At 40.9% G+C, this 70,617-nt stretch overlaps 5 protein-coding genes and 1 long non-coding RNA gene across 6 annotated transcripts; 2 read left to right on the top strand and 4 right to left on the bottom strand.

The window, feature by feature from the left end:
* Positions 1 to 3,119: 3,119 nt before the first annotated feature.
* On the top strand, positions 3,120 to 7,765 carry LOC115674769 (serine/threonine-protein kinase Nek6-like). The gene is made up of 13 exons (XM_030597274.2): positions 3,120 to 3,545; positions 3,809 to 3,875; positions 4,338 to 4,403; positions 4,520 to 4,566; positions 4,918 to 4,963; positions 5,049 to 5,129; positions 5,211 to 5,253; positions 5,344 to 5,393; positions 5,565 to 5,646; positions 5,754 to 5,803; positions 5,904 to 5,977; positions 6,071 to 6,122; positions 6,198 to 7,765. Exons 1-13 carry the CDS (start codon positions 3,427 to 3,429, stop codon positions 7,419 to 7,421), a joined length of 2,001 nt encoding a protein of 666 aa, XP_030453134.1. The 5' UTR covers positions 3,120 to 3,426; the 3' UTR covers positions 7,422 to 7,765.
* Positions 7,766 to 16,957: 9,192 nt separating this feature from the next.
* On the bottom strand, positions 16,958 to 23,083 carry LOC115674770 (carboxyl-terminal-processing peptidase 3, chloroplastic). Its single transcript, XM_030597275.2, has 12 exons — positions 22,622 to 23,083; positions 22,242 to 22,323; positions 21,976 to 22,106; positions 21,709 to 21,795; positions 20,825 to 20,903; positions 20,080 to 20,168; positions 19,425 to 19,460; positions 19,093 to 19,212; positions 18,884 to 18,970; positions 18,623 to 18,772; positions 17,813 to 17,920; positions 16,958 to 17,545 (listed from the first exon to the last, which is right to left on the bottom strand). The coding sequence occupies exons 1-12, from the start codon at positions 23,000 to 23,002 to the stop codon at positions 17,297 to 17,299; spliced, it is 1,599 nt and encodes a 532-aa protein (XP_030453135.2). The 5' UTR covers positions 23,003 to 23,083; the 3' UTR covers positions 16,958 to 17,296.
* Positions 23,084 to 40,566: 17,483 nt separating this feature from the next.
* Positions 40,567 to 43,399, bottom strand: LOC115674864 (zinc finger protein WIP2). Its single transcript, XM_030597379.2, has 2 exons — positions 42,618 to 43,399; positions 40,567 to 41,233 (listed from the first exon to the last, which is right to left on the bottom strand). Exons 1-2 carry the CDS (start codon positions 43,287 to 43,289, stop codon positions 40,796 to 40,798), a joined length of 1,110 nt encoding a protein of 369 aa, XP_030453239.1. The 5' UTR covers positions 43,290 to 43,399; the 3' UTR covers positions 40,567 to 40,795.
* Positions 43,400 to 49,224: 5,825 nt separating this feature from the next.
* On the bottom strand, positions 49,225 to 53,063 carry LOC115674863 (uncharacterized). Its single transcript, XR_008814408.1, has 2 exons — positions 49,902 to 53,063; positions 49,225 to 49,793 (listed from the first exon to the last, which is right to left on the bottom strand). It is a non-coding gene; the product is annotated as an uncharacterized LOC115674863 (long non-coding RNA).
* A 1,112-nt stretch (positions 53,064 to 54,175) lies between these two features.
* LOC115674665 (target of rapamycin complex subunit LST8) lies at positions 54,176 to 58,800 on the top strand. The gene is made up of 10 exons (XM_030597129.2): positions 54,176 to 54,448; positions 54,920 to 55,021; positions 55,124 to 55,236; positions 55,346 to 55,415; positions 56,661 to 56,738; positions 56,862 to 56,978; positions 57,069 to 57,163; positions 57,254 to 57,333; positions 57,453 to 57,512; positions 58,277 to 58,800. The coding sequence occupies exons 1-10, from the start codon at positions 54,338 to 54,340 to the stop codon at positions 58,402 to 58,404; spliced, it is 954 nt and encodes a 317-aa protein (XP_030452989.1). The 5' UTR covers positions 54,176 to 54,337; the 3' UTR covers positions 58,405 to 58,800.
* Positions 58,801 to 58,866: 66 nt separating this feature from the next.
* Positions 58,867 to 65,943, bottom strand: LOC115674664 (1-acyl-sn-glycerol-3-phosphate acyltransferase 2). The gene is made up of 11 exons (XM_030597127.2): positions 65,545 to 65,943; positions 64,923 to 65,045; positions 63,754 to 63,793; positions 63,563 to 63,636; positions 63,222 to 63,281; positions 62,296 to 62,373; positions 61,992 to 62,150; positions 60,424 to 60,549; positions 59,616 to 59,708; positions 59,395 to 59,481; positions 58,867 to 59,286 (listed from the first exon to the last, which is right to left on the bottom strand). Exons 1-11 carry the CDS (start codon positions 65,623 to 65,625, stop codon positions 59,044 to 59,046), a joined length of 1,164 nt encoding a protein of 387 aa, XP_030452987.1. The 5' UTR covers positions 65,626 to 65,943; the 3' UTR covers positions 58,867 to 59,043.
* Positions 65,944 to 70,617: the final 4,674 nt, after the last annotated feature.

Below are 70,617 nucleotides of genomic sequence, written 5' to 3'. Positions count from 1 at the left end.
GTATGTGAACGAACTATGGCCATCAAGTACATAGACGTATCAACGAACCAAAGAATATTTGCACCTTTGAACCATAGCCATTCAACACACAAGTCAACACACGCGCCTCGTGTCTAAGGATTATTTATACAAGACTGAGCATGAACGATTAGGCATTGACCACGCTAAAAGCTTCCATGTTGCTAATCGTTATATGCGTGTCACGTTCAAACTTGTTCGATACAAACACTCGTGTTCTAGCTCGGGCATCACAATACCCAATGACTCGTGACTCGTCATTCCCTTAAATATCCAATACTTAATGGTGAAGCTAAGAACACACCGGTCTCAACAGGATTATTGATATCCACTCAATGATCCATCGACCGAACAATTTAAAGATTCGGTCTAACTGTGAACCCGTCACACATATTCTTAACGTCTCAAGAATAGGTCCATAAGCAATCGATCTTATGGAATCATTCATATATTTAAATAATTGGACAAATGAATAAATACGTCATTGCCATTAAATAAATAATGAAATTGAAAATACAACTTAAATCCCTAACATGTAACTATTATATGATGACTTTAGGGCATACATCTAACAACATGTTCAATGTTATTCCTAAACTTAAATTAATGGAACGATAACATTTAACATTTTCATACAGTCCAGGGACTAGTTTGAACATGTATTAAAAGTTCAAGGACCATATTGAACGAATTAAAAGTTCATGAGCCACATTGAACATTTTCATATTGTCCATTGACTAGTTTGAATATGTACTTAAAGTTTAAGAACCCTATTGAACAAATTAAAAATTTAGAAATTACATTGCACATTTGATCAAATTTTGTGAACTAGGTATGTCGTTTTCCCTTTATTCAACTCACTAGTGACATCTTGCTGCTTTAATTCCGCCCGCAATCTATGAGCAACCGGCGTTACGGGTTCCAGGTCCAGCTTTAGGATATAAAACCAGGAACCAATCCGGTCAAGGCCGATTTTCGGGTTGAGCCAGCCCCACTAGCTCACTTCGAGTGCAAATCTGTCTAAATTGCATTCTACACAACAATAACATGTTCCTTGCACGTACGCCGACACTAGTATCCTGATCATGCTATTGACATCTCATATGCTTTGCCAAATAAAAAAAAAAGAAAAAGAGAGGCATCCCCTTTGCTTTCGCTTTATGTGGCAATCAAGCGTCCCTGGCCCATCATTTGTACAGCATTTTTTCCCCCGACTTTCATGAATTCATAAATCATCCTCCCTCTTCCTCTTTGTTTCGTTACATGATTGCCAAAATCTTGCCTCTCGATTTATTTTCATGAACGGATGCTCATCATGCTCAATTAGCGTTTTTTCTTTTTGTGGGGGGGTACGAAAAGACAGATGGTTCGAAATCATTGCAACAAGAGAGAGACGCAATGGAAGGTGCGATGGGGGCTATGATGAGCAATGATCTGTAAAATGGGCCAAACCCAATTCAAAAGGGATCGTGCACGGATTGAAAACAAGTCGCGGCAAAACATCGTTTTTTGAAATAATTTAGCGATTTCATCAGATTCATCACGGGGGAATTAGTCGGGTCGATAAGGCGATCGGGATTTTACGTCTCGAAACATAAAGTTTTCCGCCTTGTCCGTACGCGAAAGGCCTTTCGTTTGGTGGGCAAACGACTCGCTCAAGCTACTCGTATACTTGAGTATTGTGCATGGGCCACACTTTCGAGCTGTCCTCCAGGTCTTATCCAACACAGGTCCGTCTTACGTTTCTTTTTCGCACCCCTTACCTAATTGGTTGGGCCAAATTGTCACTGACAAAAAGACAGTGGAAAAAACTTAGTTTTGGGACACTCACCTGCCAAATTATCAGGCCTACCAACTCCCAAAAAACTCGTTATGGCAGCCACCAACCAACAATCAACAAAAGAAGAAGAAGAGAAGAAACGAAGAAAGAAATTAAACATCATTACCGCCGGAAGATGCCCAAAAGACACCAAATTTGATTATTCTTCTTCACCAAATTTGCGATCCCCAAAAAACAAAACTAATCATCATTACCCCACCCCGAAGATGCCCCTTTGAATACAATAGTTTTCGTTCGCCCTTTTATTAGGTGGGTCAGTGACCGAGCGACTCCAAAGGACATCCATTTGTTATGACTTTTAAAACTAATTGTAGTGTTGACTACAAATCACTCACGTAAATGAATGTCTATAAAAATCCGTAAAAATGAGCAAGGGAATTCCCCCACTTAGAGATTAGAAATTACCTACTTAAATCCTGGAGTAGAAACTCCATGTGGAAATTGGCCCGCGTCAGGGCCGCCTACATCAAAAGGTGTGAACAATTGCATGCTTATATTCCCGAATTGTCGAAAAGAGAAAAGAAAGAGAAAAATTCACTTGATAAATCTATTCCATAAGTCTGACCAAAAAAAAAAATCTAGGAAAAAATTCTAAATAAGAGCATGAAATGCCTTCATTTTTTCAAATAAAATTTTAAAGTGTACCTTGTTTCAAATAAGATTATGAAGCGTCCTCATTTTCTCAAATAATGGTCTGAAGTGGATATTATTTTAAATAAGGGCTTGAAATGGTTATGATAGTTTCGAAGAAGGTCTTTTCGCATGGTTAACGACATTTTCATCTTTTACCTTTTTTTAAATAAAATTTTCCCTTTTTTTCCTTTTCTCCTTATGGTTTTTTTTTTTATTTTATCTCACGGCTGGCCACTAAGGATGTCTGAAGAGGGTTGGGTGAGAGTTGCCTTGCCGGAATATCTAGCCGGCCGACGACCGGCAGGTTTTATTTGAAACTACCATGGCACAACCCTGTCATACCGATGTTCCAATGGAGTAGAAAACTTTCCTCAGCCGGCTATTCCATCATGTCCCGCTGATATCACCTCAGGGTGGTGATTGTGGTGGTGAAGGAGGCTCAACCTATTCTGGCCAATGCCCAAATTTACATTGATGACATCCTCCTCTATGATACTGTTCATGCACTGTTTGGCACTGTAGCAACACTGTAATAAGAAGAAAAACGTGCAGAGACGAAGGAAAATCGTCATCTAAAATTTAAGAAAACGAGGGCATTTCATATTCTTATTTGGAATTTTCCGAATTCAGACAAAGCGTGTGTGCAGAAGAGGCAAGGCGCTAATGATGGCGACTTCGCAACTTCGTGCTCCCAAAACATTCCTCCTGCGTGCTTGAAGTGAGAGGAGAAGAAGAGAGAGAAAGTCCGTCCATGTCCGTGAAATCTGTAAATGCAAGCAAAGCTCCTCCTCTCTCTCTCTCTCTCTCTCTCTCTCTCTTCGCTATAAGAGAGCTCCCGGCTCTCCACACTCCCAGTTGCTTTCAGTAGCAGATCTGCCGCCGGAGCGGCCGAAACCCTTCGAGGTCGAGGGCCGGAATCGCGGGCGGCCCCCCCCATGGAGCCGGAGAGCAGCGACGCCGGCGCGAGGATGGAGGCGTACGAGGTGATCGAGCAGATTGGGAGGGGAGCCTTCGGATCGGCCTTCCTCGTCCTCCATAGGTTGGAGAAGAAGAAGTGAGTTCCGCCTCCTCTTTTTTGTTCGGTTTCCGCCACTGTCGTCGTGCTTTATTTGCACGGTGATTTGAAGCGGTCGAGTTTGCTGATTTATGTGCAATTCTCAGTTGGTACCGTTTGTCGGTGGCGATGATATTTGATGATTTGAGGAAATCCTCAGTCCCCCTGTTTAGTTTTGTGGTGGCTTGGCTTCGAATCCGAGCATAAGGTCCTGACTTTGGGTTTCGTCCGTCGGTTTTTTCGGCATTTTTGTGTCTCCACAGGTACGTGCTGAAGAAAATTCGCTTGGCCAAGCAAACGGAGAAGTTCAAACGCACTGCACACCAGGAGGTTGCTTTCTTTCCTGATATATTTATGGGTTTTTCCAGTGTAGAAATGGAGTCAGCTGCACTTGTTTCTGAATTCCATTGTTTCGGTCTGGTTGGCTCATTGATTAGTGTGGAGTGTTCTGATATGAAATTCATTCCTTCTTCTATGTTCGGATGCTGTGCTGTCTTTCTAAGTTCGTACATGCCTGGAACTCATTTCCCTATATTGACCCTGTGTCTCGGTTCTAAGGACATTCAAAGATTTAAACTGAACATGACACGGAACGGATCTTCCTTATCGCAATTTCCCTTTTACAAGATGTTTCGAGTATCCGAAGCTTTTTGTCCGCATTCTTTATTTGGCATCGAAGTCTTGATGTGCATTCGAGCGAATTGGGCTTTCTGATCTCCTCTACCGAGATTTCTCGCTGTTTATGTTTCCAACGCTAATTGGTGAGAGTTTCGCTTCTATGTCAACGTGCAGATGGAGTTGATTGCCAAACTGCACAATCCATATATTGTGGAGTACAAAGATGCATGGGTGGATAAGGTGAACATCACATCTATACATGTCACGCTGCGAGAATGCTTTTACGAGACGTTTCTTTTTTAGGGTCAAATCATGGCATTATTGTCGAATCTCACTATGTTTTGCTTGGTAATCAGGGAAACTGTATATGCATCATCACTGGTTACTGTGAAGGAGGGGACATGTAAGTACATGTAAAACTCACATCATCGACAAGTCAGAATGCTGGATGAGTAGAGTTCTGGTAGTATGACATTATCACATTATAGATGGAGTGGAACATACTGTAAGCAATTGTAATGATGCACGTCGCTGCAAAATATACCTATTAAGATGTGATGGAAGACGTTATTGAGTAGGAAATGATTTAAGAGCTTCTCCTCAATTTATTGAAAGAATCAAACAAAATTGATTTCTCCTGCTATAGCTAATATTCTTTTTTCAATATGTAAGCATTAAAATTTCCAATATCTGCTTCTAAATGCTCGGCACAAGTAACTGATCTAGGGGAGATCTATTTTTTCCCCACAATCAGGGCTGGGATTATAAAGAAGGCCAGGGGGATATTTTTTTCCGAGGAGGTAATTAGTTGTATCTTAAGTGGTTTCTTCTCGTGATAACCCATAGTCTGTACTAACTCCTTGCGTTTGATCTTTTTATGTGCAGAAACTCTGCAAATGGTTAACCCAGTTGTTGCTAGCTGTGGACTACCTGCACTCAAACCGTGTACTACACAGAGATCTTAAAGTAAGGTTACGTACTCCTGATAATTTGAAATCAGAAACAGCTGTTGTTTGTGTGAACATGACCTAAGCCCTCTGATTTCAGTGTTCTAACATATTCCTCACAAAGGACAATGACATCCGGCTAGGTATGAAGATCTAAACTCCATCTCATGATTGATTGATCATCCCTGCTTCAAATATCATTATTACTTAAAGTAGCGTAAGTCACTGTACAGGTGATTTTGGGCTTGCAAAGCTACTTGGCACAGAAGACCTTGCTTCATCGGTATGATACTGTTTACATCTACCAGATCTTTAATCTCAATTGATTATTCCTGTGGGCAGTTCTTCTACAGATTATGCGTCTGTATATGTCTGGTTAAGGTTATCATTTGTTTAAAGTACATTTCTGAGTTGACTTCATGTCAACCTATCTTCTGTCCTTGGCATTATACAGGTTGTTGGCACTCCCAACTACATGTGTCCTGAGCTCCTGGCAGATATTCCTTATGGTTACAAGTCTGACATATGGTCTCTTGGTAAGCCAGGATCTCAAATACAGCACTGCTTATTAAACGGATTATTTGAACTCCTTTCATTACATATTCATGGTTTGACAAGGGAGAGAAATTTGGTGCTTTTACAGGTTGCTGCATGTTTGAAATAGCTGCTCACCATCCTGCATTTAGAGCCTCTGTGAGTTTAACTCAACTTCATGCATGCCTTGTTGCTACCATTATATCTGGACTAGTATCTCTGTGGCACTACCCCTTAAAATGTGAACTTTTCTTAATAGGATATGGCTGGACTCATCAACAAAATAAACAGATCTACCATTTCACCCCTTCCTATTGTGTATTCATCCTCACTGTAAGAAGCTTCTCTAAGACCACCACATTCAGAGCAGTTATATGACAGTTTTTTTTTTTTTTTCATCTGTAGCACTTACTGTCCATTTTGTAGGAAGCAAATAATCAAGAGCATGCTGAGAAAGAATCCAGAGCATAGACCAACGGTAATCCAACTTACCTATGCTTTTGTAAGATTAATGGAATTTCCTTGACCTACTCTAATGCCCCTGAATTTTCAGGCTGCTGAGCTGCTAAGGCATCCACATTTGCAGCCATACCTTCTTCGGTGCAATAATGCTGCCCCTGTCTTTCTTCCCATAAAGCCCATAAACAATTCAAAGGATAAAAGTGGGAGAAGATTATCATCTGGGAAGCCAAAGGCGGGGAAAGACCACACAGAGAAGGAGATAGGAGTAGAAGCCTTAAGCCACTCTGAGCATGTTGAAGCTAATGGAAACATGAGACAGATTGCTGCGGTAACTGCTGGCAAAGCGACATCCACAGCTAGCACAGAAGATTATCTTGAAACCAAGATGGTTGATCCGACCAGCTATACAGTTGAAGTATCGACCTCTTTGGATGGTTCAAAAGATAGTTCTGCTGATTCTGAAATGACTCTTTCGAATGGAGATGGAGGAACTGATTCTAAGCTTGTAACGGATCACAGTTCAATGGAAGTCACCTCCGAGATCACCTCTGAGGGCACGTTGCCTTCTCTGGATGGAGGAGAAGAAGCTATGAAGTACGTTCAACAATTCAAGAAGGTTGATGTCAATGATAGTGTCATGCAGGCTCAGGAAATAGCACAGGCTCAGGAAATAGCACAGGCTCAAGAGAGAGTTCGCAACCAGAAAGATGAGGAAGACTGTGAATTAAATATTAAGGCAGAAAAGAGCAGCGAGGTGCAAATGCCAAATGAAGTCCACGAAAAAAATGATGCAGTTCATGAGAATGGTACTCCGTCATTGAGGATCCACAATACTTGTTACGGAAATGATAGCGATCCCACATGCAGTTCTGACAAATTAGAAAACTCCGCCGTGGAAGGTGCTACCGTGGACTATTTATCATCTGGTAATAAGACGACCCTATGTAATGGAGTTAAGGCAAAAAAAGATGATGTCACCTGTTCCACGCAAACTGAGGCTGATGATGCTCTGGTTGTGAACCACACACCACTTGACACCTCTTCCTTTAGCACACTCACTGCTACTGGTGGAGAAGAAACCAAGATCAACTGGGAAATTCCAAGTCAACAAAGAGCTGATGCTCTAGAATCTCTGCTTGAGCTATGTGCACAGCTACTTAAACAGGATAAGGTTGATGAGCTTGCCGGTATTCTGAGACCATTCGGAGGAGAAGCCGTGTCATCGAAAGAGACGGCTATTTTGTTGACAAAGAGCCTCATGTCTTCACTTAAATTTCCTGGAGGAAACTTACCTCACGAAGATGATTGTCAATAATCTATGTGCTGAACTTTCTTGTACATGCATGTACTTTTCGAGGGTGCTCTTTCGCTAAAATCCATGAGGACTCTTGGCATTAATTTATCCATCCCGTGTACATTCATTTGAGTGTAAGTATGAGAAGCGTCTTTCTTGAAGTAGTGTTTTTCTGAATAACGGTGGAGCTGAAGGAGACGCATTCTTTGTTGATTTTATGGATTCAGTTGCCGTCTGTTTGCAAGAGGAAGCTGTCATTTAAATGATAGTTGAAGTCATTAGTTATGTGTAAGAAATACGATTGTCTGACTGATGAGTCCTTTTCAGAGTTTGTACAATTTCTTCATATACTGCAATTTTGCGCACGAGTCTTCTACACCGCTATCAATTGATTGTACCATCTTCTTCTTGATGTTGTTGTATGGATTATGAGGGTGAGATCGCTCTCTAGGTCGACAATGGCCAGGTGATATCTTAAATTCCCATGCCTCTTCCTAGTGAATCTCCGTATAATGTCTGCATGCACAGTATTTCGGAGTGCCATGGCCAATGCATCCTAAGTATCTCTTTCCTGCTGCATACATTGCTCATGCATCATTTGACCTTAAGCTCAGTTTTTAAGAGCCTATCCTTAAAGATAAGTTCCTCTCCCTCATTCGTTTGTGATACATGTGAGGTGCATAAATACTTGAATATATATGTGATGCTGTTAGATTGCGCTAAATTCATGCGCAATGACTGGCGGCGAAAGGTCGACACCAGAATTGGTGTCATGCAACAACCAGCCACTCCACTTGAAAAAGCTTGACAAAATCCTTTATTGAAGTGCAACACCCATGTATGTAAATAACAAATAAAGACACAGGACATGAATCAAAGAAGGGAGATATTCTGAAATGTCAGTCCATTTCAAGAACTCGAATAAGAATGCTCAGACGAACCCTTGTTCACTCTCTTCCAGAACTACTCCTTCCCTACTTTCCACTCTGTTATTTCTCTCATATTTTGCCATTGTGGCGCTCTCAAGTTCTCACTGCAAATAATAGGCAAAGAAAGACACGACAGAGGCGCCAACCAGGGTGCCGAAGACGGGCAAGGCTGCGGAGGCTCCACTCGATGGGCCTGGGGCCGGAGCTGCGGAGGCATCGGAGGCCAGGACGGCGCTCATTGAGGCGGCAGCAACGAGGACGGCACAGGAGATCTTCTTCATGTCCATTTTCTCGAGAAACGCAAGTCCTTTTTTTTTTTTCCTGGAGACGAAGAACAGATATCTTATCTTCTTCCTCTCCTTATTGTTTTTCTTTTGCTGTCCTGGGGATGGCGTGTGGAGGTCAAGAGGAATTTATAGGGGAGTGTTGGGGCCATTTTTAGGCTGAAAGCAGTTGAAAATTTGCAATGGAAAATCGTGGTACGTGGTTGGTTTTGCATGGCACGAGGGGAAAGTTTGGCGGAATTTGGTAAACGCTAATGGTTGTGAAGGAGCCGGTGATGCACAAATGTCTCTCCAACGTTAGAATGGCTCTCTCTTGCAGAGAAACAGGAGGCGAACTGTCGCGCGTGTATCTATATATAACATTTAATGATACTCGTCATGATTGATTTTCATATTTCGCACATCGTATTTCTCTGTAAATTTGCTTTTGGGGGAGACGAAAAAGAAAGAATGAGAAACAATGGGTTAGTCAAGTTGATCCGATTGACCATTAAAATGAAATGACATTTTGATCTTATGAGAAGGCGCAAAGAACATACGAGAATAACTTCGTTCCAAAAGGTGTAATCTTTCAGACAGCTCTGTTCTAAGAGATGTGGTATGGCGAAGGGGTTCTAATTGTGAACCATTGGGATGATACGACATTTTGCTATAAATTTGAAGAATTATAGTTCTCCAAAATCAACAGACTCGTTCTTCTTTGTTAGGTTTATAAATACATCAATGAAAGGCTGATCAAACAAAACAATGACGAAATATGTATCGGCGACTCTTTCTTCTTCCTTTTCTCCACCATACCATGTTTCTCTTGAATTTATGAGTTATGAGTTCATGGTCGAAGAACACGATAATTGATCTCGCCTATTGGATTAGTCGGCTGCCGAGCGAGTGCCCGTGAAACATGCCTTTTCGGGTGCTTGATGCTCAAACTTTACACAATGCCCTGGCCATCAAAGCAAAAATTAACAGCTGAGCCAAAAGCGAGTGTCCTGGCCATCAAAGCAAAAATTAACAGCTGAGCCAAAAGCGAGGGTCCATCTGCAGCAGCTGCGAAGGACAACCGAGGCACACCAGTGACGGTGTACCCTCTTCGTCTCTCGGATGGTTGGGCCCTCGCTTTTCACAACCTCTCGATCTTCAGGGGTTGCTTTAGGAAGTAGCAAACCATCAAAGCTTTGATTATCCTGAAGCCACCTAGGTTGGAGCGGGTGGTCCCTGCGGTTTCTATTCTTGGCTCAAAAGGCATGTACAAGAAGCAGAAGAGTCACATTGATTCCGATACGCTAACTGCTCTCATGCACATCCAGTTCCAATGTCCCCAGAACTGATCGCCGTTTCAGTGCCTGCCTATATAAATGCAGCAAGAATCGGACCTTCTTGTACCTGTCCACAGAGAGACACACGAGCTGCGGTTACAGGCATACTGAGAAGATTCGATGGCAGGCTCCGGGAACCGCCGCATGAGAGGTGGAATCGCGACGCTCGTGGTGGCGATGACGGCGGCGTGGCTGTGCGGAGCGACTCGGGCGCAGGAGCTAGCGATGGCTCCGTTGCCTCCGCCGGTTACAGGGGCAGCTGGGCCTCTTTCGCCGCTGCAGGATGCTCTTGTCTGCCTCTTGCTCTCTGCTGCTCTTCTCATCGTTTTGCAGCTCTAAACTACATCCTCCACCCTCTGTTTTCATAATACACGTGATATGATATGATATTTTTGTTATACGTTGAGATAAATAGTTCCGGTGGTGGTTTGATATGGTGATAGAAACCAGATTGATTAGTATGATCTCGATATATGTATGATTTTTTTCATACATCGTACTCGGAATGTCTTACTTTGATATTATTCTGACTCGTTAGATTTCCCTCAATTCTATTAAACTAGAGTTTCCGGAACTATCAAACGCTATTTTTGGCAACTTAGGAATTTATTGGCTCAATTGCAGCTACTACTAACATGACAACCCAAAACTGGTCGATCAATTGGTTAAAATAAATAAAAAAATAAAAATAAAAAAAATCGGTTAAAAGAATAAATAAAAAAGAAAAATCAAGAGCAAAGCAGGGCCATCTCGGGCCCACTGGGCTCAACTTCGGAATGGCCTCCCCCCGGAGGCCCAATGGGCCCGCCGGCCGGTCCCCACCCCAAAAAACGGACGAACTCCCTCCGCACACGTGTCGCAATCGCAGCGGCATCCGTCTGCCGACAGAGATCGGGGCGCGGCCGCACGCAATCATCGCCCCCCACCCCACCCCCCAACGGCCATGTCAATGCCTTTTTTACGCGCAAATCGAGCTGTTATGTGAACGTTGGCGAATCATTTGGAGGTCCCCCACCTTCGCCCGCTGCGGTGATGCCCACGCGCCCCTTCTCCCGCCTATAAATAGCGATCTCCTTCCCCTTCTTCTTCATCATTCTCGAACCTCTCCAACTCCGCCAACTCTTCTAGCGCTAGCCTCCTCTGCAACTCCGATCTCCGGCCGGTTCGAAGGCTCCCTCGCTCCGACATAATAATCCGCTCATCGCCCGGTTCTTTGCTCGTTCGGCAATGGCGGCAGCAGCAGTAGCAGGAGTGAGGAGCTTCGGTTCGTTCGCGGTCGCCTTCGTGGCGGCGGTCCTCCTCATGGCCGCCGCCGCGGCCTCGGCTCAGGAACCCGAGATGGCGCCGGCCCCTGCCCCGGCGTCGATGGAGTCCGGAGCGGCGTTCGCGCCGGCCTCGTTCGCGGTCATCGGATCTTCGGTCGCGCTGTCTCTGCTCGCTCTGCTCAAGTACTGAGAGGCTCGTCTTTGGTATGTTTTCGAGTGTGAAGAATGACAGCGTGGATACATGTAATGCAGGGGAAGAGCGATTGAGGAGTGATTTGTTTTTTGTTTGGGGGAGGGTTTTCATTGGATTGATTCTTTGTGGACCATCGGTGATTTTACATGATATTCGATATATATCTATATATATATATATTCATTCATATATACGTCCGATCTGCAATTCGTTTACAATTCCAACGCGAACTCTCTGAGCTGCAAATTATTCACAGTTTTCATTCGTTGCTTAGATCGTAAGTTGATCGAAGAAGCGATTTGTGCGCGCTCTCTGACACGTTGATGAATCGCTGGCGTCAAATTCTTGAAACGGACGACGAATCTCAACTTGCTCCCCCGTGTTCAATCTTTGTTTCGATTGACAACCTTAGACGAATGTTTGCTAAATTTATCATTGAGAATCGTTTTTGCATAAAGTTGCTTTCACAATAGAGCACATTTGCGGAGAAAAAAATTTAAGATGTGAACTCATCATCTGTGTGGTGTACATACGTGCATGGGAAAATTATTTAAAAAGTCAGTCTTGCACTCTTATCAATTCAGTCTTAAATTTTTTTTTTGTCAAGAATTTGAGTTGCCTTTTCACGTTTCGTCAATTAAGTCCATCCGGCCAAATTTTAACTGGAGATCGCTGACGAGGACGGCGGTACTAGCAAGGTCTGATAATTTCTTATTAATTTTTTTGTTATTTTTTATACCAATTCCGACGACAGGCGAGGGCTTGTTAATCCCCAAAAGCAAGGTCGGAGACCCTTATTGGTCGCTGGACAAGGGCTCTTTCGGCCCTTGCACTTACTTGAACCTTGGAAAAAAAACGAAAAAGAAAGAAAGAAAAATTATAAAATTATAAAACTTGTACGCTCTTGCGCCGACCGTACACTGCACGTAGAAACGACGCGTTCATGCGCGATTTCCGCTATAATTGGCCGGATGTACTTGATTGATAAAACATGAAAATATTTAGAGCTTAAGTGGCAAAATTGAAAAGTTTAGGACCGAATTGGCAAAAGAGCAAATAAGCGTAGGATTTTTTAGACAATTTTTCCTAGGTGTACCAACAGAAGCCAAATTTCTTCATGAGACCCATGCGATCAAATCCGCGTGTTTTCACTGGAACTTCCCATCGAAGCTGAGAGATGGTGTAGGTCCTCAAAGATTAGAATACAGCTAGAATTCTTCTGTCGTCCGCCATATATTTTTCGGCGGTCAGTGGCGGCTCGTCATGTCGAGTCCATGTGCGGGACTTGCTCTTTTTAAACATAGCAGCAGAGATCGAGGCGATCCATGACATTTATGTTCGGCAAAGACAGAGGCCTGTCAAAAAGAAGATGGGTCACCAATCCTCAATCCCGCGTCCCACGTTGTGATAAGTCGGTGCCTAACACGGCGCCGACCGACCGCTGCCCTTCGTGCATCCGCACCGCTGTCTCTCCAAGTTCAGCGTCAGCTGTTTCCACTCACTGGGAGAAAATATTCAGTGGTTACATACCACCACGTCATCGTCCCACGTGGCGTGCTTGTTCCATCCAAAAGACGACATGTGTCGCGTGACGTGGCAATGGTAGGAATCCCTTTTGTCTCTCTCCTCTGGCCGGTTGGTGGGGAAAGTACTGACCAACAGTAAATATTTATTGACTCTTTGCTCTCGCTCTCACTCTCTCTCCTCTCTGTAACGTGAAGGAGGTCTTTTGCCTTCTCTCTCTTCTGCAACCCATTCTCTCTTCCTCTCCCGAGCTCACCCGAAGCCCTCCCCTCCTTCTTCTTCGCCTTCGGCCTCGCCTTTCCGACTCCGGCTCCAGAAACCGCCTGGAGAAACCGCCTGCCTCGGCTTCCGATTTCGGGCTCGGACGATTCTGATGGGGAAGTGATTTCCTTTTGGCGGCTAAAAATTGAATCTTGACTTTCCAAACACACTGAAATTCCAGTGCAAACGCTCATCTCATCAGCTTTCGTAGCTTCATCTGCTAAACCCATCTTCTCTCTCGCTTGTAGCTTTGGGATTCCGGCGACGCCGTCGACGGCCGTGGGGATGTTGTAATGGAGGAGAGAGAGAGGAGTATGGGTACTCTGTTTAAACCCATTTTCTCTCTCGCTCGTAGCTTTGGGATTCCGGCGACGGCGGCTATGGAGGATCGGTATTCTGCTTCCATGGGTATCCATGGAATAGCACGCAGGTAAATTTTTCTTTTTTTCAGGCAGAGCTTCTTCTTAATCATGATGACGGGATGGTTTGTGAATAGCTTAACAATTTATGCGACTATTCTAGAACGATTCAGATGAGATGTCATTTGTATTTGTGATCACCAGAAAGAATTTGGTTGGAAGCTTAGGATACTGACTTTACTCGTCAAAGCTAGAATCGAATAAACGGTAATGAACTTGTTTAAGTTTTGTTCTGAAAGGAATTATAGTCCGTTCAGTTCCTTATAGCCATCTTCAACGTGCAAGGACGCTAACCTGATTCTGCTACTTTCAATATGCTGGCGTTGATTGGTATATTTGCTGGGCATAGAGGTGTAATCGCTACTGAGTTTGCCGACTTGAGTAAGTATATCATAGATGAAGTGGTGAGAGGAGACCGCGATGAAATAGAGACGGTTACCTGAAGACCAATTTGGATTTTTTGAATGAGGAATCACGAGGCAGCTCATGCTGTGTAACTGCGTTGATTAGAAGGGGCAACCACTTCGTGTTTAAGGCTAGAGATTGTCAAGCTGTTCTTTGTTGAGCCGGCACTGAAGAGGCTCGTACATCTGATCATAGGCTTTGCAGGGAAGATGGAAAGGAACGGATTAAGGCTCTCACAACATTCTATTCATTCTTTACTTGTAAAAAGATACTGCACAATTAAGTTCTTTTACCTTAGCCACTTACATTCTGAAATCGCCTGAGTTACCAAACTCTGCTTGTGTAGAAGCTTGTGAGATTTCTATCCATTTTCATGAAAGCTAAGATTAATGATCAAGCTATTGTATCATGTATATTATGTTTTATTTCTATGTATACGGAGCGGGTCTATCTATTAATTTCACTTGAAAAAATATTCTTTTCCATTGTCGTGGCTGTGAAAGTCGTTCAATGTACATGATTTATGTCCTAATGCAATGGCTTCCCTTCTTGTCCTGGAGTTTCTGGAAGCACCCATCATGAAGGGAGCTTCAATAGAAAATCGAGTCCCCTCATAGTTGTTCAATAGCATAGCTTAGGATTGTTGTTGATAGTGTAGCTAGAGTCCCTCATAGTTGTGACTTGCGACAGATGAGTTTTCAAAGCGAGATCTAGATACAAAAAAAATGGATCGTTTTTATGATTCATGTCGCAATTCATCGTCATGCTAGTTTGAGGTGCCATTGGCAACCCCCCTCCCCTCTCTCTCAAATGTTTCTCATGTTTTTCTAGAGGTGGAATCAAGGCATAATGTAGCACGTCTCCAACCAGTAAGCACGAAATAACGTAAAACGAAAGACCAATCCCAACACACCAGCGTAGAACATAGATCCGTGAGGGTGAGGATATACACCACACGAAAAAGAGGACTTCATAGCAGAGCATCATCTCCTTTTCTAAATCAACTAATTCGAACTACTTCAATAAAATAACATCTCAAGCAAGCTGCAAAAGATCAACAACACTGCAATCAATTCTCTAATAGACAAATCCAATAACCGAACAGCAATAAGTAAAGGGTTCACACTCCAATTTTTTTTAAATATGTCAACGAGTTTATCCAGCATCGATTCAAACTCAAATGTGACAACCTCGCTAACCAAATAGGAACGAATCCCAAAAAAATAAAGAAATCAATCTGTCTCGAGTCGATTAATCCTATGAATTTCAAATCAAATGAACATAACATCTGGCAAAAAGCAGAAAGAACTATCAGAAGCTGAAGCGCTATTGAGAAAAACGGAGAGGAGTTCTCTTCTTTTTCTTCCCGGTATGGCAGATTCATCATATAGAACACTTGAGTTTGCCTATAATTTCCAGCTGACTCGAGATCGGGTCAGCCATGCCCAACTCAGAAAGTGCGAGCAAGCGAGCGAGAGAGAAGATGGGTTTAGCAGATGAAGCTACGAAAGCCGATGAGAATGAGCGTTTGCACTGGAATTTCATTGTCTTTGGGAAGTCAAGATTCAATTTTTAGCCGCCAAAAGGAAATCACTTCCCCATCAAAATTGTCCGAGCCCGAAATCGGAACCCGAGGCAAGCGGTTTCTCCAGGCGATTTCTGGAGCCGGAGTCGGAAAGGCGAGGCCGAAGGCAAAGAAGAAGAAGGAGGGGAGGGCTTCGGGTGAGCTCGGGAGAGGAAGAGAGAATGGTTTGCAGAAGAGAGAGAAGGCAAAAGACCTCCTTCACGTTACAGAGAGGAGAGAGAGTGAGAGCGCAGAAGCAATAAATATTTACTGTGGTCAGTACTTTCCCCACCAACCAGCCAGAGGAGAGAGGCGAAAGGGATTCCTTCCATTGCCACGTCACGTGACACATGTCGTCTTTTGGGTGGAACACGCACGCCACGTAGGACGATGACGTGGTGGTTGACAACCACCGAATATTTTCTCATTAGAAGAAAATGAAAGCTTTATTTCGAAAACTGTAAATTTTGAGGGGAAGAGCTTGGTGTAACTACCACTATAACATGTACATATCCACCTATAGGACTAAGAATTCGATATAAATTTAGGTTTTCCGAACAATGGACTCGCGTGAATTTGGAAGAGTGAAACGCATACGCTGTACCGTTGAAAATACGGTATTTGTGAAGAGCGGAAGTCATCATCTTTATGCACAGGAACTTGTAACTCGGACCCAAAAGTGGGGTTGTAAAGAATCCGACTTCACATTTCTGATCCGCATCGTCTTGGTTTTGTTCAGAATGCACTCTTGAAATTTAATGCACATTTGTTTGGTCCCAAATATTGCAAAACTGAGATGGCGGTCAATGATCGCTGATGACCCGTAGTTTCCGGTCCCGAATGGCCATCGGTAGCACCCCACAAAAGTACACATCGATTGTGTTGGGTGTGATTTATAATCCCCATCAAGTGGAAGGCACGGGATCCCGTGGGCCGCTAGAAGACTTTTATAGTTTGGACACGTATTTTATTCGTAGTTTAAACATGGCCAATGAATAGCTATTGATTATATATAATAGAGAGGTGTGAGGTCCTAATTATATTGAAATCTTCTGCTGAAAGTAATCTTAATTTAAAGGTGACCAAGATAAAATATTGTGTCTCAATTTCTCTTTCTCGTCTTTACTCTCTATTTTGTTATGTTTGTATGTTTAATCCTAACAGATTGCTAACCAGTCTATACTTGATAAATGTTTCATCGAAAATAGCGGCACATATCCATTTTGAACCGCAAAAGCCAAGTAACTGCAGAACCCAGGCCCGTCTCTTTACATTCTCGTGATTGTATAATTTTTACATTCTTCTTTTAACGCTTCCTTAACTTACTGGATGCAGCAAATGTATATATATATATATATATATATATATATATATATGGTTTGATTGGAGCTTCCATCTCAATGTCAAAGGTGATTGTGCTAATAAATTATACGCTCTGCACTACTTAAATGAGCTCAACAAGGACAAACGTCAGTGCAACTAGATGTCTGGGATCTACTTTTTCTACTGTACAAAGTCCTCAGCAAACCCCTTTATACTATCATTTCGTTTATCTAGAGTCGGAACTCGAAGACGAATTCATTCGCTTTTCTGGAAGAATTTAATTCCGTATATGCTGTGGCTGGGCTACACTAGGTCCGGCCCTTCGAGATCTATACACACTTGTTTATCATAAGCAATCTGTACAGACTAATGAGTGTACACTATGAGATCGAATGGATCTGACATTTCATCCTTCAGGAAGCTGTGCCTTTCGACTCCTGAATGTCCAACTCATGTTCGGCAACCATGATACAGGAATCGGCTTCCAAGGTCGAGATGGAGCTCTTGTCTTTAAACAATGACTCCTTGGGCACATTAATCATGTCAGCCGTGCACTGGACATCGGGAGTTATACCGACTTGGTCTATGTCCCGGAGAGAAGGAGATAGATACTTTGCTACCGTGACGAATAGAGCCGATCCATCATGGAGTTCCGTTACACTCTGCTTAGATTAAGCAAATGGCAATGACAAACAAAAGCATCAGTGATTAGTCATCCCAGCATTCTAAAAGATAGGAAGGAAGCATATAACAGCATTAAATGAAATAAACAAAATGAGCTGGTTCAATGTGTCTTAGACTACAAGCAAATGGATATTCAAGTTTTGCCTCAGAAACTCTACCGCGGAATGGATCTCTCTCTCTCCCTCTCTCTCTCTAAATTTAGCACTAGGCTATTTAGTTTGGTCACAACCGTTTAAGAGAAGTACCTGAATTTTGCCTTTGCCAAAAGTTTTGTTCCCCACGAGAATAGCACGACCATTATCATGTAAAGCTCCTGCCAGTATCTCACTTGCGCTTGCACTTCCCTCATTGACCTATTTCAGGCAAAAGGTAAGAGTAGGTGAACATGATCTTAATCACTGGGTTAAAATTGGAGATTTCTGAGATTTTAAAGAACTCATAGAAGAGTGGCAAACTACTTCTTCAAATCCAGATAACATTTTGCCAGGAAGCTTGTCAGAAAACTGGACAAGCATCACCAAAGGAATGCATCTTAGTACGAGTTAACAACGCTGTTGACTAAATATTTCATCATCATGCCCAACACATGCAGACAGATTTCAGTGAATCCATGTTTGTGAAGTATACTTGATTCAACATAATGCATAAACAAGCTCCATCTAGAGAGAATACAGCTTGATGTAATAACACTGCAGCTACTCAAAGGGTAAACAAATTGAATTTAATGTGAGAAAAGATTTAATCCAGAGCACAAAACAATTTGCTCGACACCACATTACTTAAGATATTATGATAAACTGTTCAGGCATCTATCTCCAGTCACTTTTTAATTCATGGACTTGTCTTGCACCAACTGGGTAATTTTACCACTTCTATCAGCAATGAGGCAAAGCAGGACCAACTGCTCTTGGTCTACATTTTTAGTCCATATTGATCTTTCTATATCAGTTATTTAACTAAGAAATTTATTGCACATCAGCAAGATGAGGGATGTTTGTTTAAAGAACTTCCAGATTGGCTACTCTGAAATAATTCATTAAGGATCTGATCCTCACAAGCACGACAAGTGGATCATGTGTTATCGCATGCCCATCGATCATGTTGATAGGTTGCAAATTCCCATCACGATCAACAGTGTTCACAAGGGTCTCATCCCCATCAAGCCACATCTGTGCAACATCGAGCCCAGCCTTTACCAGGCCTCCCTGAAAGGATAGTGCAAGGACATCATGTCAGTAGTATAGATTGGAAACTAAAGGGAAATAGCGTCTTGCAAATTTCTCCCAATATCACTCTAATATTAACCTAGGTACTACCGGATTGTTCCGCAGATCCAATATGTATGAGTGAACATCCTGGCGTTCCATTTCCTCAATAGCGTTTTCCACATCAGCAGCAGCATTCTGGGGATTTGGCCAAAGAGCCGTTAGAATAAATGCCAAAAATGGTGGCACATAATCCACGACTTAAGGAGTCAACAAATTTCCACCAAAGCCCACCTAAGAGAAAAAGCAAGCATCTTTACCTGAGAGAAGGCTGACAATTTAACATAACCAGTCTTTGTCATATTACCGTCAGGCATTCTATGAGGAATAATGGCACTGGATACGGGAGAAAGTTTGATGTACTCACGGGGTAGTTTGACCTTCAAGCAGTAGAGGTTCCAAGATCACATCATCAGTCATTAGCTAGAAGACTAGAAGCTTCTAAAGAGGCATGCCTTTTCCCGGAGAACATAGATAATGAGGTTTAAAACTCTATATGCAAGGCATCATACGTATGGGAGAGTTCAAAATTCTTTAAATGAAGCAATTCCGCCAATCAATTAGCACCGTGCAATGCAAGAACAAGAAGTACCTCTCTGATAGTAGAAGCACTTCCCCCATCATTACCCTGGAAAAACGAACACATTCAGCATTTTTTGACACATTAGATAGAGACAACTATTAAAAATCTCAAGTTTACACAGAAGAATTTTCTGCTCAATACACAAAAAATTCAGGTTATATTAGATGCACGGATCATTGATGACTAGACAATCGATAGTAAGAATATTCATATCTTACAAACATGGAAAAAGTTAGCTGAAGTGTGTGCAGTCTACTTTCATTTCAACTTTAATAAACATGGCTACATGGACTTCGGGTTCACTTTTAAGTTGCTCAGATGATGAACAAACTCTGTATGCCTATGAATACTGGTTCAAATCTATGATGCCTACTCTCATTATAAGCTTGAAAAGGAGTTGAATTGCTGGCACGCATGATTTGGTAGCACCCAAGTGAAAATAATCACAGAGTATCCTACAGTACTCAGTTAGCGCAGGCATCTGTTGTTTTGCTGACATTAATGCATGGATGTCATGTTAACATTAACAAGACCAGAAACTTAAAAAAGAAAAAATGTAAAATCACTTCATGGAGATCAAATACCAAAGTACATGTCCATTTTCCAGAATAAAACCTAAATATTCGAAAATTCATATTGAAAGAAGCGAAAGGACTGTAATTACACTGTGCAATTTTACTGTAACAGTGGTGCCAGCACGACCTCTGAGTTTCTGTGCTGCAACTTCACTACCCACACCTTCGAGTATCTCCCCTGAATACATATGAGAGAGATTTCAGAAAACTTGAAATATAGTTTTGACGTAAGCTCGACATTGGCAAAAAAAACCTCAAAAGGGATAATTACCATCTAGAAGATTATTTTACGAGCAGAAACCAATTATTATCACACAATACAAGCACTCGTAGTAAGTTTAGAATGAAGACTATCTGTACATAGCAAACAGATACCAACTAGGAAGCGCACTGTGAAATGACAGCCAGCAGCCGGACTATGTCTGGAAAAATTACCAAACAAACAACATTGGAAAATCATGATGGCCCAACTAAATTTTCCAGGAACTAAGTTGAATTGAGAGCTCATATATCACTAGAACAAGGAGCAGATGCTGGGGCCCTTACTGGGCTGGTTTTTGATATTGAGTGTTCTCCAAGAGTGGAATTGTTAGCAACTTTTATGCCAAGTCAATAAAACATGCCAAATTCGATACTATACTAAGCTTGAGTAAGCTGGCTTCGTCTCACCATTTTTTCCCAGAAAGGATCACTTTGCTAGAGTCTATTCCATTATATAAATTATATCCAAGTTTGGAAGCGTATGCAACTGCCCTTTAAGATATGCAAAGCTCACAGTTGAGTTTGAGTAGAAATTTGACATGTAAAGTTTGGATTCTAGATTTATTTACATACCATCAATCTCAATCAACTCATCCCCTTCATGTATACCGGCACGAGCAGCAGGGCTACCGTCCACACAATACAACACAACCTGAAGTGGCAAAATGTATATTTGTAACAGTAACGAGACGAGTACTTGTGGTCAAGATCCAAGAGATATTACATCTTAGTTATCTTCTCATTCTCACTTTTTCCCGATAAGGTATTTAATTACATGTAAAAAGTTGACAGATATCAAGATGTAAGTTATCTACGTTGAATAAAAAATTATCAAAGACGCGAATAGATTAGGAGAGAAAATTCGCACTCTGTTATACTATCAGAACCCTTACATCATTTAATGACAAATTTTCATCAAGATTTATTAATGAAAAGGAAAAAATGCAATTTGATTTATACATCTGCTTCTGCAAAGCTCCATCAATAAATTTTGTATGCCCCCCCAGCCAGCAATTTCAGGTGGCAAAATCTCGGTTCACTAGATGCAAGTGGAACTGACGGGACTCCTAATAAATATAATTCATTCGTATGGAACTTCTAAGGTGGTCTGGAGCATGACATAGCAGACACATTTGAAGAGGAAATATTGGACTTTGGCCAGAAAAGAAAGAAGGCAATGTTGGACACAGTTTGGCAAACCATACAAAATATATCAAATTAGGAAGGTAAGATCCTGCACAAGCAGGAGGTCACATTCTATCTTAAGATTTCTATATATCATGTTAGGAAATCCAACCAACAAGCTTTGCTAGGGATGATAGCTTTGCAAAGTTCTGTTGCACTCTGAAATGGTAGAGTCCGCTTGCATATAAATTGCTAATAGAACTTAATATTTGAAGTAAGATAAACAAGGAAAGTGCGATAGTCAAGCAAAAAACAACGTCAGTGCTACTGACCAAATGCCCTGTTTTTGGTTCAGCATTTATGAAGATGCCAACTCCTTGCAAATTTCCATCACTTCCAATTCTGAAACTTTGATATTCCTGTTAGTATGCACTTGTTAGCAGGACAACCAATGAAATAGACAATTCTTTTGCGAATAAAAAAAAGTGGCAATTGGAGGCAGATATCTGATTTATCCATCACTGTGAACCCACAATCCATGCGACGGAAAAAGTTGGCTGTTTAAGCATATTTGAAGAGCATAGATAACTTGTAAAGACCTTGGGGCTAATAATCCGTGTGAAGGGATCTCCTAGAGTAGAAAGCATGGCGCCAATCTTATTATATGCTGCATCAGCCGATCTCAAAGGGAACATTTCTGCCATTGTTTGCTGCAGTTTCGAATCCCAATCTGCCAAAGGAAGATTCCCATTCATTTAACCAGTTCTTTACCAAACTTGACTATGTACTTTAGTACATAATCAGAGCAAGAAGCACGACACCGCTGAGCATGTGCCTTTTTTATGAAGAAACATCATCTGGGTACCTTGATGGTTGAATGTTGGATCAACGAATGTCTCCCTGATCAAACCCCAAGCCTCGACAAGCGTTCTCTGAACTGTATTTACCTACCATGGAAACACTCTTCTATCTCACTCATACTGCCAAGACATTTTTACAATCTAGTACGGAGTAAACACATGGAGCAACAATGGTAACTCAGACAACCGTGGTTGCTAAACAGCAAGAGATTTTACAATACCCATCACTAAAATAAGCAAGCTGTACATGTGAAGCGCAATCCTTGTCGAAGTGTGCATAGGCCATATATAGTTTTTCATTTTTCATTGGATCACTGCATCTAACATGGAATAAACAGCAGGAACAACGGATCTAACGAGTAGCCACGCAGGTCGAACTCCTCACCTCTCGAACGTGAGAAGCCGGAAAAGCGACGGTCAGGGACTCCGCGACGGCCGGAGAGTCGCCGCACACCGAAGCGAAAGCGGCAACCGCCGCGGCGAAACCGAAGAGGCCTCTCCCGATCGACCCGAGCAAGCGGCGGTCGCCGGACTCGGGCTCCACGGGCGCGTGAGAGGCAGAGCAGGTCCTCCATTGCCGCCACGCGCGGCGGTTCGAGCAACCCAAGCGAAGCGGAGAATGAGAATAAGAAGAAGAGGAGGAGGAGGAGGAGGAGGAGGAGGAGGAGGGCGGCGACGGCGAAGAGGAGTACCCGGTGAGGATGGCGTGAGACGGCGGCGAGAGATGCTGCGGCCTGAGGTCGAACTTGCAGCAGAGTCGCTCCATTGTCAATGGAGAGAGAAGCGAAGGAGAGAAGCGCTGGCGTTCGGCGACTCCAGAGAGCTGTGTGCGCGCTTGGTGCGGCGAACGAGAGATAGAATCTGGGAAGAGAAGAAGAGAACCGGGGGTGGGTCCCACATGAATCTTGTGTGGAGTTGTGGTGGTGAGGGATCTTGCGTGGAGTGCACGTGTGTGTGTCTCGAGATCAGCTGGTGTCGCACGTTTCTTCGACGAATTTTGGAGGGAAAACAGCCAAAAGCATCGAATCGAGTCCACACGTACATTAACTCTGTGCTTGATTTATGGGATGTGTGGCTCCAATCTTCGAAAAGCCCCGGAGCTCGGATTCGACCCAACTCGACTCGATCACCAAAGTGCTTTTGATGTTAGACTCGAATGTTAGATTCAATCCTGACCGCATCCTCGGGCTTTGTGAAATTGGTTGCATACCATATTTGTCCGCGTTTACATGGGATTCGAATGGCTAAAAAATTTCAAGGTCTATATGAAATGACTTTTCTATTTTAGTTTTCAATTAGTTTAAATCTCATGGCTCGAGCATTTTGACTTTTTCTTCTTTTAAATTCAAAATTCTTGAAACTTTAATGTTACTCGAATATCAACACATGCGATTGCATATAACTTTTTCATAGTATTTTAAATTGAAGCGAGAAACGTAACCATACAAGCACGCGGTCACTTAATTATGTCTGGATCCGGGAGCTTTTTCGAGTCGACATTTCAAGCTCAACTCGAACTATCCAACGACATGAGCATCGCCCCTGAACTCGATGCACATCACACCGAGTTCTAATAATCTGCCGGTCGAGTTCGAATAATTTGTGAGTGGCTTTAACTTAATTAGAAGTATGGAACTCTAGGATTGATTAAAAGTCAAGGTTGCTACAAAAATTGAACATAAGCCAATAGTGTGGGTTTCTAATTAATAATAAGAGACAATTGAAGTTGTTTATTATTAGGTTGACTAGTTGGATAAGCAATTGATTAATACACCACATCAACTCACAATTCCAACATCGAGAGGGAATATTCTCGTCTTTCACATTGAAATTTCCCCAGTTGCATCTTCCAGCTTGCAAACTTTCTAAACTACCTTAAAACAGAGCTTCCTCATATTCTAGCCCAGAGTTCAAGAATTCCCTTTTCTAATTGCAATTCAATTTCTTAAGATGAACATGATAATGAATTGAAATGAAAAGGAAAAAAAAAAAAGAAATTCCCTCGACGCTTGAAATCCAAATCAAGAGGATTTGAAATGATCGAAAGGCCCATGAGGTGCGTCGCTGGGGCGGCAATCGTTTAGATGGGCTCAAGCCGGAGATGCTCTATACGGGCCTTGCACTGCGCTCCGAAGCTAACCAGGTTTTCCAAAGGTAATTCAAATTCACCCGGGCCACAAGGATATATGACATTTTGGTGACATTGGTGTGAGGAATTTATATTTTGATCACTCGATACTCTTTCCGTTGATCAAGTCCATTTTTTTTGCATAACTGTGACAAAAGATTGGATTCTGGCGCGTATTACCTGTGTCATATATGAGAGTTAGGTTTAATTTCTTCCATCTAGATGAAAATTAAAGCAAGAAAGTCTAGTGCTCGTACCAAAACTCAGTTGCAACTTGCGAGAATACCCCATACTCCCTTAGCACTTGAATCTGTGGATTGAAACTCTCCATAATGAATTAGCCCAATGGGTTAGGTACACCCAAGAAGATTTGGCCCAATTTGATATTTGTATGCAGCCCCAGTTCTGAGTTTCCTGTCAAATCTTTCATTAATGAACTGGGCTCATGAATGAGCCACATAGAAGACCAACCAAAGTCAAATCAATGGGTGTCGTTGATCAGTGACTGTACATATATACATACATACATATGCTTGGAAAGATTGAATTTATATCTGAGAAGAAATTCGTTTTGATCCCAAAACATGATATACACACACATCTATCTTATCATCATCACGAAGTAGCCTTTTTCAGAGCTCTTGAAATACTAAACTAGTTCGGCACTGGCGGTTTGGGTTCCATGGTCTCAATGAGAGTTAATGCTCAGAGATAATCTCCTCTACCGGTCTGCCTAATATACATGTTCAGGTAGTTTCCGGATAATCTCGTGAACACCTAAAAAGTATCAATGTCCATTTTTCTCAACCCCGCAATCATGTACGCTGCATCATTGACAAAATCGAAACGACTGGTCATGTTTTCCCACATTCCATGTGCCGAATCTGTTCGAAGCTAACAAATGATACAAAAACACAAGGGGAATCCGATTCAACTATAAGGGAAAAAAAAGAACACAAATTATTGCACGATTAAGAAAATTGCCCAATACCCCACTGACTGCCCTTAAAAGGCAAACACCTATCATTTTCCGAACCCAGCATTTATGGAGAGAGTGTCGCCCCATCGAAACTAAAGTTTTTTTCCCCAAGACAACAATCGGAATTTCAGTTATGTTAGATTATTGAGATCAGTTTGTGTTAATGAAATTTATTTTGTTTTACTTTTTGGGGAGGAGAGGATGTGATCTGCATCTGCTAAAGAAAACATGAACCCAATCGAACTTGTCAGGTCTTATGTGAGACACAAACTTGTGAAAAGTAGGTTTTTTTTTTATTGGGGCCAAAGCTTGTCTGCCGGATCATCTTTTCCCCTTCATTTTGCACAAAGAAAAGGGGAGGCTTTGATTGGGCTTCCCAAAGTTAAAAATTTGAGGGGGAAAAGGCATTGGAAAGAGGGGAGTGAAGAGGCCAACCCTTAAAGCAGAAAGGCAGGAAAAAAAGAAGAAAAGAAAATAAGGGTATTTAATTATTTGCCGGGATTGGGAAAAAAAACATAGAAATTAAAATAGCAAATTAGATATTTATGTACTAGGTGTACTTTAAATTGATGTGGGAGTCATTTCTACCCTTTCAAATCATTCAAATGAGCCCATTTGTAACCGTATATAGATAGGTTTTCATTGGGTGCAATTAAGGGAGTGAAGGGCTAGATATGTGTGCTTGACCTAATCAATCGAAGGATGATTTCTATGTTGGCCAAACTAGGGGTGATCGGTTCCCAATTCGGTTCCCGAAATTAGGAACTGGGAACCGGTCTCTTAGGAGTTAGTTTTTTATTTTTTGGTCAAACACTTAGGATTTAGTTCACATTCTACTAATTTTTGTCAATGAAGTTCACTTAGGGTTTAGTTCACATTTTACTAATTTTTTTGAAAAAGAAAAATTAAAATATATATTACATATAGTCGGTCTAGTCCGGTCGGTCTGGTCCAATTCTCCCTTGAAACTGGGAACTGGACCGCCCGGACACCAATTCCACTTTTAGGAAGCGAAAATCAAACCGACACTTCTTGAAACCGGACCAAACTGGCCAGTCCGATTTGGTCCGGGCAGTCCGTTTTGCACACCCTTAGACCAAACGGTTTGGTGGAGAAATGCAGGAATCACCATGCTGAGACCATAGGCTCATTCAACCTCCAATTCCCACAAATAAGTTCTTGACACGTTAGTTAGATTTTACGTCTTGATTGTATCGAACGTAGTAATGTTACGCATTTTTTACATCGTGAACATTATAACACCTTGCATGTTGTATGTTGGTTTGCTCCTATGATTAGTATGGGCAACAAGGTTCTCCTATGGTCATTTTGGCGGAAAACTTGATTGCGGAACTCGGCATGTACGGGATCCAATTATTTGGAAAACAAAAGTTAGGTGCCATGACAACGATTTGCCACATGCAATGTACCCTTATTTTTCCTAATAAACTTCTAGAAAAGTTCGATACAGATTGACGTTGAAGGGGTGGGAGATAAATTAACTGGTCAACAACCAACGCCTATAAACATTATGAACAATTCAATTATTAAGCAACCAAACTTCTAACTAATCATGCATCTCTGATCTCCACGTGATTGGAACCTTGAACCGAACTCAGATATCAAGACTTCCTCGATCAGGAGATAAAATTGGGCAGGGCTTAGCATTACAAATCATTAAATCCATCCTGGATTTGCTAGCTACCTAAGGGAACACACCATCCATCTTGGACCTCCAAATCATGCAAGTGTGGATCAATAATAGGGTTTGAGGGAGTCGGCAAAGAACACCGACGAAAGGACGAAAGTGACCTATTCATAGGCAGATTTATAGGGTTCATTTATCAGATTTTGCCCATGATCTCTCTTTCTCTCTCTCAATTAATTCACCTCTCCGTGATGTTCATCTGAAGGGTCCACTTCTCACGCTCACTCCAGGACAATTTGAAGCGGAATTCCACCCATAAGGGCCAAAACTAGAAAGAAGCTTAAATGGATCTAATGCACTTTGGGATTGGAAGAAGAAAAATTCAAAAACCCTAAAGAAAAAGGGGAAAAAATTAGAATCAACGACCAGTCAAAGGTGAAAATTAGTCCCTAAGCCATTTTAAAAGGACTTGTTAGAAGTAAAAGGTGAAGGTAGAAAGATTAAAAATGAGTGGCTGATTCACGAGCCAAGGATATCAAGAAAGCTTGTAATCACTTTAATAGAATGATCTGCTAGGATAGATGGTGTGCATTTTTAGAGGTCCTTTCAAGAAATAAATTGGCAAAATTAGGTGTAATGCTTTAAATTTATCTTGGGAAGAGTCTAACACATAGTATCTACGTAAAAGAAGTCGGTCAATGTTTTATGTCCACGTGGTTTGTGGTGAAACACAGCTATTGCTTCTCTTCATTATGGTACCATGGTTTCTTATTTTTCCAGTTAAATCTCTCATATACCATAATATCTTGGATTGATGCACCTATAAGTTTCGCGTTCAGGGTGCCTATCTAATCTGATTAGTTTCAGTCCATATTCATGAAGACATACTATTCAGATTACATCGATTTATTATCATAAATCTCGTTTGGTTTCCATTTTTCCTGGTGATCAATTCCTTTCCATAACAACATCATCTGAGTTCGATACATATAACCAAACCCTAGAGCAAACTCTTTACAAGTGACATAATCTTTTGTCAGGAGCAAGCAAGAGGTCCAAGTAAATAATTGAGAGAGAGAGAGAGATGAACTCCACCTCTCATTCATATCCAAGAAAGCCAAGCAGCGCATGAGCACTGAGTTTTCTATAAGAGATAAAAACGACAATCTCTGTGACGAACGCAAAATAGGAAGGTGAGGAAATTATTTCGCAAGGGTCCACACGAGAGTTGCTGGGGACTCGCAATTGTACTCTCACTCTCTTGATGAAAAACTGACAAATCAACGATGTACAAAATAAGTGAACCCAGTTTCTCTTCCCTTTGTCTCTCGGTTCGACTCAACCTGCCCTGCACATCATGATTCATATTTATTGTCAAAGGTCCTATGAATCTTAGGTCTTGTCTAATATTTTCTGCATTTTCATAGGCATGGGTCACTCACCTTTTCCCTTGCGACAGTTTGGGCCTGTGGGGTGTTTATTCCTTTTGTGTGGAGATGGCTCCAAAGTAAAGTGCTCTCATCCCCTCATTTCAGGGGATGGATAAAGCACTCTGAAGCATCTAAAAGGAAGAAATTCAATAATTGATTTGGTTTTATCAGCATAAACAGATATAGTAATGTGCAATTAGTGTTGGGATTTTGGAAGCAAATCATAGAATGAATGAGAAGTGTGTGGGTGAAAGTGTCACACTAGGGTAGAAGAGATGGGAGATGGGTTCGAATAGTTGAACGCCTTAAATGGGTTTGGGCCCGAGGTGCCCCTTTTGTGGAAGAGAGAGGACTACATCAAGCTAGGTCGGTCCGCGCCTGCGCCGTGCCGGCTCGGCTCTGTCGGTTTATTTATTTATTTTTTTGGACAAATAATCATGTCTGTTCGTGAGGTTCGGTTCGCCGAACGGAAAACCGAAGCCCTTCGCGACGTTCACGAACCGAACCGGTTCAAGTGAACCTTCGCTCTGTTCACGAAAATTCGCAACTCTTCATTTTTCGCCACTTGAATAAGACCGAACGAGTTTAGTTCGGAATAGACATAGATCCGTTCTATCATGGGGAGACGATTGTCCAATATCCTCGGGTGCGATTGAGGGCCAAATTCGTCTTAAGGACACGACGTTAATTCGTTGGGCTCGGATCAACATTCGCTTATTTGGTTATCTTGCTTTGAGTCGGTTTTCCTAACGGTTGATTTTAATCTTTGATATACGAACTTAGCCGAACAACAATCAACAATCTTAAGGCGAATTTTTCTTCGGTTACTTCGTATATTCTTATGTGTTGTTCGTTGAGTTTTTTCGTCCAATATCGGTTTGTCGTTTCTTTAAGTCGAACCTTTGTTTTTGTATGTTCGCTTAGTTTTTGCCGAATTTCTATCACATCGTTCAATTGCAGCATTGTCGAAATTCTATTACAATATTCGGAAATTTTCGTATTCGAATACGATTACTGTTCATACAATTTTTCGTTACAATTTTTCGATTCTATTCGTGAACAAATTTTTCATTTCCGTTCGTATTGAAATTCTCAATTCTGTTCATGACCAATCGATTATGTTCATAGTCATATATTTCCGATTACTGTTCGTGAATATGTTCCGTGTTTATATTTCAGAAATGGCTTCGGCTTCGACTCAGGTTAATCCTATTCGAATCACGGAGAAAAGCGGAAAAGTTCAATGGTACGGATTTCAAGAGATGGCAACAAAAGATGTTGTTCTATCTCACGACCTTCAACTTGGCTAGATTCCTCAATGAGGATGGTCCTAAATTGGACGTTGGAGAGACAAATAAAGAAAAGCTTGCTGCTTGTGGATGCATGGAATCATTTTGACTTCCCTTGTCGCAACTATGTCCTTAACGGTCCTGACAATACTCTACATAACGTCTATAGTCCGCTAAAACGGCTAAGGAGTTATGGGATAGTCGACAAGAAATACAAAACCGAAGATGCCGGATTGAAGAAATTCATTGTCGGTAAATTTCTGGACTTCAAGATGGTTGATTCAAAGACCGTCTTAAGTCGGGTTCAAGAGCTTCAAGTGATTATGCATGATATTCATGCTAAAGGAATGACTCTAAGTGAGACATTTCAAGTGGTGCCTTCATTGAAAAACTGCCACCATCCTGGAGAGATTTCAAGAATTATCTCAAACACAAGAGAAAGGAGTTGTCACTTGAAGACTTGATTGTTCGGTTGAGGATAGAGGAAGACAATAGAAATTCGAGAAGAAAGTTGGCAACAATTTGGCGGTCTCAAGAGCCAATGTTGTTGAAGAAGGATCAAAACCCAACAAGAAGAGGAAAATGCCTAGCAAGTCGGGAGAGGGATTCACCCAAGGCCCGAAGAAGTTTGTTGGCAAGTACTTCAACCGTGGCAAGTCCGGACATCGAGCCAAAGATGCAGAGCCAAGAAAAGACAGAAACTCGAGGCTAATGTGGTGGACGAAATTTCCAATGGTGTTGATGATATCAATCTAACTGCCATGATATCCGAGTGTAATATGGTGGGAAACCCCAAGGAGTGGTGGATTGATACTTGGAGCAACTCGTCATATACGTGCAAATAAATCAATGTTCTCATCTTACATGCCTATGGAAGGTGATGAAAAACTCTACATGGGTAATTCATCGACCTCTAAGGTTGAAGGTGTTGGAAAGGTTGCTCTAAAGATGACATCTCAGGAAAGTTGTGACACTAAATAATGTGCTACATGTGCCGGACATACGCAAGAATTTAGTGTTCGGATCTCTTCTTAGCAAGAATGGCTTTAAGTTGGTTTTTGTATCCGATAAGTTTGTACTCTCCAAGAATGAGATGTATGTAGGAAAGGGTTACCTTAGTGATGGTCTTTTCAAGTTGAATGTAATGACTTTGTACCCAATGATGTTATGAATAAAGTTGTTTCTGCTTATGTGCTTGAGTCTCCTAATTTATGGCATGCTAGATTAGGACACGTTAACTATAAGTCGATAAAGAAGTTAATGAACATGGGTTTATTGCCAAAATTCGATTGTTCAAGTGAGAATGCCAAGTGTGTGTTGAATCTAAATTTTCTAAGCCTCCGTTTCATTCTATAGACAATAGAGTCTCGAACCTTTAGATTTAATACACACGGATATATGTGATATGAAATCAATACCGTCAAGAGGTGGTAATAAGTATTTTATCACATTTATAGATGACTGCTCGAGGTATTGTTATGTTTATTTGCTTAGTAGCAAAGATGAAGCGTAAATGCTTTTAAAACCTATAAGTCCGAAGTTGAAACTCAGGTTGAATAAGAAAATTAAAATAATAAGGAGTGACAGAGGAGGTGAATATGAATTTCCTTTTGAGGAAATTTGTACCGATTTTGGTATCGTTCACCAAATGATGCTCCTTATGCACCACAATCTAATGGAGTGGCGGAAAGGAAAAACCGGTCTTTAAAGGAAACAACGAATGCATTGTTGAATAGTTCTGGTTTACCACAGAATTTGTGGGGGGAAGTTGTTTTGACGGCGAATTTTATTTTAAATAGAGTGCCCCACAGAAAAACACAACAAACTCCCTATGAGAAATGGAAAGGCGAGAATGCCTAATTTGAATTATCTCAAAGTGTGGGGGTGTTTGGCTAAGGTTGCGGTTCCTAAGCCTAAAAAGGTTAAGATAGGACCAAAGACTGTTGACTGTGTTTTTATCGGATATGCTCAGAATAGCAATGCATATCGTTTTCTTGTTCACAAGTCGGACATCCCAGATATACATGTTAATACGATCATTGAATCAAGGGACGCTTCGTTCTTTGAGAATATATTTCCGTATAACATAGTATATGAGCCAATTGATAATAATAATAAGAGGTCTCGAGATACTATATCTAGAAATGATCCAATTGAGGATGAACCTAGACGTAGTAAAGACAAAGGACTTCCACGTCTTTTGGACCCGATTTCTTAACGTATCTCGTTAGAGAATGAGCCTCGGGCATTCAAAGAAGCTGTGACTTCGCCAGAAGCCCTGTTCTGGAAAGAAGCTATCAATAGTGAAGTTGAATCCATCTTGTCAAATTATACATGGGAATTGGTTGACCTTCGTCCTGGTAATAAACCACTACAATGTAAGTGGATTTTCAAGAGGAAAATGAAAGCGGATGGTGCTATTGATAAATATAAGGCTAGACTTGTAGTAAAAGGATACAAGCAACGAGAAGGTCTTGATTATTTTGATACTTATTCACCTGTTACTAGAATTACATCCATAAGGATGCTAATTGCCATAGCAGCGGTGTATAAGCTTGAAATCCATCAAATGGATGTTAAGACGGCCTTCTTAAACGGGGATTTGGAAGAAGAAATATATTTGGAACAACCCGAAGGGTTCATTGTTCCAAGTCAAGAGAAGAAAGTATGTCGGCTTATGAAGTCACTCTATGAATTGAAACAAGCACCGAAACAATGGCATGCTAAATTCGACCAAGTCATGTTGTCGAATGGTTTCAAGATCAATGAGTGTGATAAATGTGTATATGTTAAGAACACTCATAATGGTTTTGCCATTTTGTACTTATATGTAGACGACATGCTTATAATGGGCAGCGATAGTAAGGTTGTTAAGGCGACCAAACGCATGCTCACAAGTAAATTTGATATGAAAGATATGGAGGTTGCAGATGTTATTTTAGGAGTTAAAATCCATAAAACATATGGAGGATTAGCTCTATCACAATCCCATTATATTGAGACGATTCTTGGAAAGTGCAAGAATCTAGATATTGTACGAGTAAAGACTCCGATAGATGTTAATTTACATCTTTCGAAGAGTCTGGTGAAAGTAAGGCTCAAAATGAGTATGCTAGTATACTAGGCGTTTAATGTATGTCATGAACTGTACTAGGCCGGACATAGCTTGTGCGGTTAGCAAGCTAAGTTGATTTACAGTTAGTCCAAATGAAAATCATTGGAAAGCAATGAAACGTTTATTGGGCTACTTAAAGCATACTCAAGATTATGCTTTGCATTACACATAATATCCAGTGGTACTTGAAGGATACTGTGATGCAAATTGGATAACTGGCACTAAAGACACAAAATCGACAAGTGGATATGTATTCACACTTGGGGGAGCGGCAGTGTCTTGGAAATCATCCAAACAAACTTGTATTGCTAGATCCATTATGGAAACAGAATTTATTGCTTTGGATAAAGCCGGTGAAGAAAGCAGTGGCTTCGAAATTTCTTGGAAGATATTCCTAATTGGCCTAAACCAGTGCCGCTATTTGTATATATTGTGACGTCAAGCGGCAATAGGAAGGGCAACGAATGTCATGTATAACGGTAAGTCTCGACACATACGTCGAAGACATGACACGATAAGACAACTTTTTCTAGTGGAATTATCACCGTTGACTATGTGAAGTCAAAAGATAATATTGCGGATCCATTGACAAAAGGCCTAACTAGAGAGATGGTTGCAAAAACATCAAGGGGAATGGGTTTAAGGCCTATAAATAAGTCATCATAGCGAAAACCCTACCTAGTTGATTGGAGATCCCAAGATCTAGGTTCAAAGGGACAACTAAGTTATGAAGACAAGTGTGAAATCTTGTCAAATTTTACTCATTTCCGGATGAAGACGGTACTAATATGTGAAGGTTAAGCAAAAGCTTTTAATGATTCCGAATTGAGTATGTGATATACTATATGTTCGAAATCACCTATGTGAGTGTGAAGTGAGGGCCGCACGTGAGAATTGAAAAGGCCGAATTCTCTAAAACACTCATGAGACCAAAGCGGTGTTCATGGCCAAAACGAACACAACAGTGAGAACCAATTTTGTTCGAGAGACAGTTGTGTGATTTCTATTGTCTAGGCTTACACCAAAGGTCGACGGTTCAAAGACATCAAGTCTACCGATTGATCGAGTAAGTCCGATAGGTTTCACCGAGGAAAGTTCAAGGTCTCAGACTACTTATCCTGATGCAACGTTTTCTCATGGAATAATCGCACATTGCATCTCATGCATACACGAAGAGTCATGATATCTGTACTTCTCATTCATGTGGGGGATTGTCGGGATTTTGGAACCAAAATCCCATAGAATTGAATGAGAAGTGTGTGGGTGAAAATGTCCCACATATGGTCCCCCGCGTGCGCCCGCCGCCGCCGTCCGTCCGTCCGGCGGCCGGCTCGGTTCGGTTCCGGGTCCACTCTCTATCGGTTTTTATTTTTTCCGAACAGACACGTTGTTTAGAATATATGTATTTTTTTATTTTTTTTTGGACAAATAAACATGTCTGTTCGTGAGGTTCGGTTCGCCCGAACGGCAAAAACCGCCCTTCGCGACTTCACGAACCGAACCGGTTCAAGTGAACCTTCGCTCTTGTTCACGAAAATTCGCAACTCTTCATTTTTCGCCACTCGAATAAACCGAACAGTTTAGTTCGGAATAGACATCACTTCGTGGCATTCATTTTTCCCGACGCACTCTACACATATTCACTTCATCATTGTCATCTGGTGCGATTGTTCTGCAAAATTGCGTTCGTTGGAGTCCTCCGAATACGTACGCTTCGGAGGAACGAGATCCGTTCTATCCCGGGAGACGATTGTCCAATATCCTCGGGTGCGATTGAGGGCCAAATTCGTCTTAAGGACACGACGTTAATTCGTTGGGCTCGGATCAACATTCTGCTTATTTGGTTGTACTGCTTTCAGGTTAGTTTTCCTAACGGTTGATTTTAATCTCTGATATACGAACTTAGCCGAACAACAATCAACAATTAGTGCATGAGTAAAATCAACACTCTTGAAACCAGCAGATTATTCTGTTCCTCGAAAAGTACTAGTGATTTGGAGATGATTCTGGGTTTTTTATTAGGCCTTAAGAAAAAATTACTGGAGGTAAGTGCAGTAACAGAGAAGACTTGACTATTGTGGGTTGAAAGATAACATGGACTCCTTTACTTAGTTGGACAAGGACCGAATAATTACCATCTTTGCAGTGCAGTAATAATTCGTCCATAGACCTAATCGAGCTGTAAAGATGACTACATTATGTATGTTTCTTTCTTTTTCATCCGCACCATGTAGGAAATGCACAAGGAGTTAAGAAGAATATTGCAAAACAAATTTGTTGAAGACAATTTACTTTGAAGTATCAAGATCGAGTGTTCTCGAAACTTACTAGACAAGTACAAATGATGTTCGTTTGGGTTTGGAAGAATTTTTCTCTAAGTACTTAGTCGTTATGTTGGATTTATCGAGACCATCATGGTTGTTGACCATTGAAAATTAATAAGGCAGAAACACATCTGAGACTCATTAAATTGTCTTTATCCATATAATGTTTCTTATATGTTCGGAAGTGAAATTCTAATCTTTCGTTCCCAAATGTTTTTCATCTTTCAACTAAAGGACCTGTTTGATTTAGTTTAAGTAAAAGAAAATGTAAAATATTATCCAAATTTTCAAAAAATTACAAAAAAAAAAAAGATCATATGCATGTCTACGTGTTAACATTTAGAATTTGTGAAAGTTTCATGAACATCTGATAAAAGAAAAAAGTCAAATTATGATGAGCCTCAAAGTTTTGCAGTAACAAAAAGTAGATGGTCAATCTAGACGACCCTTAAAATCCGACACTATGCAATTTTCTAAAAATCTTGGAGGCTACCCTATACGATCTTTGTGCTTTGAATTTCAGGGACTAATAATACTTGGCCAAACATTTATGGGAAACTGGTGAAAGTGCTCTTTTTTGAAAGCAAAAGTCCATTGTGTTTGTCGTTTGATTTAGGATTTCTTTTTGCGAAAGGTATAATGATCCTGGTCTATAATTGTCATTTCTTGGAGCGTCCTATGTGATACATGTACTAATATATGTCCCACGAAAGCATCAACTTAAGCCGTCCAACTAGCCAGTCAACACCCGATTTTAGTGATGCTGCATGCAACCGAAACCCTAATTGGCATAACTAATCTGTGAATGATTATCGATTTCGCAAGCATACTAATTCAAAAGAGTCAGTAAATTTTTACAAAATCACTATGAAAGGATGCATGACCAAAAGCATCATCTCTAGCTTATATTATGTTCTAAAAGCGACTGCATTTAGTCTATATGCGAAATACCTATGGACAATGCATGTACGTATTTTTGCAACGTACTTAACAAACCGCGAGCTGAGTTTAATTGATGAGAATAATAGAATAATTGTGTCACCGGAATAAAGAATTTGAATGATCATCGCTGGAGAGTTCATGATATGTTTGTTTTCTAAACTTAAATGGAATCATCCGGTGTTCCAATTGAAGTACTTATAATGAAGGGTATTATTCCTGTTGGGTTATGATATGTTCTTCCTAATCCGTGTCCTTGGATACTCACTTCTTCCCCTTTATATAAATACGTCGTTATCTAATAGGATCTTCTGCAAGTAGACTTGATTATGTGCTCAAATTGGGATCTTTAGAGATATTAACTAGATATACCTATGTCTTGATTGATAGGCATGAACGTCAAACCATAGCTTTTGTCCAACCTTTAGCAGAGAGAAAAGCCTGGATCTATATCATCTCTCTCTCTCTCTCTCTCTCTCTCTCTCTCTGGGTTGTGATTAAAGGGTGCTCCTTTTCTTCTCTATGAAGCTTTTCTTGATATTCCCCATAGAAAGATACCCCAACACACCCACAATTTGGAGAATCTCCAAGCATCAAAGCAAATTAGTAGTTAACTTTAGGTGACGAAAATGAAAGGAGGGAGAGAGAGAGAGAGTCTCTACTACGGTATAAGTTCAAAAGAGGGATTTTTTTTTGGGTTCCCCCTTGCAATTTTTTTTCCTTTTCAAAGGTGATAATTATGGGTCAAGAGATTATTTGGTTTTCTTTGCCTTTCCCCTTTTTCTTTTTGCTCAAATGGGACCTCCCAAAAACAAAAGTTGTCTCATTCACCCATTGGGGGATCACCACCATACCTCAAATTCTCCTGCATTCTTCTCCATCACTCAATAACCTTCAAGAATAATTTTACCAGCTACCTGAATGTATGTGTCGTTGGTCCCCTACCTTGTCTTGCTAGTGCCTAGAGAGAATTGAGGGATCCTCGATTTAAAGTCGATACCAATTATTACTTCAATTATTCCCTTTGAGGATTAGAGCTGTATGTCAAAATATATAAATCCATATGCTTAACTTTCTCTGTTCTCATATCTTCTTCATGAAGACCCTCGTGAAGCAATCTAAATTGCGCATAATAAGTGAAATTGAAAAGTTTAAAAGACAAGATATATATGTGTTATATATTGATCTTTCAAATTTTGACATTTTTTTCCGGCAAGTGTATATGTATTGAGCTTGAGGTTAATAGCCTTTAATGGCAAGAGCAACGCGACCGACCCGGGTAATTGACATATCGGGGATGTTTCTATATCAAACCCTAAGTTGAGATTGAATTCTATCACTTGCTGATCAAAGCTGAAAGGGATTCACATATTGGGGCTTCTATATCAAACCCTAAAAGAGTGGTTTTCAGATTGAAATGCCTTGTAAATTAGAAAATGAGTGGCCCTAAATTCAAAACGATGTCTGCAAGAACATGAAAGCCAAGTGGTGTGATTCGAGCCAGAGGAGACAAAGCTGTCCCATGTGCGTCGGAGTGTGGATTTAAAGGATGAGAAACACACACATTTATCCCTGGATGCTTGGTCGGTCTCCTCGGCAAATTGCAATAAACCATATAATATTTTGTGTACAGAATAAATATAAGTTAACAAATAATTTCTCGAACCCACACTATTCCATGCAATTCTATTATTTTATTGAGAAAAATGGAAGAGAAAAAAGCTCATTGGGATTTCAAGCTCTCTTGGGAAGCTGTGCCCTAGCTGAACATTTAGCTTGTTAGGAAAAAACATAAATTTGCTCTTCTTTCACTTAGGGTTAGTGTAGGGGATTGATAATGGTTAACTTACCAACCCTAACTATACTCAGAATAGAGAAAAAAAATTAAACATGCATAGGATATGATTTTAGTAAATATAACTCGTGTATTTAGACGTCTATTCGCGATTTATATCGCATCATTTAATATATAATATTGGTAAATTAATCTCTAGCTGGCATCCTCTTGATTCACGGGGTACTTTTTTGCCCAACAGTAGACACAGAAATCAGTAAAAAAAACTCTGCCATTGGGTCATCATCCCAATCCCACTGACACTTTTGTCAGTTAAACGTCTTGATGATGACGATGAAGACGGTGGCGATACGTTTGAAGAACAAAACAGACGTGACTCTGAAGAATTTCGAAAATTTTTGTGAGGTTTTCTCGCTTTGCAACAGTAGCTTCGCAGCGTCCTGCCATCATTCAATACCATACCGGAAATGCTTTTCTGCAATAAAAAACTTGTTACAAACATGCAGAAACAGCAGCGGTTTCAGAGCGAACAGAGGCTCAGACGGTCAAAGATTTATTGAAACGTCTCTTCAATCTACAGTTTACCCGTCAGAGTGAAGCTGGAGAGGGCGCTTTTTGTGCACAGTCGTGAAGCAAGAAACTAGCCCTACAAACCAGAACTTTGTTTTGCCTCCCACCAAAACTCTCTCTCTCTCTCTCGGCACACGCAAAAGCACAAGAAATAAAGCTGCGAACGAAGATTCATTCATGCCATTTCGAAGGGTGTCCATATTTGTGTGGCTCAACTGATGACCCGCATTTTTTGTCTAGTCTATGCCCTTAATAATTGATTGCGTTTTCACCCTTCTCCCTTTTTCGCTTTCCCTCTCTCTCAGTGGAAGTACATCACCCTCATCTTTCACAAAAACGAGTTACCTGCATCTGCTTATCAACAGTTGAATCGATCAGCATTTAGGAAGTGAACCATATAAATAAACCTTACACAGAAAACATATAGAGCAGCGGAGCTGTACTTAATAGTATCTTCTTCTTTTTCTTTCCTGCCTATGTCTAGATGAGCCTCCTCGACACACAAAATAATTCTTTTGCAGTGTACAATTGCTGGTGAAAAGTTTCATTTTTCACAAGTGGCCTCAAGATCATGGCACTAACTCAATGCACATGTGTCGTGGTCTGGAGATCACTTGTGAAAAGAAACTTTTTCATGGGCGATGCTCCTTTATGAAGTTAGTATAAAAAGGAGCAGCAATCTCTTCTTTTCTTACATTGTGCTATATGTAGGTTAAAGCGCAAAAGAATTACGCCCGCGAAAGTCCATGGCTGATTAGTTCATTGGATGTCCATTCTCTGAGTATACTTGAGACATTGTTGAGTTGGATAATATTTCCGATAAGAATTTCCCAAAGCATGGCGGAAAAAATCGTGATAACTCAATACATTTTCGCGCATTACACTAGAAGCTCCAGACATGTCCAGTTGCGGATGTAATATCCCCATGTCCGAGTTTCATTCCACGACAACCATGTTCCAAAATGCCAAAGCAATTGATTGTGTTGTTGTCACTTTTATCATTCCCTAAATATTTTTCCCCTCCCTCTAGCCAAAAAAGCTTAATAATTTGGTTTGAATTTCCTCAAGCAATGGTGAATCTGAAAAGGGTATATGTTCCATCGATCTACTAACCCATCCATCTCTCCACTAACCAAAGCGCAAGAGCATCATATGCACCCCCAAAAAGCTGTTGTATTTTTGCAGGACACGAAAAGCCTATATATATGTATATTTTTCATATTCATCTCCTCCTTCGCTACTCAGAGAACCTCCATGATTTGGTGAAGACTCGCAGAAGAGGATCTTCAAAAGGGCAGTTAGTGTTATTAAATCCAAGAACAGACCCCCCAAATATGTGGAATATTTATTAACATCCTAGACACTTCATGACATGGCTTTGATTAATTAGTGCCCTCGTGTCATGATCGCCTCCTAAAGGAGCTTCTTTGTCGTTTGACTGGCCTCCGCAGTATGCCTTTATTCGTTTGGACGGATGATTGTTACCCATGTGTAGGTCACTCGAAAAGGTTTAATTCATACGCCGAGAAGATACCATATTCTATCAATACCATATACTATTACAGTGTAAGAAATCTCAAATACTTTCCTTTAAAACATAAAATAAGGCATCAAGGTGTTAACTGAAAGGCTGTCAGCTAGCTTGAAATATGAGAGCTGGTCAAACGAAATAGTTTCTCTGAGCCGCCGTAGAGACGAATACTTACTTATTCCATAAAAGTAAAAGCTAGTTAAGCATGCATACGTGATATTGCCATGTTCGACAATACAGTGTTCTCACCGTGTAATACGTACCCACAAGATACGACTCAAAAGCTTCAACTAAATTAGGGCACCACCACGTGGTGCGACATTCCATTCCAGTACATACCAAGATAATAATGTATGATTAACATGTCACAAATTACCTCCTCACATATAGAGGAGTAAGCTTAACTTATCCTACCTTTTCTTAGAGAATACTTGTCATTAGTCAGCTTGTGGCTTATTTAAGTTTTTTCAGCCACATACAGCCACATACTGAAAGCCCTAATAAGCATCAAGTAAAGCAACTATATATATACCTCTCCTATAAATTAAGATCTTCACAACCATCAGATGTTTCAGATCTACATTTCAAGGTAAAGTACTCCATGATATATATTTATAATGTTTAAGAAGGGTCACACACTGATACATTTCATGAATTTCTTCTTAATCATTAGCCTTGGCTATACAATTGGAGGACAAGCTCCCAAACTCTCTAAAAGAAATTCTCAAAAGGCCACTACACTTGTCAAACTTGATCATCCTATTTTAATTACTTGCCATACCCTAATTCCCCTACTTTTGTTTCCTATCTCTCACTGCATGGACTCGTTGTCTTGCTCTACCTCAGACGCTGGCTCATCCTCTTCTTCGAACCCATCAATGCCATACGCGGCATGGCCGCTTCCAAAGGCCTTGATGTGGTCCTTGAGCGACCTCTTGTGCTTGAAGTCAGACCCGCAAATGCAGTACCAGAGCTTTCCACAGTTCTTCTCGTGGGTTCTCCAGTCGCCCCGGACCGCGAACGCCTTGCCACACTTGCGGCACATGAAGGGCTTGATCCCATGCTTGCGCTTGTAGTGCGTCTGCAGCGTCCGGAAGTCCTTGAGAGGCTTCGCCCTCGGGTGGTCGATGTTGTTCCTGCAACCAGGTGCGCAGCAGTAGCAGGGAAGCCGGAGCATGCCGGTTGGTTGTGTGCCTCTCAGAGACTCGGGGCCTTTCCGGTACTGAGATCCATGCCCCCACATATGCATCTGCGAACCAAAAAGAAAACATTATCCTAGAGTTATATATGCTCAAATAGATCGGCAAGATTAGACAGCATAGATCATTAGCAAGAAGCATCAGTCTCTTCTTTGCCATGCTTATGTCGAAGGACAAATTTTTACTTGGAAAAAGGTGATTAAAGTTTTTGATTGGCGTGGAGGGTTCTGTATACTTCTTTATGTGTCTTATTTTAATCGAATTACTAAGCTGAAAAGGACGGTCTCTCTCTCTCTCAGTAGTGTCGAGAGAGTTGCATAGTGTATTTATTAGACCCTTTTCCTCAGACAATGCAACGCGAGATTGCGCCTTTACTAAAGCTTCTATCCACTTGACTGAGAATGAACATTGACAATAATTTTCTTTTAGTCATATGGAGAAAGCATATATCTGTCAATGGAATCTCTCATGTTCTTTTGTGTGAACCTGATCCAAGAAGAATAGGCTCTCATCAGATGGCTTCTGGTTTCTAACCTATTAATTTGCTGTATGATAGAAGATCGAGTTACTATATATTATCCTGTATCTTAATGGTACAAATTGAAATTAAGGGCGAAACTAAGGGTGGTGGTTCTTGTTCTGCCCCAAGTTTTGCATTGTCTTACCAAGGTCCTTCAGCACAGAATCTAATGAAAGAAAGAAAACGAGAGAGAGAGATTTTGAATGAAAGAAGCTAATATTTCTTCACTCTTATATCACGGTTCAGTTACACGCAGACTGCTGAATCTTCATACATAGAAAATGCAAGTTACTGATTAAACCGAAGCCAATCAGTGTCTTCTGGTTAAAAATCTGCAAAGTTTTCAGTTGTACAAGCACTTGCCATAATAGAGCTCGAAGAGGGCACAGACTTCAAGAAACTGATCAAGAAGGGAAGGGTGCATAAGGAACATTGGTCTGTGTTGTTCAATCTCATAAAGGCAAAGCTATAGCTAATACCGACCTCTCTCTCTTTGTCTCTCTTAGTTTGGGTCTCACAAAAGATATTTAAACTCAAAAACCCCCCAAAAAAAGCATGCAAATCAGACACGGAACACATCCGTGAGTCCAATACCACAAAATTAAAATACTACCCCATCTTACCCATGTTAGTAAAAACTTGAAACTCCATGCTTGTTAGAGAGAGAGAGCTTTATGTATCTGAATCAAGGCAATATCCAAGATCGTCGTGAACAAAACCCAAATTAAGCCCGTTTGTCTTTCTTTTTTACTTTCTTTCTTTCTTTTCCATTTCATTTTGTCACTTTCTAAAAAGAGCAACGGAGAGAGAGAGAGAGAGAGAGAGAGAGAGAGAGAGAGAGAGGCACAAACCATGGATCAGTTAGATCAAATTATGAAATGAAAACCTAAGCTAGTAGCGTAGTTTTGGTTTACCTGCATGTTGTTGTAACGGTTGAAGGTCTTGAAGCAAACAGGGCAAGAGAACTGGGTCGGGCCAATGAGGATCTGGGAAGGGGTTGGGATCCAGTACTGCCCCTTGTTTATCCTGCTCATCAAGTACCCGCAATCCTCCCCACCACCATGTTCTTGATCTGGCTTGCTGTGATGATCATGAGCCGTGACGATCTCTGACGAAGAACATGAAGAGGAAGAAGAAGCGAGCATCATCACCGATGCCAACTCAGCAGCGCTCGGGCTTGGTAACCCTATGTGGAGTGCCACAGTCACTCCAGTCTCATCATCATCATCATCATCATCTTGATCACCATCATCGTCCTCATCTTGAACTTCAGCCGACCGTTTGGGCTTGTCCACTTCCATGAGAAAGTTCTCTTCCTGATTTTGCCCTCGCCCTTGTTCTTGCTCTTGATCTTGCTCTTGCTGTCTTGTGGGGCTCAGCAGGCTGAGGAGAGGAAGAGCTTCTCTGATGGGAGGAGGAGGAGGAGGAGAAGGTGGGGTTTGTTCATGGTGGTGGTTGATGAAGGCGAAGTTGTGATAAGCTGAGGACGAGTAGTAATAAGGCGGCTGAGGATTCGAAGGTGGAGAGAAGTAATGGTGGTGGTGCTGGTGATGGAGAGGGTTGAATTTGAAGAAAGGGTCGGTCATGGCGAAGTCTCTGCTCAATCTTGATGAGAGAGAGATAGAGAGAGAGAGGGAGAGAGGAGAATAGTATGGCTTGGTGGTATTTGCCTTTATAGAGAGAGAGAGTGGAGAGAGCTATTTACACTCGGCATGTTGTTGACAGGAGTAAAAGGGCGAGGAAGATAAAATCACCCAGCGCAGAAGACCCTCCCTTTTCTTTCTCTGTGGTGGTTTTTGCTCTCTCTTTTTTCTTCTTCTTTTTTGGACGCATACCTCAGGAAAGTTAATGTTTGAATTATTGTTGTTGAAAATACTCACTTTAATAGGGACCTAGGCAAAAAGAAGGTCAAAAAATAGGGACATAGGCAAAAGGATAACCCGTTACATAGCGATCATGAAAATAAAAACGAGAAGAAATATTTATTGGATGGAGCGAAAAAATAGTAGAGCCCATGCCGGGGCTCCAAAATAAAGAAACATAAAATTGTATTTTCGGCCTCTGAATTTGACCATTTTTCTGCGTTCAAGCTCTTGATTATTAGTTTGTCCAGTCTGACCTTTGAATTTGCATATTTTTTTTCTATTCAATTCCCACCAACACCAAATCCTAATAATGAGAGAGTCTAAAATGAAAATTTCTACTGTAATATTCATGTTGAGAAATCTCATTATCGATGTCCATGCGGTGTTCATCTTTGGAATGGTTTTTCTTAGCATCACGGATTAGCATAATCTATGGTTACAGAAGGTTTTTCCATGTCAAGGACTTAATTGGCGGCTCCGGGACTTGAAGGATTTGATTAGAAAATTAATGCAAGTTCAGAGATTTAACTAGACATCCTAAAGTTGAAAGAATTTGATGGGAAAAAAATGTGCTAGTTAAGAAACCAAAAGAATCGACTTTTGCCCCCAGAAAAGGGGCATGCATTTTCATATTTCTGCATTTTGATTGGTGTTATTCTACGTAGAATGTGTCTATCGGGAGTTAAGATGGAAACTAATGGAGATCTAACACGGGTTTTCTATCCCAACGCGAAGACCCCTTCTTTTGGCCATTCAAACGGGACTACCTTAGTCTCCAAGCACCATCGATTCCCGTCTTGAGGCGCTTAGGTCTCAGAAACTTTTTGATTTACAGAAATTGCATGGGATGGCAAGTGAGGATCGTACTTGCGAACCACCTCATCTTATCGAATCAATACTTTAAACTGACTCTTTTAAGCACTTCAATGCTGAACACACAAAAGTGTCGCCTTCGAACTATGTAGAATTTGCACATACACGAAAGTTCTAGTTATTGTACCAAAAGAAGAAAAACGTTTAGTTATTACTTGAGCCGTTAGTAATAAAAATTGCCCGAGCAGGTCAAATGACTAAAACGATGTACTCGAGAAATGTGATTTTAATTTTATTCTAGCTCAACGTTACGTTTCAGGAATATGGTCACATGCAATTCAGGTGCATGATCATGGATTAACTTGTTATTCATCTGAAGAGTTGAACTTAATCTAGCACACTTGGTTATACATAGATAAAGGGTCTAATGATACCGATTGTGGAATTAATTTATTTTTTTATATGTCCAGTGTAAGAAATGTAAGTCCTAACCCCGGTTAAAATACTTTATTTATGCTTGTAACTGATCAAAAGCCTAGGGCACGGAAGAAGAGGACAAGAAATAATGCACATCGAACTTATGCACGTACACATAACAGGTCGGCTGCTAATTTGGAGAAGAACATGAAACAACTTCTAAATTTTTCTCAAATATTGAAATAATGTTGTCGGAGGTCCTCAAGATTGACTGAATACGGGTAGTTAGCAAGCCGCTTTATCTTCAGAGGGTTCTTGATAATCGTATGAAAATCAGCAAATGATTGAAAAATGGAAGATGTTTACTGTTTCGAATAGAGGCTTGCTGTACTGTGTATAATTGCTGTTTCGATGATGTCAGTGAGAGAGTCTCCTCCTATCGAAATTGCAAACGACAGCCATAGTAGAGGTGCTTAGGTTAAATTTTCTGTTTCTTATCAAAGTATCAAAAAATGCAAGTGAATCTTCACGAGGGACTGTGTCAAATCACATGGTAATCGAGATAGTGATCATGAAATTGCTGCAACGAGTCCATGTTATTCTCAAGGAGGGCATACTCGCCTCATTACACTGTTGAAAGGATTCTTGAAATTTTTAGTGAAATAGAACCAAGTAAGGGTAGTTGAGTTCAGCCTTTTTTTCTCCAAACCAAACTGAACCGCCAATTGCACTGAAATTTAAAGAGTTAAAGTCCGCCTTGCTCTGCAATGCGTGAGAGAGAAAGCTGTGAGATGACAATCTACTGCAAGATGTGGTGCGGGCATTGATGATTCGGTGTGGAGATGAACATCAAGAGTCTGGCAATAGAGCAAGAAGCAATAAAATATCGTGCCGCAGAAAGTTTAAGGGGTCACGTGAAGTGCTTGGAGTGTTACATGGAAGAGCACATGAAGAAGAGCTTGTCCTAAATTGAGAGAGTTAGCAGGCACGATGCCATGGCGAATGTTTCCTAGGAGAGCACTAATGATGTGGAGACCATCTTGTATGTGACAACTGGGATAGAGTGTTGGATGTAAATTGGTTTACTACTTACCAGTAGACAAAAATGGTGGTAGAGTTCTTATGGGAAATAATGCAGCCTACAAGGTTGTGAAAATAGGGACGGTTGGGATTCAGGTGTACGATGGGGTAGAGCACATATTGGCAGATGTAAGACATGTTTCGAAACTCAAGAAGAGCCTTATTGCTCCGAGTACACTCGCTGACATAGTATACCACTGAAGGTGAAGTACTGAAAATTTCTTGTGGAGTCAAGACAACGATGAATGGAAAGAAGGTAGATTCTCTCTATCATTTACTGTAAGAGAATGATGCTCAAAGTTTCTCTACATTGGAAATGCGATTCTACCAGAGACAACCCAAGCATGAGATTAGTTGGATTTCGACACTGCGTAAAATGAGAGTGTGAACAAAATTGGTGATAAGAGTAAATAGAAAAAATGTGGGGCTCTAAAAGGTAATTACTTAAGTGACGATTGTCTCTGTCTTTCTTGTTAAAAGCTAAATTCCAATAATCATTGTATTAGTCTTTTTATTTCCTAATATCGTATTAGGAGGACAAATTTATGTGTCTTCAATTATTGCTCGACTTGTGGAACCACCAAACTCAATTGTCGATAATGACTAGTCCGATGTTCAAAGAGTCTGAATACCTAAATTTTTAGAAAAAGAAAAGGTGTAGCTCCATCGGGAGAAGAGAACTCCGGGGCATGTATCAACTCCAACTCTTTGCAGATTCAACGGCCACAAAAGTAAACCATTTGTGAACTCAATCCAACAAGGCCTAGGGAACACATAGTACGTGCCCGTTTCTTTTTTCTAAAGTTGTAAGTGTTAAATCTCACGTAGTTTTCAATGGTAAATTGATGGAGATGGTTATGATTATGTGTGGACTATCTTCTTTTTTTGTTCTTTTCCTTCTTTCTTTCTTTTTACCTCCATCACATATCACGATCCAATATCTGCAGAACTAAAGGCAATGGGATCTCATGGGTTTTCCCATGTCTCTAGGTTTTGCAGAGTCCGCATATTGCTGGGAGGATGATTGGTCTAAGTTAAAAAAGATCGACAGCAAATCAACGACAAACCTTTACCTTTTGCTTAAAGGCCAAATAGAAAAAGCCAACTGTGGACAGCGCCCCTTCTTATCCTTCCACTCTCTTCTTCAGTTAAGATGTCCCATGGCCTGATGCAGAACATGGCAGGTTCATATGTGGAGAATTTTTCAGTGTACGTCAAGTCTATAAGAAGGGTACACTTATGGCATATATCATCTTGAAGGTCACATTTCAGAATGAAATGTCATATGATAGAAAGCCGATTTTTTCATTGCTTGACAATGGAATGATTCGTTCATAAACATGCCATATACAGGACCCATTTGCGCAATCTCTCTTTCTCTATCTCGCACGCACGCCGCTCGCAATATTTTCCAATTAATAAATGAATATCTTTGGGATTTGGAAATGTAGCAGCAATTTCTTAGGAAGTCCGACATGTGAGATTATTTTTTTGGGTTCATCGGTAACATGAAGGGGGAAGCACTAGGAGGATGCATTTGGGGCCGTGATTCGTGTAACAAATGGCACATGAGACATTAAAATGAAGGTCTAGGAGGCTCGTACAACGTGAATATCTTTTCCAAGAATCAATAGCGTAAGCTTAGGGGGTCGGATACGGACAAAATCGAGCGTTTAGCACAAGGAGCATTTTGCTGACCTTGTTTATTCGATGAAACATGTCGAGTTCCCAAGACGGCACGAGTGTGTTGGACGTTTTGGCAAGATAAAACCCCGCTTTTGTGTCTCCCTGTCCGTGTCTTGTGTTGGCGCATACCCAAACATCTATTCCCTCACGCTGCAAATCCCCATGAACCCTAATCCAAAAACTGTTAAACGGTCGTCTAGGCTCAAGATTCAGAAATTGTGTCCTCTTTTTCCATTTATTTGAAGGCATGTTGCTTGCCCCCCCAAAACGAAATGAGAGAAGGAAAAGAAGGAAGCCTGTACAAAGCACGAGGCTAAGAGGAGGCAAGAGAGAGAGGAGCAATTAATGCGGTTGGACTATGAGCTAATCAAGATCCTCTATCTGGTTCGATGCTCCTTAGTTACTCATGTCATTAATTTTTTTAATATTTCAGATCATACCCAACGTGGTGTCGAGATGAAACAAATTAGGACATATTAACGGAAGAACCCCATCCTAAGCCATCCACACCAAATGCATGGAGAAAATATCAAGGCTTAGGCTCCCTTTGTTTCGAGAAAACATTTTCCTTATTTTCCGGCGTTTGGATCGCTTTGAAAAATGAGTTAACAAAAAATATTTTCTTAATTGACGGAAAAGGTTTTCCTACCGAAATATAATTTAGGAAAATGATTTTTGATTTTTAATCGGAAATCAATTTCCAAAATATGACTATGTGTCGGCACTTAAATCAGAAATTTCATGCTTAGGCACGGAAACCCCAATACTTGCTCGCGAGCCCTTGGTAGTGAGGCCGGGTCCATCGAGGCCAAGCCCGAGACCCCAACACCCCGGCCTGGGTTCATCTAGGCCGCAACCGAGTCATCGAGGTCGGATCCAGTAATATCAAGACCCCGAACCCCAACATCCATGCCCGGGTCCATTGAGGCCCGACCGAGGACTCTTGTGCCCATGCCTGTGCCTGAGTCCCCTACACTCATGCCTAGGTCCATCGATGCCTGCCCCAGGCCCAGGCCAGGGTGCCGAGTTCAGGGCCTGGCCTCGATGGACCCGAGCGCAGGCACCTATACAGGAGTCCCTAGTGCTAGGTCTCGATCCCAGGCGCTAGGGTCTAGGGCTTGATCTTGATGGACCCAGGCCTGGGCATTGGGGACCTAGGCCTAGCCTCTCTAGACCCAAGCCAAGGAGCCGAGCACAGGCACCAAGTTCTTGAGCTCGGTTTCGATGGACCCAAGACTAGTGCCTAGGAGTCGTGGATCCGAGGCTGAGACCCCAGTGTCCGTGGCGAGTTCCTTGACTACCCCTGTGCAAGTCACTAGCACCTGAATAGTATATGTTTATTTGAGAAAATTATCAAATAGCGAAAAATATTTTCCGGTTCATTTTCAGGTGTCAGCCAAACACAGAAAAATATTGTCATTTTTTTTAAAAATAACTTCTCGAAAAATGTTTTCCAAAAATTTCATATTTCCCATGAAATAAACTGAGGCGTAGTACATTTGTCTACTCTGCATTTGAAGCTAACAACATGATCAATAAAGTTTTATGCCGAGAGGCAAAGAGAATGTAACCTGATTGGCCTCGCCTCTCCTGTATGTCGGTAAGCTTTACTCAGGAAAAGTGCTTAATCAAAGGGAAGATGTGGATAAAAGAAGAAAAGGAAAAAACAAGGCCCTCAATTTGTAGATATTTCCCGAGCAAAAGAAGCCGAAGTCCTAAAGCCAATTAATGAAATAGAGGATTCTAGGCACCCAAGTACAGAATGGACACAATGAACCTCTCGTGCACAGTGTGGATGTAGCCACAGCTTACACAGGGAGGGAGACAAGGACAGACATTGAAGAAAGAGAGCATGAATACAATGATTGAGTCACACTGGTCCTGGAAATATATGACATCACCAGGGAGTCAATACCTTCTTCAAGTCCCTTTCTCTCTTCTGTTCCCAAATTGATTAGCGATGAGGGCCTCCCTTTTGGCCCAGTATAACCATCCGCATGAGCTATATAATTCGGGCCCACGCGCTGTACTCTGCCATAAAAGACCATCTGCTTCTGATACTGAACCGTTCCATTCCTCAGAGACCAGGACCCCTTCAATATGATGCATTCAAGATAGATGGGGGCTCCAAACAAAATTTGCGGCTTAAAACGCACTAGTTCGTTATTAAGTCCCTTCAAATTATCCATATTGAATCACCGACAGGAGCAGATGAGATGGGACAAAATCCTACGACAGTAGACAAAGGCTTTAAGCAGAATAAAGAGCATGAAAGCTCTCGCATCACTGATGCTGAAAGCACAAGTTACCCATATTACATCATGGACTCAAAATTACCTTTGCATTTAAAGCATGTTAATGACCCGGATGAATAATCATCGTCACAAGAGAGCTGTGAGGCAAGAACGCGACTGCTGATATCATACTCAAAATCTAGGCTACATATTCCTCCATCTGCGGATTAATCACATGTTAGTGCGGGGCCACCGCCCTGGCAGCTTCGCGAATTTTGTGAGAAGGGTCCAGCATATGTCTCGCATCAACTTCGACATGAAAATATACAATTAAGGTAAATGAAAGTTCCACAACTAGCATCGTTTCAGTGCACAGTTGCGTTGGATCACTGTTTTCACCCACGAATATATAGCAATCAAGAGGGGGAGAAGACATGGGGAATTGGAATTTCTTCTTCATTCAACAATGGAAAGTCCTACATTCATACAGTTATCAGAATATTTTCATCATTTCAGTGCTCTTTCTCTCGTTAACTCATATATAGCCTTCAAGATTGGGTTAATCATTCGAATAGAGGCCTTGAGAGATCTATGCCGTTAGGTAGGAGGCGTTAAACCTCCAAAGAATGACCACTTACAGGTTTTCCAGTCATTGAGCCAAGCCATGTAAAAGGCAGCTATCACTTTCATGATAAAAAAAACAGGTGTACTGCCACATGATAGCTAACAGGCATAGATTTTGAACTAAACAGCTAGTCAGAACCTGGTTTGAACTATGACTGATAACACAGTAAGAGCAAGAAATGTGAGAACAAATCGTAGCTCCGGAGAATCCAATGTTAAGCACGCTAAGTAATAAGTGCCCCTGAGACAATCCAATAGTCTCCGAGGTACCCTTCTTTAAAAAATTCCCAGTCCTATTCCCTGAGGCAATAGTATCTCCAGAAAAGCATCTTGTCCAGCTTGAAGCAGCTCTACCATCCAGAGAGGCATTGCCAATCTCACAAGCGATGCTCCATTGGTGGAAACCACCACGGGGATAAAACAATTTCCTGCCTCACAACAGAGTAGCCATGAAAAACTTTCAACAGTCCCCAATCCAACTAAGAACTATGTAGTGGTGGTTACCACGTTATGAACAAATTTCCAACGATGTAATGTAAGATGGAGATGTGACAACCTCTGCCGACATCCCCCACGATACATCAATGTCCTTGTCGCATGTATTAAGAATGCGATGCCCATGAGCATGCATTGCATTTGAAGTCACAGACGTCACCATCAGCAATAGTATCAATGTTATAATGATGGAAGCTAAATTAATGTTGTGCTGCAAAAAAAATTTAAAGCTCATAGAACGAATAAGAATTTTTTTGATTGACAATTGTTACACCTTGTGCTGCACACTTTCTCTCTGTGGAAATTAGTCACGGTACTCGCAGAACATACATGTCAAATAACTGACCAATATAAACCGGTTTCAAAAATAAATTCCATCCCTGGTTCAAGAACTGATTGCCCTATTGCTCTCTGTTTCTTGATGTGTGTTTTTCTGCTGGATGCTCTTTCTTGCACTTACTTCCATGCCATGTTCTACTTATCTAATCCAAGATGATAGTGACAGGCTAAGATTTTCTAACCTCCCTCTCAAACGTTAGATTGATCAACCTTCAGCTCAACGCAAGTCGTGAAACAGAAAGTTGCATCATAAGGTCCATGAACAACTCCTACATTGCCAATTCTAGCTTCCTGACCAAAGGTTTAACATAGTGTGGAATATAGCGACAAAAGGATCAAGGACAAAGGAAGAGACTGAAACAATCCAAAGTAAAATTCAGAAAAGATCCTCCTTCAAAATGGCAACCTGGAAGCAACATCACCAGGCAAAAGTGCAACCAGTCAGCAACACGCAACAAGAAAAAAAACCTGAAAAGTAGATGAGCATCCTCATTTCCAACAGAATCCAAGGGACACATCCTTACACATGGCCATCTTAACCAGAAGTAAGGAAGAACAAGAATGTTCGTTTTGTATATTGATTTGATCGAATTCCTGCTTCCTACATAGTTAGTAGGTGACTCCTTGGTCAAACTTGAGGCTTCTTATCTAACGCACGAGTAAGAATTCTCAGGCCTAACCTACTTTAGTTTTACACCAAGATCAATGATCCTCGGAAAGTCAGGACTGATGAGTCAATGCCTAAGGGATTTTCACCGCCTAATGATCCTCAGAAAGTCATGACTGATGACTCAATGCCTAAGGGATTTTTGCCGCCTAAGGAATTGGCAGTTCGAGATGGCTACCTCCACCTCCTGGAATTGCCTGATACCAAAATGACCATTTATTCCCAATGCCATTCAACTTTCAGATACGAACCATTCCCAGCAATACATCAAATGACTGGACTATTGCCCGTATCGTCAAAACTACTATTTTTCAAGCAACAAAGTCTCCAGTTCCAATGAGCGTAAAGAATGTCTCATCTACCACACCCCATGAAACGGAAGCAAAATTCAAAGATCAAGCGAAGGAAGGGTCGCATGATATCTAACCATGGGTAATATTTTCTATAAATCTACATCGTACCCTCTGTCCGGGAGAAAATTTTCTACTATGGTCCGGTGATGGACCTGTAGGGGGGGCTGGAGGGCCCCTAACTCACCCCTAGCCGGTTGGCGGTCGGCGCATTTTCAGCGGTCATACATATTAAGAGCCTGTGAAAATTCAACCACAATCCTGATATCGAGTTTACCTCAGAACCCCTTAATGCCAAGTTTCTGCAACCCCCGCTTGTCCAGTCCCTCGACTTCTACAACTAAATTTCACACGACGCTACTCCATCAGATACCCCAAACTCCAAAAGAGCAACAAACAGCGCTTCGCTAAGCTCAACCCAGAAAGACCGCTCCCTAAATCACATTCCCAAGGTGGCTAGAGTAAGCAGCAGAGAACGGCGAGCGAAACATCTCGCCGGAAACGTCAACCAATCGCAACCCCCTACAGAAGCAAAAGTAAGTAAGAAACGAGGAAAGAATGAGACCCGAACGACGGGAACCGCCAGCTCCCTGCGCCGCGACGCCTCGAAGCGAATGATGCGACGGAGTTTGATGATCGCCGACGAGTCCGGAGGGCGGGCGGTGGCGGATGACGAGCAATGCGCGGCGTTTCTCGGCGTCCCCGGAGAGATCGTCGCCTCAGACTCGGAAGCCCAGAGAGGCACGTCTGCTTCGCTGTGTCTTTACTCTTTAGTTCTTCTTGATTATTAGTTTTTCCCTTTTATAATTTGAGTTTGCATGTTTTGAAATTTCAGAAATTTATATAACGACCTAATAAAATAATATAACTCGAAATGACTCTAAGCGAAGTTGAGAATTACCAATGCTAAATAATACAAGAAGGCTATAGTACATACAAAGGATGGAATTCTAGAGTAAATTTGGAACTGGAAATAATCGGTGTGCCTTCGAGGAACAGTACCAACCAAGCAGAACTGGTGGAACCAAGCCAGTGTATATATATTTTTGCAGAAACTATTAAAAAAATTTAAATTCTCCTTTAAAAGTATAAAATCTTCTTCACATATAAATGTTCATTTTTGTGTTCTAGCTTTCTTTTGCATGTCAAAATATTACCTTCGATCATTAGATTTTGGAGTAATTAGTATTGTTTGAAGTAATTTTTTAATTTTTTTTTCCGAATATTGCGATTCTCAGAATCTAACTCTTATTTTACGTTGGGCACTTGGAATCTTTTATGCCACGATATACTAATTGATATGTATAATCATCTATGATCACTTATATTGTTAAATATGAAAATTTCTATTTATCCTTTAAATTTTTGGAATGGAAAGTAAAAAGAATAGGGTTGCTCTTTGCTTAAAAACTAAAGAGATGAATGTATTAGAAGTTCTAAAACTTGTCACGAAATAAGTGTATTGGAAGTTTTAAAACTTATTACCAATGTGTAATTTAGTTCTACAACTTTAAAAAATTACAATTAAATCCTAAAATTTGTCACTAAAGTGCAATTGATTTCTAAAACTTTTATAAAGTGCAATTAAGTCGTAAAACTTATCAAATTGATTTAATCAAGTCCTTCCGTTGATTACACTTTTTAAAAACTTCATGACTCGATTGCAATAAATTTTAGGACTTGATTGCACTTTTTGAAAGTTTTAAAACTTGATTGCACTTTCGTGATAAGTTTTAAGACTTGATTATATTTTTTAAGAGTTTTAGGATTCAATTGCAACGGTGCACTTATCCCTAAAAAAAAAAAACTCAAAACAAACTACATATTAATAAAATAAAAAAATACGAATCTGCAGAGACAAAGTACTCTTCGTTTCTCTACCTAAATAGGCTTAAAACCACTCAAAAGCCCTTACTTTTGATTCTCTCCTCGACGTGATCGAAGGAAGTCGGCTGTCGTTGATCACGGTCGGCCGTTCTGGCGATCGAAACGGCGATTTCAGCTGTTGAATTAGCCATGTTCGATTTCATCTGATTCGGTTGCGCAAAAAGAGGGTCGAAGAATATGAGCCAACAGCCGTCGGTGATCCTCGCGACCGCCAGCTACGATCACACCATTCGATTCTGGGAGGCCAAGAGCGGACGATGCTACAGAACGATTCAATACCCAGATTCGGTCTGTCTTCTAATTCTTGATATTTACCATCGATTTATTCATCTCGGCGATTTTTAGGCATACTACTTAGCTGGGTTTTTGCCAAGTTCTTCGTTTGAGTTCAGGGACACGTGTCTCTGTAAGTTTGCGGCTTAAAGAAGATATCTTTGTACGAGTGTGAGAACTTGGTTGAGGAGTTTTTATGCAGTTAACCTGTTTGATGAATAGAAGTTTTAGTCGGGTGTGATTTTATGAGTCTGTGTATGTGCCCGCAATGTCAACTTCATGTTTCCGTTTCGCGGGCGCAAAATGCAATTTTATTTCCCTGCTAAGTTCATCGAGTTTGTCGCTTCATGATGCTGAATTTTGTTCCGCGAAGCAAGTGAAAGCTGTGTGTCGATACCGAGATGAATTCTTTTTCTTGCTGTGTGTATAAATCCTTCGGATGGGAAATAAAGCTCTGAGTGAATTGATGTTTTGCACTGTGTGCAGCAAGTCAACCGGTTGGAGATAACTCCACATAAGCGGTTCCTGGCTGCGGCTGGAAATCCCAGCATTAGATTGTTTGATGTCAACTCAAACACCCCTCAACCAGTATATCTCTTAACACTTCTTAATACATGTTATGTGATTTCAACTCGTACTGATTTAGAATATTCTATTCAATTGACAAGAACTTCATGAAATCCGTGGCAGGTGATGAGTTTCGACTCCCATACCAATAATGTCATGGCCGTGGGGTTTCAGTGTGATGGGAATTGGATGTACTCAGGCTCCGAAGATGGAACTGTTAGAATATGGGACCTGAGGTAGAAAAAATGTGCTGAAAATGTCGATAGTACTCAAGTTTATTTGGTGTGATATGATATACATTATAGTGAGAACCTTGTTTCTTGTCCTTTCTTGATGCAAATGCAGGGCTCGGGGTTGCCAAAGAGAATATGAAAGCCGTGGAGCTGTAAATACAGTTGTTCTGCACCCAAATCAGGTCAGATGTTTATTGCACCGGGTTTCTGGACATCTATGAGAGAAATGCTGTACGGTTTCCTTCCCTTAGTGGGACTATCAGACCTTTTCTTTCTCAAAACACAAAAAAGAAATGGCATATATAGATTCACTTTTGAGTTGGATCAATGTCAAAGTAATTTTTTCCAGAATTCTTTTCATGCCACTAATCCTTAGTATACAGTATCTTATACTTTAAGACTGGTTGAACTCTCCTGCAGTTCTTCCTTACATTTTGGTCAAGTTTGCTAAAGTTCAGTTTCCTACATCCCTCACCTAAATTGGTAGCAATCTTCCTTCACTAATAGCTTAAGCGCTTTGGTTGGTTATTTTAACAAAGGTAAACAATTGGACTAAAATCGCAACTTTATCTTGCTTTAATTCAGGGAAATCTCTCGTGCAAAACTAGTGACGAGTGTGGTATATATAGGGTTTCTTATTTGGCTTAAGAATAGGGATAGGCACACCTGAAGTTCTAAAATTAGGTGTGAAAGTGTAATCAAATCCTAAAACTTTCAAGTGCAATCAAATCTTAAATCTTGTCAAATCGGTGCAATCAGGTCTCTCCGTCGATTCTGTCCAATTTGACTTACAGAAAATGCTAATGCGGCATTTTTTAATGTTTTCTGAAGAGATGTGCATTGGGAAAAAGCTAAAAATTATAAAAAAGAAAAAGAATAAAAAATTAAAAGGAAAATATCTTTAAAAGAAAAAGGAAGAGAGTAGTCTTGGGTTGGTCTAGGGGCGATTTTACCTTTTTAGCTTTTGCTTTTACTTTTTAATCTAGTTTGGTAAGAATTGGAAAAAAAAATTAAAGATTGCAGAAAGCAGCATGTTTTGGTCGTTGCACACGTTGGTTAACATTGATGGCCACGTAGGAGAGAATATAATAGATTAGCATTTTCTATTAAGTAAACTATATGAAGTTAAAGAAGAGACTTGATTGCACCAATTTGGTAAGTTTTAGACTTGATTGCATTTTTTGAAAATTTTAACTCAATTGTACTTCCCGTACAAGTTTAGGACTTTTAGTGCTCTTATCCTACTAATGTTCATCATCACCTTCTAGTTATATACTTCATTTTTCTATGAGTAATTAAACTAGGTGATCATCAGTCTTTTTGAGTACATAAGAGAATTGTGGGATGGATTTAAATTTCCGTGTCTGCAAATTCTAGCTTTGGTTATATATTGTGAATTGACTAGTGATCACGGTTTGATTATCCAGACTGAACTAATATCAGGAGACCAAAATGGAAATATCCGTGTGTGGGATTTGACAGCGAATTCATGCAGCTGTGAGTTGGTATGTATAATGTATCAATGTGATGTTTGTAAAAGAGAAATATTTTCCATTGAAACACTGCTAAGATTGAGGTACTTTTCGAGTAGCTGCAGAATACTTGTTAACCACTCCAGAGTGAATTAGGTACCAGAGGTGGATACGGCGGTCAGATCCTTAACAGTTATGTGGGATGGGAGTTTGGTGGTTGCTGCAAATAATAATGGAACATGTTATGTTTGGCGCTTGTTGCGTGGGACTCAGGTGATTAAACTATGCCACGAAACACCATGGTTTCTGGCTTTTCCTGTTTACTCATTCCTCACATGTAGCTTGTCTTTTTTATCTCTGCAGACAATGACCAACTTTGAGCCACTTCATAAGCTACAAGCACATGATGGATATATCCTTAAATGTCTTCTTTCGCCAGAGTTCTGTGATCCCCACAGGCTAGCTTCTTGCCCTATCTGGGAGCCCTTTTTCCAATTCTAGCCTATATATCAATATTAGTAGCATGATGGGACTTGATTATGTTTCAGATATTTGGCTACCGCTTCTTCTGACCATACCGTCAAGATTTGGAATGTTGAAGGTTTCACTCTAGAAAAGACTTTGATAGGTACCTTTGGAACTCACTCTGCCTCTGTTGTGTTCCGTTTGCATTTAAAATCACAGTCGGACAGAACTAATGCGATGAACCAATTGCCTAGCTGATTCCTTGTTTCATTTGTTTTTCAGGACATCAACGCTGGGTGTGGGACTGCGTTTTTTCAGTAGATGGTGCTTATCTTATAACGGGTATGTGGCTCCTGTCTTGAGCTGTTCTGACAGATATTTCTGGAGGGCAAGTAAATCTTGCTTCTGAGTCCTGAATGCCTGGGAAGAGGTTAATTGTTGATCACTGTACAGTTGGTTGACTAGTGCTGTGCTTAAACATTAGAATTTGATTAGTGACATGGGACTAGTCTTGCATTATCCTGTATCTATCGTTCTCCAAATTCTGGGTTCATGTGTCAGAAGAAGGGCTTCAAGTGATAATGGGATGGTGCGTTATCCAGTTTTATTAGTTATTTTAGCTGAGATGTTGCCACCTTTTCAGTCATCTATTTTTCTACACACAGCCTGGGATGGACATAGGGAGAGGTGAAGGGGAGGGAGCCAAATTGTGCAAAGAAGTAAAACTCCATCTAGAAAAAGGAAATAATGAACAATGCATATGTAAAATCGACAATCGCAATTAGTATCATCTTCTCATGGGTATCTTGACGTGCTTACCATATTGCAGTATCATTGGTTTGTGAATGTTAGATCAGCATGAGCATCTATGTCATTAAAGAGACTTATTCTGGCAAGTGATAATACTTGAATCATATCTCAAAAATCTTTAAATCCCTTTGCTAAGAATCCTTTCTTCATCTCATCCTATTTAAGATCCGGTTCCCAGTGACCAGTCTTTAAATATAGAGGATAATGCAGTATCACCGCCTGGAGAGGTGGTCCTGTAATTTGTTCTCTTTTTTTTCTTCTTGAGTTTATCTGAGCTTTTTCTTTTCTGCGTGTAGCTTCCTCAGATTCAACAGCAAGACTCTGGTCCATGTCTACTGGTCAAGATATCAGGGTTTATCAAGGACATCATAAAGCAACTACTTGCTGTGCCCTCCATGACGGTGCAGAAGCGTCTCCATGTTGATATGGGAAAAGACCCTAGGGCTTAAAGCTGCATTAGTTCGCAAATCCACTAACAGGGGGCCGACTGTTTTCCTTTGGGTAAAAAAGTTGGTTGGTTAATGTCGGAACAATCACATTCTTCGCAGATTGGAGTGCACATAAGTTGCCAGCGTTGGACTGTCCAAGTTGTCTTGTCTTTTGAATATCGAAATGATGAATTTCCTCGGGAACAGGGCAAAAGATGAAAGCTCAAAGCTTTTTAGCACGGGCAGCTCATGAATCGTGGATCTCACGTGTCCAAGTTTTCCGGTCTTTCTACTTGATTGCGGCTAGTAGGTTCCCTGAATTGCTTGTAAATATACTCAATATAGTTGTTCGCTGATAATCGCTCATGTCATGCCTACATAATTTGCAGAAACTATAGACTAAACTAAATGGCAGTGAGCAGGTTTCCCTTTTTGGTCAGAGTAAGCACTAGGCAGAGTAAACAATAAATCGGCATCCATACAGGCAAGCGTTTTACAAAATGGAAGGACTATAGAGATGGGGTAAAAGTTGAATAACACAACTAACCCCAAAGAAACAAAATTACACGTATCAGCAATAAACAAAGGTGTCGACAAAGCCTCCGACCTAATGAAAGTACGGGAGTATCTGTCCATCATTTCTCTTTCTTTTCTACTCTGTTTGAGGCCTCTCCTTCGGTCTTTGGCTTCGAAGGTGCAACCTTTGCAGGTGTGGACCGCTCCGACTGCGAGAATTTGATTAATATGTGCATGAGAACGGTAACAATTGCCAGACTGATTGAGGAAAATGCGATTCCCTTCCATGATGATAAGAATGAGGTCCGGCGAAGTAACTGCCAAGCCCCAAAAGCAACCAAACACGTCCAAGAGATGACCACCTATGCCAGAAACAGAAATTGAGGGCTTATTCAAAAAAGAATGGAACATCGAGTTTATAGTTTGGTCATGAAAAAGAATGATGCACGCTGTTAAACAAAAAAACTGACCACAAGTGACTTTATTGGCCGGCCTGTATCCTGCAATTCACGGTCACTAAATATGTCTGCGGCTTTATGTTTGTCCAATAATGCGTCCTACACTCGAAAAGGCAAAAGGTAATTAAGACAAGCAAACTGATGAAGCACAGTTGCCTTTTTTGTCCAAGTCTACAAAGTCAGATTACATATCAGGTGAACACTATTCGACTGATATACAAAGTTACTGTCACCTTAGCCACAAATCTATCTCTGCACCAGTGTGCAACTGCATCATCTGTTTCAGGCAATTCCTTCATCAAATGCCTCTTGAGATGCACATGGATCTGCAGGAAGGTAATGGTTGTTTGTATTAAGAAATATGTATTCATCACTGAAAGTCTTATCCCATAGACAAATATCCGACTAACTGCAGTGGTCGAAAAATTTACACCGTAAAGGAAGTTTTCACAGCCAGAGCATAATCAGCAAATTTCACAAAAGATCGGCTACTTGCGCTCAGGTACCTTCAACAAGATTCGGTTCACTAAAAGATGTAGATGTACCATGTGCAAATGACAACTAACATTCATTGTTTACCAACTCTAGAGCTGGACTGCCATAAGCTGACAGCAGCAAGAAACGGTTGATCCGTACAAGGCTGATATATGTGAAACCAAAATAGAAATAAGTGATTACCGCCACTTCCAAAAAGCCATTAGCATCACCATTACATACTTCTTAACCACATCCACCAATTCCGAGTCCGATTCCGATTCCAAACCTGATCCAAGTATTAAGATGGTACTAGATATGACACTTGATGCAGACATCTATGGGCTGGTCTTAGACAAGATGACATTGATAGACCAAGCAAACATGCAGTGCATAATTGTCAGAAATTATAAAACTCAAGTCTAAATCATATGCACTATTGGCAAATGAACACCACAAATATATAACCATAATAACTTTTAGAGCTTTTGAAGGAATGCCAATTCAGCATCCTTCATTTAAGCAGTGAGTACTGAAACTCAGCTTCAAATGATAGACTTGACTTACCACCGATGACTGCCCCTTGAAAAGTCTTAGAATTGTAGGTGCAGGCGAAGTTTTAGGAATGGCCACTGTGACATCATAAATGGCTGGAACAAATGAACGCATGTGACTCACTGCAGAAACAAAACCCTGAAAGAAAGAAATAGTTAAGAAGATATTCCATTCGAGAATAACTGGTTATATCACTGTGATCAAAAGATCCTACCACTCTAATAAAGCAGTGATACTAATGAAACTCAGAAAAAAAGACCAGCAGGAGTTTACCAACCACAAATTGACAAACTTCGATGAGGCACATTTGCTTGTTGAACTTATTTCTTGGTTACAATGTAACTCGATGATTCAACAGATAAAAGAGAACTTGGTAGATCAAACCCACTTATTATCCGGTAGTTAGCATTGAGATTTCAATCTTAACTCAAGTAGAGAACTCAAATAAAGCCTCCGCAGAATCCTCTCTCTCTCTCTCCCTCCCTCCCTCCCTCCCTCCCTCCCTCCCTCCCTCCCTCCCTCCCTCTCTCTCTCCTTTTTTGGATATTTCTACACCTATCATGTAATTTTGCTTGTGGTAGTTTATATCAAATGCTACAAATCTCCTACTCTGCACACACAAATTCAGCAACAAGATTTCTTGCAACCATATTTAAAACGCATGAGACAATAATCAACAACCTTTAGCAGAACAGAATTGCAATTGAGAATTCTTAGAAGTCACTAGCACATGCCGAACATCTTTAAAAACAATGGGCCATATTGTCAGGAAGATCGATGGTAGTTTAGAAAGTACAAACACTATCTTTGGAGGTATTTCCTCCCTTTACCTAGCATAGTTTGAAGAGGTGAAATAAGTGAGACACCCGATTGGCTTTCTTCAGCCTTCCAAAGATACAAAAACTAAAGAACAAAAGTTTTTCAGCCAAGGAAACACTACCCACCAATCTTAAATATACATGAAGACAATCTTGCTATCACAAATCCCATCAATACCCCAAAAAGTGTACAATGTAGGCTACCCATACTATGAATGGGGCATTTCCACAATTTTTTTTTCCTTGGCCATGTGCTACACGATATAGATCTAAGAAATAGGGCTTGCTCCAACAACAGAGAAGAAGATGGATCTTTCAGGCTAATGCATAAATAGTAATGGAAGGTTGGATATATAATCTAATGCTTCTTTAAGGTCATTGTCTTATTGTGATGGTTCCCGATGTCATCGGCTTTCTGGTTCTCAAAACGAATGTTTGGTGCATTTGTGATCACCGACTGTAACTAGTCATTAACATACAGAATAAAACAGCATGAGTTTTATTTACATTTCTATGCTTCAAGTGATAATTATTGCATCGCAGGTCACTCTAGGCACTAGGCAGAAACTGACCTTCCTGCCACAGCCTATTGAAGAGACTTCTGCTTTTACTCCATGGAAGATTCTATGTAAGTAGCAAATAAAAGAAAAGGCAACCCCAGCCAGTCCCATCCAAAAGCAGGAAAAGATTGAAGGATATGAGAGAGGCAAACAATTTCTTCGATTTTCTCTCTCAAAGGAGAGAGGAGGGGCTGAAAGTGACCTTGGTACGGGGAATCAAAGTGTTTCGTGGTACAGGAAGTCCTGTTGAATTTGCATACTCCTGAGCTGCCAAAAGCTTTGCCTGAGTAAAGCGAGTTCCTTCAACAAAAAGTGCCAACCAAAAGGGCAGAGGGTAGTCCTTTAGCCTTAGCAGACCTGACTGCAGCAAAAAACCACAAGAACCAACAATCGATTAAAGCACTCCACAAGTATAAATGCATAGATGGTCATCAGCAAAGCATTTTTATTTAACCAGATAGGTAACAAATTATAGAGTGCAAATAACATAAGGTTCCTTTAAGTACCTTTAAGGTGCTTTCATCCTTTGCCCAGCTCCTTTCAAGGAAAAGATACTCGGAAAACCACATTGACCAACCTAGTACCTGCAAGCATTGATAATCCCATTCCCGCTTTTGAGAAAGTTTATCTATGCCCATTGCTCTTTCAAAAGAAAGTAAGTCTTTCCAACAAGAAAGTCAAAGTCACACCCCTACTCCTATGAGAAGAGCCCGATGCAGCGAAGCCAAATTCAATTCAAGACAAGAAGGGCTTACTTTTCCTGACACAGAGTCATGCTATTCAATTAGTTATGCTAATGGGACTGGACTGCCTTTACATAAACCTATAGACTGTGGTTCATAAGGACTTACTAACTCCTTATAAAGGAGAAATAAGAAGACTTGCTTCCCTACTTTATTTGATTCATCCTCATCTGGGCAAGAGGGAGAATAAGGAGGAATCGAGCAACTGACATAAAATGTGTGTCTATGTTACAGTCAGGTGATGTGGATCTCTGAAAGATAAACGACAAGCTGGTAAATCTCATCCTTATTCAGTCCATTCCATCTTTCACTGCCATAGATCAAATTGTCCAATGACATGAAATACCTAAAATCAAATGATGAAGGAGTGGTCTGATGACAATAACTGCATGCATAAAAGTGGTCAAAGAAAAAATCGCATGCATAAAATTGTAACGACAACAGAAACAATCAGTTTGCAAGACACGTCCCATTTCTCAGAAAAGTAAAGTCAATTCATCTCTTTCCTTAAGATTACAAGCCAGTTTGCTCCAATAAAACACCAGATTTCATGAACTAAACTATATGCATGTGTGCAAGTTCCAGCCATGAACATGTTTGGTCTGCCACTAGAAGCGACGATTAAATTGTTAACCTTCTGCAGTAAGCAAAATATGCTGGCTCTGAAGCAAGTAATACTGGAAACATACCGGAAGAAACTTTGATGATTTCTTCATCACAGCTAATGTGCTGCCAAGGCAACCTGATCGCTGTATACAGATAAGTTTTTATAAATCAATATGGAAAAAAGGCAGATCATTATGTAAGCTGACTTAAATGGTAATAAAAATAAAAAAGTCACAGAAGTAATAAACCAGAAAAAGGGAAAATAATGAAAAGAAGATGTGTATGTCAGAGACCTAATTCACTACAGGCCAATGATATGTACCCAATTTCGATGATCTGACAAGTATGCACTGTGCAGATGCATGAATTCCTATGTCAACAAAGAGTAGATATATCTCCAATAATTTTCATGACCGATACTCACCTGAGCCAAGACCCATCCAACCAGCCAATCAATATCGCTTTTGTGATTTGATATGACAAGCGCGTGTTCTTTGCCTGTAATATCCAAAGAAATAAAATTAGCTATTTAAAGCTTTCGAAGCAAGGAAACTATCCAGCCTCTTCCAGATAAAAATAAACATAGGATTTGCAATCCATTGATCTAAATCATACCCATTAAGTGAAAGGTTTCCCGATCAGTGAATACCTGGATCTACATAAGAAAAAGATTCACGTAATCAGTATTATGGTACATATGAAACAAACAGAGTAATGCATGCTCCCACAAAATAGTATAATCATTTTAACCATACAATCTATGTCAAAGTCGTCATTTTAACCATACAACCTATGTCGAAGTCCTCAAATAGGCAGGGATGAACATGCAGAAGCATCTCGGAGAAAGAGAAAAATGACAAAAGAATAACGAGATAAAAAGAGGACTGCTATTGAATTGCCACACAATTTGTCCAAAAACACTTGTCGAGACAGCATTCAGAGTACACATAAGAAGGCAATAAGTTTCAGCTAAAGATATAGAATATCTGCTATACCATGCTTGGCACCTCCCGAAGAAACATTACTTATCAAAGCCAAAAGAACAACTCACTGAAAAAATATGCTGGAGCATTTGGATTTCACAAACACAGCACACAGAAAACCATGGCTGCACCTAAAGATGAGGATGACAGGAGAGAGCTGACTCTTGAATAATTTCTTAGTAGGTGAAGAGTGAGAGGAGTTAAAAAAAATTTCTCGATAAACTGCCAACCAAGACCAGCCAATCCGCACAAAGGCACAAACTCCGAGAAGCAAATATTACTTAAAACAGACACCAGGTACGAATGACCAGATGCAACAGTAGAAATGAACAATTGATTCCAGGAGGAAAAGGAGAAGCATATCTGGAGTATTTAGGGTCATGTTCGTAAAATAAACCCATTTTATGGGATAATCTATCCTAAATATATGCCTTCTGTAGTCACATAGCAGGCGGAAAGGTGACTACCACAATCCTCCTCAGTCATTGAACTCATTACAGATGATCCAAATCTAGCAACTTTGTTAACAATAGTATGATACCGTGGAAAAATTTCGAAAAGAAATGCAAGAAACTTTTCCGCAACCTCTCATGTGTTCACTCTTGACTGATGAGGAGATTCAATGATCTCCCAAATTGACCTCAAAGTGGGGAGAACAAGAAACTCTCACAGCTGCTTTCTACTTATTCGCATTACCGGTCTTAGCATTTTTTATGTATCTCCGACGCCATCATCCTTACTGGTCAATAGGGACAGATTCACCAAACGAGTTAACAGAGATTTTGTCGAAAGTGCCAATACCTTAACTCCTGCCCACCAGTCCACTAGCCATATGAGCTCGAGCCACAACAGCTCGGCCACCACTCTGTTTATTCTTCTATACGTGCTCTTGGACAGCGGCCTAACGAGGACAAAGCACACTGCCTGAAACAGGAACAAGACAGTGAGTTACATACACTGCGAATAACTTCAGAGGGAAAGGAAAGAGGGGGAAAAACGGGTCGAATGTTTTCCCCGCCAAACAAGCGGAACGACAAAATGCACAATAGCCAATCGTTCGGCCAGCTATTTCACGGCAATCACGCAGGCTGGCGATCAAATAAAGAAAGCGGCAACACTGAAACAACACAAACGCAGCGAGCGCGACGGACGAAAGAGCAGAGCGAAAGGAGCGAAAAGAGGTCGCGAAGACACTAAATCGATCTGCTTCGACACGTCGGGACAAACAACTCCCCACTGCGCAATCGCAGCGCGAACGAACAAGAGAGAGCGCGCGCGCCTCGGACCGAAGCACCGACGGATTCGAACACACTCCAAGAGGCCTCGCGAGACGAGCTCCGGAGTGGCGGCGAGGCGAGGCAATCAATCGAGCAGCTCGGAATCTGGCGGCGACAACACCGAGGCGGGAGAGGCGGAGGCTCACCTGGACGAGGTTGACGACGAGGCCGGAGATGAAGAAGAGGATGCCCAGGGGGACGACGACAGCCGCCGCTGCAACCGCCATGGCACGAACGCCTCCCCGCACCGCGCCTCCGCAGACGGCGGATTCACAGAGAGAAGAGAGAGAGAAGGATAAGCAGAGAGGAGAAGGCGGATTTCAGAGAGAGAGGGGGAGAGGGGAGGTGGGGGAAGGGATCTGGTACGGCGGAGGTACGATTAGTGAGGAGTGAGGAAGAAGAAGGTGGTGGTGCGATCCACCATCAGATCAACGACGACGGACGACGGACGACGGAATCGAAGAGGCGACGAGGGCCAGAGAAGAGACCCGTCTTTAAACGCAACGGCGTCTCTACTCTGCTTCCGAGGCAAATGTGTGTAACGACAATCAATTTTCTCGATTTATTATCAAATTCAGGCATTTGTAATTATAAAAATAAATAAAAGATCGTAATTTCCTCTCTTTTTTTTCTTTTCGTTTTTTTTTAATCTATTTTGTCTATTAGCCAGGTGAATCCATTTCCCATTTTTGCTGACCCACGGGAAAGGGTTACACAGATTGAGGGAGGTGAAATTCGATTTCGATTTATCCTTTTTTTCATTATTGTTTCTTTCAATCCATGGCCACGTCGAGGTCAACAAAAAATTACTGAAAGCATGTTCTTTTCTTTTTGGTCGGTTGTAAAACGCATATTGACATCTACATGATCAGATCCGCACGAACTTTAATCCATCGTTGGGTTTATTGTCATTAGAGGCGACGAAATGGGTTAATGCCTCCTTTTTCCCAATTGAAAATCAGTGAATCGTTATGTTTATCTTTGCTAAAATTGAATATGAATCTTCGCATGTCGAAATTGAAATGAGATCGTTTTTAAGTATTACTCGGCTGTCATGATTAAATGTGAGGAGTGCCATCCCCTAGCAGGCATTAAGGGGTCAAGTTCATGTGTCTCCGAAATACCAAATTAGCCACAAAAGTCCTCGCATTTTCTTCTCTTTTCAGTTTAATTACCCGTCTATGTTATTTATCAAAATAGATTCTCACCGTTCAAAATCAAATCAAATCTATACCAAAACTAGGCTTTCTCCAAAAATTGTCTTTTGGCTACCATTTTTTGCCTTCTTTAGCTTCAACTGTTTAATAGTTTTGCAATCAAGACTATATGTCAACAATACCGAATTCTGAATTATGTAAAAGTTTCTTCTTCTTCTTTTTTAATCTCAAGACTATCAAAGAACTTATGATTAAATATCGTGTTCCTGCGATCAAATTGGTCATCCCATCTGTTAATAATAACAAGCTCTCTCATGCAAGAATTTGTATATGACTGTTTACGTTTGAGCTCACCACATGTCAGATAAACACAATACTAACACATACATCACACAAATAATAAACAATGCAGGTCTCTCAAGCTACGTGAACATATGATCAATGAGAGTTATATTAGAGAGAGCAACACGAGCTTGGGCAATGATCATACAACAACAGATAGCCTAGACCGACCCGATCTGAGCACTTCGATAAACAGTTCAACCCGTGAACGGACTTGGATTATAAGTGACGCTCGACTTTCGAACCCGGCCTAGAACCCGCCTAATGATCACAATTTCTTATCTGCCTTGTTCATCTATTTTCCAAACCATGGAAAGAAAAAAGGAGTAAAACCATGCTTTAGATGTGATAAAGGAGGAGGAAATTCTTCACGGGCCAGGGCCACGGGGCATGTGCGTGCGATGCCCCAATTTAATGACGGCCGATGGGGACCCCGCCGGAGACGCGAGTCACTGGCCGCGTGTCACCATCCAAGCGACACCTCGCTGCGAGCAATTGAAGCCGGCGGGCATGCGATTGCAGGGGCGCGCTGTAAACTCCGCACGCCAATCCTTGAAAGTTACGTTGCACCCAATCCCTTCAAGAAAAATGAAATTCGCAAATTCCGTAATTGTCATGTTACCAAACCCCATTCATACTGCCGGGCCCACCGAATTTAATGGGCCGTTTCGAGATTTTCGGTTGCCGAGATTTTACGTCTCAAGAAAGCGTCTTAATTTCGGGCTCGCTTCCGACACGGCATAACTGCTCGGGTCGGATCACGGACGTATAGCTCCGTGCGAATTTTCTAGCTCGACACGAATGATCTGCCTTTGATCGGATCATGGGAGGGCGAACTTATCAGTTCGATGGAAGAAGGGCTCGACTCTGCACACTCTCGTATGGACTGCAGATTGGGATAATTTGTGCCATAGCAAGTGTCTGTGGCATCCCGATTCGATAGAGGTCCTTATAGTCAAGATTTCGCAAAAAGGCAAGGGCCATCGCCGCTATGTCGCCCGGGAGCATACTTCCGTTTGAACTCGAGGAATCGTGAAAAAGACATTACACATCTTCACCACTACATTTTCATCAACACAAGACTTTCGACATAAACATCCGATCCACATCATGGGTTTGTTAAATATTCTACGATTAGGACGCTATATTGACACTAGGTCTCGTGTCGACCCAAGATTTGTTTATTCATTTCCTAGCGCTGTAATGACTTGAAACAACTTTTGGCTTTTCCTAATGAACTCTGTATCGACTTTATTATAAAGCGTGGGACAACCTCTTTTCCTTCGCATGAAATTTGTTTAGTCAACGCCGAGGGCGTTCTCATCGTTAAGCACGCACGTAAGGTGGTGTTGGGAATTGGTTAGGAGGTGCAACCATAACTTTGAAATGATCACATCTTCCTCTCTAAATCATGCCCTTTACGAGTTACTTCATCGTGCTCGGTTTGGCCAACAAATTCGTCCTCTCTTTTCCTAATCGACATTGAAAGGAGTTCAATCACCGCCATCGATAGGACCAAGAACAACTCAACTACCCCAACGGCTGACATTGAATGGTTTACTATTATGGTTTTGGTACAAAAGTCAAAGGGGAGCGTTCCGCATTGGTTCGATAGATTTAGATCGTGCAATGCGGCAATTGGTGTCGAACGGCTTCTCCGATCCAAATGGTGATGTGGATAGTGTGCAAAAATAAGGCGTTGACATCATTGCGCTTGCATGTTTTGAAAAAAAAAAAAACATCATTGTGCATGCGCCATCTTAATTCTTGGACTGCGCTGCGCTAGTCACCAGGATAAAGTATTGAATAGAATAGAATATGATTAGATTAAAAAAACTTCGTAGCTTCTATTATGTCTTTCATTAGAAAATACTGATGTCATTGATGAAGGAAAAATTACTAAAAAAATTTTAAACATATTGTAATTACGTCAATTCAATTCTAAATATTTTTTTTGGCCAATTGAGTGATAAAACTTTTGTATTTGTACCGAAAATTACCGACATGAACGTCGTCGTAGACGCGTATGTTTGGCGACGTGGACAGCTTTTTAATTATATTCATTTTTTCAAAATTTTTTTTCTTTCTCTTTCTTTTTTTTTATAAGCTTAAACCACTTATATAAAAAGATGTGACTCGGCGGCCTCATTGTAATTGCTGATGGGGCACGATGAATGATATATTTGTTATGATAAAAAAAAGATAAGTATAGTTAGGGAGAGAGCTTAAACGTGTTTATTTTGTAAATTTTACCTGAAGGTTCGGCCCAACCGGACTTGAACAAAGGCCTAGCTCGTTGGCTTGGGTCATGTCTCTGTTTTCCAAGGGAGATAAAAACGTTCATGTTTTGATCCAAGCTTGAACATTTGAGACAGACAAAATGGCAATTTGCCTAGGCCATGTCGAGCCCAATGTCCTATTGGATTTGTTGGGTCCGTCAGTTCCGAATCCAATCTCGCTAGCATGGATATGTTTAAAGGCCTGAAAACTTTCCGAACGATATAGAAACTTAGAAAGTAGACACCCTTTGATTCCTAGCCTCAATGACTTGTCCCTTGACTGGTCCCTTCGAAGCCACTTCTCCATTGCACTGCGATTGAAGGAGAAGATCGATAGAGTACCACCCAGGTATCAGGATCGGGACTTACTATATCCATGTAAATTGTGTCTATTATCCCTGGGACTAGATTATTAAAGTATATTTTTCACTAACAATAGTAAAATCGACGATATAATGAGGGGCTGACAGGGGTTGGGAGGGGCTGGGAGGAATTGTCGCCTCTATGGACTACTTGGTGCTTGGTGCAATTTTCAAGAGAACATATGTTATTATCTATCGAATTTTATATGCGACTCATATACCTCGCATTTCCCAAGTGGCAATACCTAGCAAGATTCCCAAAAGCATCATTGTATTTTTCCTAATAATAGTATCAACGTTCGAACTTTTAAATACACATCAAAAGCAATGTTTCTTACGAAATGGTAGACGAGAGGAAATCTAGACGATACCACCGATGTTTATGCACAAATGGCAAGAAAAGTTTCATTCACCACTAAAGAAATACTTACATTGAAAAATGTTGCTCATCTACTCCTAACACACAATGAAGGAAAATGGGCATGGTAGATAGATCATGCAACCTTTGGAAGATATTTCTCCAAAAGTTTTCCTTTCGACCTAATCGATAATTCGTGAAGAAATAGGCGCGTCGATCGAAATTTCCCAATTGATCATAAAATTCGCAAAAAAACAGACCCGCTTTTGATTAAAAGAAATCGTAGTTCGTTTGACTAATCCCCGCATCATTAAGCAATTTCCATGGTTATTAATAAGGTAGGACTATTGAACAATAACACGTGTTCTAGGTTAGGTCGATGTACCCAATCCTATGATCCCTATTGCAGCTGAGTCATTAGTATTCAAATGGACACACGTTCAAGTCTGATGTCTTGAAGGATCGAGGAGCTCATATCTTGAAAAAAAATAATATATTTGCACGACTTTCTCATCATCTTTTATTTTTTTTTATTTCTCAAATTGAATATATAAAACGCATGCTGTGGCATTTTGCTTGTAACTAGAGAGAAAATTTAGGCCTAGTCAACTCTTTCTTTTCCAAGGTTCTAGTTCTGCAACAAAAGCCCGAGTCCAAATCCGCTTCATCGACGAATTAGTAAAATGTAATCACGTCACTTAGGTTCCGTTTGTTTCGCCGA

Source organism: Syzygium oleosum, unplaced genomic scaffold, assembly GCF_021117445.2.
Source record: "Syzygium oleosum isolate NSW1041296 unplaced genomic scaffold, Sole_v2.1 Sole_v2.25, whole genome shotgun sequence".
NCBI classification, from domain to species: Eukaryota; Viridiplantae; Streptophyta; class Magnoliopsida; order Myrtales; family Myrtaceae; genus Syzygium; species Syzygium oleosum.
This window is presented reverse-complemented; position numbering and strand designations above follow the sequence as displayed.

Excerpts from the sequence above, each read along its gene's own strand:
- LOC115674769 (XM_030597274.2), top strand. The coding sequence starts at position 3,427 with ATGGAGCCGGAGAGCAGCGACGCCGGCGCGAGGATGGAGGCGTACGAG. Across the intron at positions 4,567-4,917 it reads TACTGTGAAGGAGGGGACAT|GGCTGGGATTATAAAGAAGG; the intron begins GTAAGTACATGT and ends CCCCACAATCAG. Across the intron at positions 5,647-5,753 it reads GTCTGACATATGGTCTCTTG|GTTGCTGCATGTTTGAAATA; the intron begins GTAAGCCAGGAT and ends GTGCTTTTACAG.
- LOC115674770 (XM_030597275.2), bottom strand. The coding sequence starts at position 23,002 with ATGGAGCGACTCTGCTGCAAGTTCGACCTCAGGCCGCAGCATCTCTCG. Across the intron at positions 20,904-21,708 it reads AACCAAAAACAGGGCATTTG|GTTGTGTTGTATTGTGTGGA; the intron begins GTCAGTAGCACT and ends TTGCCACTTCAG. Across the intron at positions 18,773-18,883 it reads TGGATCTGCGGAACAATCCG|GGAGGCCTGGTAAAGGCTGG; the intron begins GTAGTACCTAGG and ends CTATCCTTTCAG.
- LOC115674864 (XM_030597379.2), bottom strand. The coding sequence starts at position 43,289 with ATGACCGACCCTTTCTTCAAATTCAACCCTCTCCATCACCAGCACCAC. Across the intron at positions 41,234-42,617 it reads ACCGTTACAACAACATGCAG|ATGCATATGTGGGGGCATGG; the intron begins GTAAACCAAAAC and ends TTTGGTTCGCAG.
- LOC115674665 (XM_030597129.2), top strand. The coding sequence starts at position 54,338 with ATGAGCCAACAGCCGTCGGTGATCCTCGCGACCGCCAGCTACGATCAC. Across the intron at positions 56,979-57,068 it reads GCTTGTTGCGTGGGACTCAG|ACAATGACCAACTTTGAGCC; the intron begins GTGATTAAACTA and ends TTATCTCTGCAG. Across the intron at positions 57,164-57,253 it reads GAGTTCTGTGATCCCCACAG|ATATTTGGCTACCGCTTCTT; the intron begins GCTAGCTTCTTG and ends ATTATGTTTCAG.
- LOC115674664 (XM_030597127.2), bottom strand. The coding sequence starts at position 65,625 with ATGGCGGTTGCAGCGGCGGCTGTCGTCGTCCCCCTGGGCATCCTCTTC. Across the intron at positions 60,550-61,991 it reads CTTTGATTCCCCGTACCAAG|GGTTTTGTTTCTGCAGTGAG; the intron begins GTCACTTTCAGC and ends TCTTTCTTTCAG. Across the intron at positions 59,287-59,394 it reads GGCCAATAAAGTCACTTGTG|GTGGTCATCTCTTGGACGTG; the intron begins GTCAGTTTTTTT and ends TTTCTGGCATAG.